The following is a 71,723-nucleotide window of genomic DNA, read 5'->3' as shown; positions in this document are numbered from 1 at the left end:
TCCCCAGGGGCAGACTGACAAGCTTCCGGGCTTTCTGAACAGAAAGATCCTGTGTAACCACAGACTTGCCCAAGCAGAGACGACGCTGGCTGCGTAGCTGACTATAAATCTCGTCCACTTGGGGCTGGGTTTGGCTTGCTCCAGGCAGGCCCCCCACCAGCTAGTTTTGCTAAATTTAGTGCTGTTCCCAAGTCACCCAAACAGCACTGCTCTTCGTGTCCATTTCAGGTTCACCCGGGGACAGGCGGAGAGGAGCGGGACTTGTCAAGAAGAGATCTGCCCTCCTGTGACCTCTCCCTTCCCGGCTGAAGTCAGGGGCCCAGGGGAGCAGAAGATGTGAGAAAGCACAGGCGGGGGTCCCCGGGGCTCTGAGAGCAGGCTCTGCCCCAAGGCGGCACTCGGAGAGAAAGGGGGCACAGGTTCCAGAACACCCTCCCTCTGCCCACTCCACCCACCCAGGCGTCCCTGCTGGGGAATCACAGAGGCCGTGGGGGTGGCCCTGCTCCCTCAGACAAGAGGCCAGAGGAACACCCCGTGGGATGGTGGGTGATGCGGAGACACGCCCTAAGGAGGGAGGGCCCTCTTCCTTGGGGATAAAAATATATCTGATCAAATATTCACAGGCATTAAAATTCAGAAGTTGAGATAGTGGTTTTTGAACCTGGGTGGTCGCAGGTGGAAACTACCCAGGAAGCTTCAAAAACGACTAATGAATTGCAATAAACATGCATGGTGCCCGGTGGGGATGGGGAGGGGGAGCACTTTGTAAAGTGTATGACTATCTAACCAGGACACTGTACACCTGAAATCAAAACAAAATAATACACGGCCCTGGCTGGTTGGCTCAGCGGTAGAGCGTCGGCCTGGCGTGCGGGGGACCCGGGTTCGATTCCCAGCCAGGGCACATAGGAGAGGCGCCCATTTGCTTCTCCACCCTCACCCCTTCCTCTCTGTCTCTCTCTTCCCCTCCCGCAGCCAAGGCTCCATTGGAGCAAAGATGGCCCGGGCGCTGGGGATGGCTCCTTGGCCTCTGCCCCAGGCGCTAGAGTGGCTCTGGTCCCGGCAGAGCGACGCCCCGGAGGGGCAGAGCATCGCCCCCTGGTGGGCAGAGCATCGCCCCCTGGTGGGCAGAGCGTCGCCCCTGGTGGGCGTGCCGGGTGGATCCCGGTCGGGCACATGCGGGAATCTGTCTGACTGTCTCTCCCCGTTTCCAGCTTCAGAAAAATACAAAAAAAAAAAAAAAATAATAATAATAATAATAATCCTGGAAGTAAAATATAATTAAAAATTAAAAAAAAAAACACCCCAAAACAGAAACCAACTGATCCCCAAGTCTCATACCCACAGAAACTGTGATGAGACTGGTATGGGGTGTAATGTAATTAATTGGCTCAGGTTTTGGAAATTTTAAAAGCTACTCCTGTAGTCCAATGTTCAGACAAGTTCGGGAAGCAGTGGGTTAAGCTGGGCTTTGGCCTTCAGGCTGGGCAGTGGGGGGACAGGGCTCCTGACCCAGTGACCTCCCATGGCTCAGTGGCATCAACATAAAATGCACACAATTCTATGCAACACCTGCCCAGGGGGAAGCTCAGGGAGACAATAAAGCACACAGGACAGTGCTATGTAGTAAGTGCTCAATAAAAGTTAGGACCCTATCGCTGTTGTTCTAACAATAAAAAGGAGGTGAAAAGAGGTGGCAGCCGAGAGCTGCTGTCCAAGGACTCACGTCTCTAGGACTGAAACCGGGACTATTCCAAGAAGTGGGAGGGGGAAGAGGCCCCAGAGCCACCTGTACTGAGAGAAGGACCACCCACTCTCCCTTCATCTGTTCACACTGTTTGTCCCACTTCAATGTCCTCCCCTGTCCCCATCCTCCGAAATCCCACTCCTCAGGGCCCTCTCCCTTCTCAGGTCCCAACAACAATACTTCCCTCCTCAAAAAGACAATAAGCAATTTGGGGTAGGTCTTAATTCTCATGCTTCTATTTGTCCCCTATGGCTCCCAAAGGGTGCTGGACACACAGCCCTTGATAAACAAAGATTATCTGTGGAATGAAAATACATGTTGAGCCAGCAGACCTAACTGCACATCAGCAAGGAGCCAGGCTCAGGGTCCAGGAGAAGCGGCAGCAGCACTGAAGACCATGGGATTCTGGATGCTGCACCCCATCATTACAGGACAGACAACCACCCCATTCTACCCCGAGAGACAGACCCCACCCACCCACTCACAGGGTCTGGTAAGTGTTGACAGGAAAAAGAACGCTGGGCAATCAATTCTGCTCCCCAGGACCACGCTATTCCCAGGCCTTGACGAGTGAGGCCACGTGTCTAATGGCTTCTGCCACGAAGCCACTGACCCCCATAATTCCCTCAACCCAACCGCAGCAGCCAGGCAGAGCCGAGGTTGCCCACCTGGATGTCCAGGGCAGCTGGGCACCAACAGGCCGTAAGCCTCTTACAGATTAAGGTCCTAATTTAAACCTCTATTTGAGGTAGGACAAGTGGGTCAGCGCTCGCAGGCCGGTCGGCACAGTTGGTGGAAGCAGAGCAGCGAGGATGGGAGGAAGGCTCCTGTCCTTCGGGGGCTAGCCGAGCCAGAGGAGGACGGCGCCCAGGCAGGTCCCCGAGGGGAGCCAGCTCGTTCCACTCTACCAGGAATCTCTCCCGGATCGTGTGAACACTACCCTCCCGCCCAACGCACCGGAGATACAGAACAGGACGAGAGAATAAGTCGGGATGGCCTTCCCCTCCCTGCCCTCTCCTGGGTGTGGAAATAGCTAATAAAGTCAGGACAGGAGAGAAGAGGCGAGGGTCTAGATATGCTGCTCTCCAGGCGTCACACCTGGTAGCACCGCGGGGAAGGCGGCCTCTGTTCTCAGACCCTGGGGAGGTTCTCCAGGCTCCCACGCCACAGCCCGCCCTTGGTGGCAGGTCACGGGCGCAGGGAACGGGCAGTGGGTGACCACTCGTGCACCTCTCACCACACCTGTCTCCACGGACACGGCCTCTGGAGAAGTGGCTGCAACCTGCTATCTATGCCAAGAGCAAGGAAATCCCTCCAGAAGAGTTTCTCAAACTGTTTGGACCAGGGGTCCCCAAACTACGGCCCGCGGGCCGCATGCGGCCCCCTGAGGCCATTTATCCAGCCCCCACCACACTTCCGGAAGGGGCACCTCTTTCATTGGTGGTCAGTGAGAGGAGCATAGTTCCCATTGAAATACTGGTTAGTTTGTTGATTTAAATTTACTTGTTTTTTATTTTAAATATTTTATTTGTTCCCGTTTTGTTTTTTTACTTTAAAATAAGATATGTGCAGTGTGCATAGGGATTTGTTCATAGTTTTTTTTATAGTCTGGCCCTCCAACAGTCTGAGGGACAGTGAACTGGCCCCCTGTGTAAAAAGTTTGGGGACCCCTGGTTTAGACCCTGACCCACAGTAAGAAATGAAGCTTGCAAAGTCACCTGCTACACACATATGCACGTGAGCACTTGTGTATAGGTAGATGTACATATAACTGACACACACTCTCCTGAAATCATATCCCCCTTTAACACATACTAGGCAATCTAGCATTTTCTATTATTATTATTTTTTTATATTTTATTTACTGATTTTTAGAGAGAGGGGAGAGAGAGAGAATGGGGGAGGAGCAGGAAGCATCAACTCCCATATGTGCCCTGACCAGGCAAGCCCAGGGTTTCAAACCGGCAACCTCAGTGTTCCAGGTCGACGCTTTATCCCACTGCGCCACCACAGGTCAGGCTATTATTATTTTTTTAAAGTCAGTCTCAACCTACTCAATTGATTTCACCTCCCATTAAGGTGACTGGACGTGCGGTCTGAACCCCAGTCTGGGGAAACAGGAGTGGCTCTTTTTCTCGAAAGAACTTTGAAAACTCCCTCACAGACTAACCTCACTAAGCAAAAACCCACTAAGCGCCCAACGTGAGAGCCAAGTGAGGGGAGGAAGAGCCTGTGTCACTGCAGCAAGCAGTGCCTGCCCCCAGGAGTCCCCATGTCCGCCCCCGCTGCGCTCAGGGTGCGGGGGCTCTGCCCTTCACCTCCAGCGGTGCCGTCTGGTGCTGGGCAGCACGCACCCAGCCGCAGCGGGCGCAGGGCGGATATCTCAGTCAACATTGTTCACTGGGACAGAGCACTGCCTCCCGCCCCTCAACCTCATCCCTCCCCTGAATGAACTTACCTGAAATGAAAGGCAGAAATGTCAACACTGTGCAGCCTACAGTGGGTTTTTTAAATCTCCAAACAGCTTATCTGTATATCAGATACACAAACTCCTAAGGGACAAGAAGTTTGGTTTCTTAATTTATTTTTTAACTGAAGGTACACAGAACTCTTTTCTGATGCTTCTTAACCTCTTTTTCTTAGTCTTAGGAATTTTTATGAGAACAGGAGAAAAAAATCCAATATTAAACTACCCTTACCCCAGACATTGTGCTTTCCTAAGCAGCCCGCGAAACCTCACCACCTCCACCTGCAGGCAGCCTCCACCGTGGACCAGGACAGCTAGGGGGCTCTCCAAGCCCTGTACCATGGGGACATGAAATTCCAATGACTCCTTTCCACCATCACAACCCCAGAATGCAACACACTGCTTCTCTCTATCTGTAACTGCTGCTCGGCAGAGTATCTGAGCTGGAAACCATGTCACGGAAAAAAGTTAGCATTCCATATTCTGAATTAGTATTAAAGATTCATTTTTTTTCTTGTCTATTTCTTTCCCAGGGAAATTCTTTTGTCACCCGACAAACAGAGCAAACCCTGGAACTCTCCATTCATGTCAGTGCACAGAGACTCCTCACTTGCCGTTGTTTCCTCATGCTCATCAGGGGCCACTACAGTGCCCTTGAAACCCAGAGAGCCTACACAGGGCACGCTCCTCTGAGTCACTGCCAAAGAGCCAGTGGGGACCAAGTGTCAGATCCCGCTTTCAGAGCTCCATAGCAATGACGGTTCCCCTGGCCTATTCCGGGACCTGTGAGTCCTGTGATGGTAGGTGCTGAATTGTGCTGTTTGCTTTCCCGGATAAAAAGACCATAGTTTCCTTGTGATTTCTAGTAAAAGCTGGCATAAAAAGCGGTGAAGAACCACCAAAATCATCTGAGAAGGTTGGTCAAGGCCCTCTGAGACCACCCCTACTTTTGCAATACACAGCCCCTTTCTGCCATATATATGACACTCCCCTCCCCCACGGACCCCCCCCTCCCCCCCCGAGAATGCTGACCACCTTCTCCCAACAAGGAAATGTCCTCTTTCATCCCTGGGCCACTGCATTGCATTCCTCAGCTGAAGAAGTCCCACTCTCCCAACACCCAACTATTTTCAAATACATATTTACGGAGCACTTGATAGAGACTGTGCTACCCTTCGAGGATTCAGCCGTGAACAAGATGGATGAGATCTTCCTCGTGTTCCATGGGACACCCTCCAATCCCCAAGTGCCCCTCTGGCTGATATAACATTTTCTTACACTCCCTTCGTCTCCCTTTTTTAAGCTTTGTCTCCTAGCATGGGCGTCTGTCTCCCTCACTAACCACAGCTCCCTGAGGACAGAGACCAGGTCGTGTTCCCACGTGTCGGCATATGCCCTCCTCTCCCGCTCCCACTCCACCCAGAAAGACACAGAGCCTTTCACACAGGGGGTCCTATACAAATGTGCGTCAACGAATGGGTGCCGACGGGTTAGCCAGGGGTCTGAGCAGCAAAGCCTGGCTCTCTGGGGAACAGCCTTGCTTACCGAGCGGGACCCAGGGGACATGGGAGATGGTCTCTACGCAGCAGGAAACGCACAGTGCCTCCGTCCCGGCCACAGCCTGTGCTTCTCGTTCCGGCTGCTCACCCTTTACGTTGTGTTCTGGTTATGGCAGCTGGACAGTAACTCTGAGGGTGCATACACATCCAGTTGGCACACCTCCAGGGCTGTCAAGGTGAAAAGCGTATTTGCACAAGCGTTTCAGGATACAGGTGAGCTGATGGAAGACACACCACAATGCTTCAAAGATGTATCACCTCTCTGCAGAGCTGGCTACTCTACCTCCCAGCAACCTCTGCCAACCCATCTCCAGAGCAGTGCTGAGCACAATCATCTACCACCTATACCACAACAAGGCGGTGCCTCACATAGCTGCCCAACCTTTGCCACTTGTTAGATCCAGAAAGAGACATCAAGCTTGCAGTGCTGTTTTCTCTCATGTCACCAATGCTTTCGATACTGCTAAAGAAATGGCTCTAGAAGCCACCACAGAAATCTAGCTACTGGACTTTGTTGACTAGCAGATATAATCCTAAGAAGTATATTTGTACTGAGATCAGAAAATAGATCTATTTCCCAACATTATTCAGTCAATATTGGTGGAAAGGTTGGTTCGGAAGGCAAAAAGAATTGATTAGAGCAACCATCCCTGGAGTAGCATGTACAGGATCCATTAGGATGAAGGAGAATTAGAATGTCGATTTTTTATTTCAAAATAAGGGATTAAACTTTGCTATTACTGACTATACAGATGGACGTGGGTGCACTCCCTCAGTCTGCGGTGGTGGTCTCCATCCCATCACTTAAGGTGCAGGAGGCATCTTGTGTCTGCGTGGGAGATCCAAACACCAAGGATGGGCAGGGGCACCCCCAGGGGTCCACGCACTTTAGTACACTTTACATGTGGCCCGTTCAACCAACGTAAGGATATCACCTTCAATACAATCAGTAGTAGCTGTCGTAACGAGGAGGTGAGACTGGCAACTCACTGACCACAATGTCGCCGATTATTTCATGGTGAAGCACCTGGAAGAGCTGCTCAACTCAAACCAGAAAACAAGGTTCCAAAATTGGCTGAGTTCCTCTGTAATGAGTGCCTGTCAGTAGAAGCTTCCTTAATGAATAGTTTTAAACAAATAGGTAAATATTTCATCTATCCTTTTAGTAAAGATGATGTTTTAAAAATAGGGAAAAAAAAAACCTTTACTTTTGGAAAGACATATAGAAAGGGCCTTTTAGAAACAAGCATTTGGAAGTCATTTCCACCATTATATGACGGCGGTTCCAAATTCAATGCAAGCACATCACATCTCTAAAATCTTGTCTCTCCGCACACACTTACAACATTCAAACTTTAAAAAAAAAGTCTCAATGAAATGAATAAAATGCAATGTTCCAGGGGTCACAAGTCCACTTATACTATAAACTGAATCCATAGTAACCTCTTGACAAAGAGGTCTCTTTCAAAATATCCTGACGTGAACCAGACCTTTAAATCGTTATATTGCAAAAGATGGCACCAAGATATTGTGAAAAACAGAAGTATATTCAATTGCATGGTTCTTACTAAACACGAATAATTCTTAACAATTCATTCCACTTAATTCTTTAACAACACCCACCTATCTCTTGCATGTGCCAGGCACTGTCCATGCTCTGGAAATACAGCAGGGAACAAAAGTGACAAAAATCCCTGCTCCCAGGGAGCTCACATTCCAGTGGGGGGAGAGAGAAGACACAGGAATAACAGAAACACACAGGAATGTTCAATGTGGATGGAGAAAGAACGCTGCAGGGAAGGGAGGCAGGAAATGCTGGCAGCGAAAGGGCGGGGCACTGAGCTGATATCTGAGCACAGACCTGGCAGAAGGCGGTCAGTGATGGGGCTGCCTGGGCGAAAGCGGTCCAAGCGGAGGGCACAGGGTGCGAAGGCCCTCAAACAGGAAATGCTTAGTGTATCTGAGGAGCGGCGAGGAGGCCAGTCTGGCTGGAGCACAGTGGGAAAAGGACAGAATGGCAGGAGATACAGACACAGAGTAAAGTAGGGCCAGACCAGGCAGGCCTGCGTTTCCAACATGGCAGCCACTTGTCACAAGGCCCCTGTGCATATGAAATGTACCCCGTCCAAATGAGATGCACCACGAGTGTGAGTTAGGATGGCAAAACCATGTAATATACATCAGCAATAAAAATCCAGGGTTGGGCAAAGTAGGTTTAAAGCGCTGTGCCGAAGTGTGCTTGAGTATAGAGCAAGTGCGCTACGAGAACGGGTAAGTAACGAAGGCCAGCTATTTGAGCGCTTATGAGATTGCACTCCAACGTACTGTGCCGCTGGAACATTCTTTTGAGTTAATAAAGCCACTGTAATAATCATAACCTGTATGTCTTTCCGTATGAACTGTAAACCGACTTTCACCCACCCCTATATATATGCTTTTCATATTTTTTACTTAGTGGTTTAAATAAATTATTAAAATTAATTTCACTTGTTAAATTATATATATGGCTTTCATGCGTAGCTCACATTATATTTCTATTGGACAGTGTTTAGAGAGTCTAGTGGAACATTTGAAGGACTATGGCTTTCACTGGGAAAAGACGCCACTGCGGGGTTTGAGCATGGCAGGGCACAAGGTGACACGCTGCATGGCTGCTGTGAGGACTATCACTTAATAAGGGGCAGAGGAGAAGCAAGTGAGAAGTGAGGGTGGCTGGGACCAGGGTGAGGGCAGTCAGAGTAGTTCTGACTGTCATATTCTAGATATATTACAGGTGATGTCACCGAGGTTGCTGCTGGATTGGATGGACATAAAAAGAAGAAGAAATCACGATCAAGGGTATTTTGGACAAGCAACTGGAAGGGTGGCAATCCCATAACCGAGATAGGAGATTGCAGAAGGAAGATATTTGTGTGGGAAAATCAGTTCAGTATTGGGAATGTTAGGTGTGAAACGACTATTAATATCCAAGTTGAAATGTTTAATCAGGTAGATGGAGACACAGGTCAGGTCTGTAGTTCAGGGGAGAGGTGGGGCTTGAGAGAAATAACTGAAAGTCATCAACATGTAAAGATTCTTTAACTTTTCATTCTGGAAACTTTCATGTATAAGCAAAATTAGAGACACTATAATAAAGCCCCAGGTACCTATCACCTAGCTTCAGCTATTATCAACTCATTGTCAAAGCTTCCAGTATGACTTGGAAGCAAATTCTAGACAGCATTTTTTTATCTGGTATTTAAAGCCATGAGTGGAGAGAGGATCACAGAGAGAAAGAGAGAAGATGAAGAGGAGGTGCCCTGGGGCCCTCTGATGTTCAGAGGTCAGGGAGATGAGACGCTGAGAAAGACCAGCCAATGAGACAGGTAGAAAACCAGAAATCTGTGTCCTGAACCCACGTGAAGAAAGAACTTCAGAGGAAAGAGTATGACCAGCTGGGTCAAAAACTTCTGAAGCTACAGTGAAGAATAAGAGATGGCCACCAGATTGAGTAGCATGGAGGTCACTATTAGCCTTGTTAAGAGCACTTTTATCCAGAGCAGTGGAGACAAGTTTGACTAGAGGGATTCAAGAGAGAAAGAGAAGAGAGCAAGGAATGAAAGCTCTTTAAGGGACAGAGAACTGGGCAATAGCTTGAGTCAGAGAGAGCTTTTCTAAAACGAGAAAAACAGCAGCACATGAAAACGATCCAGTTGAGGCGGAAATGGTGACGCCAGGAGAGGGAAGTCCGGGAGCAATTCCTGAACACGAAAGAGGGATGAAATTTAGTGTAAAGAACAGGGGTCGGCCTCGGACCAACCTCGATGGGTGCCTGGGAGAGGCAGAGAATACACTGTACCAAGACCTTTCTTCATTTTGTGTTTTATAATGTAGAAAACGTTATTAGTAGAGTCTAAGGGGATATCTCAAAAGTTTTAACCAAGATGGTTAATCAAAATATTTAATGACCACTTAATTAGAAGAAAATAAAGCACACCATCAAACTCTAAACTAGGTAGCCTTCAGTGACCAACATGTATGCCATGGTATACTGTACTTGATATTTCTGGATTGTTATGCTAAGTATATAAGAAGATATCCAGGAAAGGTAAAAGAATACTAGAGTCTTTGTGTCTGAGAATAGATTTTTTTTTATTAACTAAGATTTTGTTAAAAGGCTCAGACACTACAAGCCAGAAACTGCAATACAGCTGAATTTGAAATGCAAATGGAAAAAATACAAGAATCATGAACCATTATCAAAACCAGAGTGTCACAGGGACCAAATACAGGTCTGATTATTTATTTACATAGAGAAATTCAAGTCAGTTCTGAATGGCACCGTCAGACTCTGCTACTGAGGCAGAATGGGCACCCAATACCATACTGCTTGGCAAAGTGCAGCAAATGGAGAAAGTGAGCCTAATTAGGCAGGTAGCCTAATCTGAATAGGTGAAGCCCCAACCCAACCACAGGTGTCCACAGAGACACAGAAACAGCCAAGTTGTTCAAAGAGCAAGTCAGCACGCTTGGCGTTCGCTGAGCCCTTTAACAGCTCAGAGGACCTTCCAGATGTTTTCACACAGCCCCCCTTTACAATCTGCCAGTTAAGCAAGCTCTCCATTTAGCTTAGCTATGAAGACTCAACCCCAGAGTGGTTTGAGTAAATGGACAGACGCAAAGTCGCAAAGTCGTCAGTGACACTGCTCGAATCCCAGTCACACGGCCATGAATCAGAGGCTGGCCACAGAAGCCACCTTGAGCAGCTTAGGGGCACTCCTCACAAACCACATAAAACGACAGCATACAAACATGCATACGAAGTCCCAGAACATGGCAAATCTTTCAGCACGAAGTGATGGTCATGGTCACCCAACATAGGGGAAAGAGACAACAGGCAGAACCACACAGCGCTCATGTGGTCAGACTGTAAGCTCACGACAACAGGGCCCTGCTGCTTTTTCCACAACTGTATGCCCAGTGCCTGGCACAGAGCAGGCTCTCAAGAAATATTTATTAAAGGAAGAAAAAAAGTGACCAGTTACATTAAACCACAAAGACAAGGAATAACGAAGAATGCTCAAAAAAATCACAAAATGGTTCAACAAAACTCAGGAAAACCGGTAGTGGCAGCTGATTGAAGATGGAGGGACGGAGCTAAATAAATCTAAAAAGCAGAAGTGCAAAACATAAATTCTTTCCAGAATGACTATAATCTTTATTAACAGAAACTTTGAGATTAGGCATCAACTAAAGGAAATGTGTGAATCTTAGTTGGAGCCTGATTCAAACAAAACCAATTACTGTATTAACAAGAACAACAACAAAAAATTGAGACAAGCAGGAAAATTTAAATACTGTTGGATGACTGGTGACATTTAGGAAACACGGTGCTTTTGCAAAGGGTTAGGATAGTTAACAGGTATTGTGTCTTAGAGATACACAATGGAGTATTTGCAATGAAATGAGATCTCTGGGGTTTTCTGTAAAATAATCTAAGAAGGGAGTAAGGAAGAAAGTGGGCGGGGGGATAAGTGAAGTGAGAGAGGCCACGTGTTGATGATATGGTGAAACTGAGTGATGAGAACACTGAAATTTCTTATGCTAACTCTCTCTACCTTCCTGTATATGTGAAACTTTCCACAGGAAGGATACCAAGAAGAAAAGTAACATAATCTCAATCTGCAGTTAATCTCCTTGCACCGCCCCACTGCAGGGATAAGTGGTATTCTGGGTCATACCGGGGACACGGTCATTTCCAAGGAGACCTGCAGACTGAGCCGAGAGCCCTATCATTACTTCTTCACTGCCATCATCTTCACCTGGGACTCACCTGCTTTTAGCTCTGCATTCACTCTGGTCCTTGAGGCGCCTCTATGGGTTCTAGGTTTTTCCACCTTAAGTATTTTCCGCAAATCTTCCAACTGCACTACTAATGGGCCTTAAGGCAATTTTACCGTAAAAGATAAAATAACTGGTTGACAGTATGGTTGACATTTGGCAAACACCACTTATTTAACCTACCTCATAATGGACTATAGGTGGTAACAGCTACATATAAAGCAGACTTCAAAACCTCATGAAACGCCAGGTCGCACACTCTACTAGAAAATGATCACAGGTCAGTTTGCAAATCCTTCAGTGAGTGCTCCCATCCATCAAAACCAAAAGTTTACCATGCTATGCAAATACAAAAGAGGTGTGTGCTAACTCGTAAGTCTTCAAGAGTATTAATATTCGATTCTTTAGTTGGAAACCAACTCTTCATGAAGCAAGAAGAAATTTTAGCAAGAAAGAGAAAAAGTGCAACTCTGAATGAGACGAATCAATAAGCAAAAAAGAAAATGTATAATCCTATGAATTCAAAGACAATACATTTTCATTTTTCACAATAAAGCCTTTTAATTTTGGTATTAATTTGTTCATGTCTCATTACATCCTTTTTAATGTCCCTCTTTTATATTTTATCATGAAATTGCCTTAGGGCCTAACAGCTACAGGCAAACGTGCTTGGGGTGAGATGTTTATGAGGAAACGACCAGACAGGGCCTGCTTCCTCTCATACTGGTTTCTACTCTCAGACTCCCATCTCACCTTCCCTGACACTGGCTGCTTCTTCTTTCTTCCCAGCCCTCCGCTGTTTCCAAAGATGTGGGTGCCATCAACCCACCTCTCTGTACGGGTCATTCTCCTCCTTTCTCATCGTCCTAATGCCAATAGGTTCTCTTATTTCCACACGGTGTCAATCCTTCTGCACCCACTTCTCCTCCATGGCACTCGCACCCCCAGCACGCGCAGGTGCATCCCATCCTCCTCCGAATGTGACGCATGCGCTGCTGCGAGCTCCTCTCTTCCTCTACCCACCTCCTCAGATCCCTCCTGCATGTTTCCAGGATGGGTCCTCCTTAACATCTGCATGCCTACCGTGTGCCAAGCACGGTACCCCATGCTGGGTGGCAGCAATGAACAAGACTGACGCAGACGACGTGCGTGCTTGAAGCTCCTGATCCAGTGCAGATCGTATTCAAATTGGATCAACTGTCCTTACGCCATCCTCTGGGGAAAATGTGTGTAGGGGAGATTCATGTGAAGGAAGACTCCTAGCACCAGGCTTTCCATTACCAGCTAAAAGTAGCTCTGGGTGTGCTTAGCTGCTGTCTTCTTTGCTATTCTGGGTCATCTGCTCCCTCCTCCCACTGCCAGCCTCCTCCCTTTCAGCTGCAACGGTAATAAACCTCAGACACCCCCTGACACCCCGCTGTTCCAAGCACACAGTTTACCTCTGCCACCAAACAGTCTCACTTCCCAGCTCAGCCCTGGGCAGAAGTGACCAGATTGTTGTGCTGTTTTGTGAAAGCAAGAAGTTGAAATTAGTCTTGTCCCTACCGGGAATTTTTACCAAGACTCCGGTTTGAGGACCAAGTCAAAAAAGGTGGAAACCAGGGCACAAGAGGACTCCGTCAAGATCGGCTGCAAGGATACCGAGTAGTGATTCTGGGCCCGAGCCAACACAGACGCACACCCCACCAACTCCAAGCCGCAGGGCCTTGTTCCCAGAGTGGACGGACGCCAGGGCTAGGCTGGGCTGCAAGCTCTCGCTGCAGCTGCATCTCCAGGGCCTTGGCACTAAAGCGACAGCGAGGCCGGAAGTGACAAAGCAAAGATATCAAAAGAAACATCTACAGAACTGGGCAGAACCAATGACCATCTCTCCTTACTGGAGACTGGGCTTGGGTGGTCTACTCTGTGTAGGGTCAGGAAATGAGAGGGAGGCTACCTTTTCACACCAAGGCCACACCCCACCCCTGCTGAGGAATTCAGGCCCCCAGGCTCAAAGTGTGTGTGTGTGTGTGTGTGTGTGTGTGTGTGTAAGAAGGTGAGGGAGACACCCTCCAGGTTCCAGAGAGAGCACTAAAAATGAAAGGGGTTTCCCTGATACAGGATCCTGTCTTTAGGTGGACTCCAATAATCTACTATCTCAATTGCCATATTCTCCTCTCACGGGATCACAAAAGCAGGCCCAAGGCAGACTCTTAAAGAACCCAAGGAATGTGAACTGGCCACACTAAGGATCCCCAGTAGAGATCCAAGCACTCTGCTGGTGGCAGAGGGCAGGGTTGGCAAACTTTTTCTTAAAGGGAAAGATAGTAAATATTTGGGGCCTGTGGGTCACACGGTCCCTGTTGTAACTACAGTAAGTCCTCACTTCAAGTCATGGATAGGTTCTTGGAAACTGTGACTTTAACCAAAATGACATATAACAAAACCAATTTCACTATAAGCTAATTGATGTAAATAATAGTTAACTCTTAAGGCATATTCCTGGTCACAAAATCATCACCAAACTTCTAAATAAAGACCCAAAACACTTCTAATACTAAACATTGAAATAAATATGAGCTATACATACATTTAAGAAAGATAAATAAAAACAAGTAAGATGATTACTTTCCAACCCACTTATCCCAGTTCAGAGCTGTGGGTGACAGGAGCTGCCTGCACAAGTCAGGCAAGCACCCTGGACAAGATGCTGGACCACTGATACCCACACCAGCACTCATTCAGAGCGGGATAATTTAGACACTCCAGTTCATCTAAGGGTCACATCTATGGGATGTGAAAAGAAACCAGAGTACTGAGAAAACCTATGCAGACGTGGGGAGAACATGCAAACTATACAGTGACCCGGCCAGGAACCAACTTTTTTCTTCAACATTATGATAAAACGACATTAAAGAAAACATATTAAAGGACCTGCTATACTCAGCTACACTAATGCAACATGAAAGCAGTCATAGACAAATCAACAATGGGCATATCTATGTTTCAATAAAGCTTTATTTACAAAAGCAGGCACCTGGCCCACAGGCTGTAGTTTGCAAACTCCTGCTCTTCTTGCCCTTCTAGCATTTTCAAACCCCACAGGAATAGAGGCCACCCTCCACCAAGAGGGCTCCCACCCCCTCTGGAGCTAGGGGCCTACTCTGGGGACATCAAAGCCAAAGGCTTTAGGGCTGGAAATAACTAGACTCCTTAGACCAGGCACCAAGGTCTGGAAAAGGAAGTGACCTGCCCAAGACCATGTAGTTGGCAAAGGCTTCCTGACTCTGTCCAGTGCTCTTCATCCTCCAGAGCAGTGGTTTTCAACCTTTTTCATCTCATGGCGCACATAAACTAATTACTAAAATTCTATGTAGCACACCAAAAATATATTCTTGCTGATCAGAAAATAATAGGTATAATTTTGATTGATTTACAAAATAATAATAACAGTAATTACCTATCCTTTTTGCTCCAAAGTGACTTTTTGAAAAATCAGGTGCCTCTACTTGTATATAGGGATTTCCGGTACCAAGAATGAACCGATCAGACACAACCTTATTATGCGACATGACCAATATGATGCAACTCTGTTATATGACCTATATGTTTATGGTTCAAGACAGCGCATTCACGCCAGACAGCTACTGTTGTGTTGGCTGTTGTCATTATTTTCATTTGACAATCTAAGGGAAAAGAGGTCAGTGATCCTGACTAAACAATCACAGTATTGTATGTTTTAAAAATCCTGTGGCACACCAGTTGAAAATCACTGCTCTAGACTGATGGCTAAAAAGGAACCAAAACCAACAGCCTTGCTGGTGGAGATGAAGGACCTACGAGGCATCTCTATAGCACGTCCTGGGAAGTTACTCTCAGTAACTTCTAAGTGAATGGTAGAGCAAAGGTCTAGGAGAGAGCTTGGAGAGGTACCTACATATACATATATACAAACACACATACACGCGCTCGTGCACACGCACATCTTTCCAGAATATATCCTCCTGGTATAGTTATTAGAGAAAACTTAAACAGAAACCTGAACTTGAAAAAGGGGTGTGGTTTGGTAGAAGACGTGGGTGTTCACTAGCAGAAACTGGTCCAGCAGTCTGGGCGGGCCCTGGGATAATAAACAAGTACAAGACACACAGCCTCACCCAGCTTGGCCGATGCCCCAGGCCCAGGGATCTCCCTCTACATACCTTCTCAGCAACCGCACACCTTCAAGGCTTCACAACACTTTTCTCCAAATCTCTTTTCAAAATTGATTTCCCTTGAAAACTTTATTTGCCTGACCATAAACATATTTACCCAGATACCCCACCATCGACTTGAAGGTAATATGTCTAAATCTAAAACAAACATGACTCCCTCAAACAAATTTGAACCCTGATTTTTCTATTTTGTCAATCACTAAGGCTCAAAATTTCAGCACCTTCTCTTCCCCACATCCTGTCCCCAAGCCAAAGTGGCTCTTTCTCTGCATTCCCACAAGCTCCACTCTCATCCATCACCTCCAGCTTGGAATACCGCCAGTCCCCTGCCTGGGGCCCAGATTCTAAGCTTGTAACAAGACCAGGCTGATCTTCCCCCATCTCCCCATCCTCCTCCCATCCGCCACAATCTCTTCAAGGTTAAGGCCCAGTCCTTGACCTGTCTTCCCAGCTCCCAGAACCTGACCTAATATGGCAGGCGCCCAAAAACTGCTTAATGAATGAACCCTAGCTTTCATCAGGAGCCATGATCGTACGAGAAACCTCAGGGCCCTCCTATTCCTACTACTGCAAGCCCAGACTGCCAGGCTCTGCAGGCCTCCATTATCCACCCACCCTTCCCACCCGGAGTTCCTACCATCTCAGAAACAAGCTCTACCCAGCTGATCAATGCCTGACCCTCCTCATGTGCCGGTCATTCCTGCTTCCACATCTCTGCCCATGCTCTGCTCACCCTGCTCTGTAATGACGTCCATGCCCTTCCCCCTTCATCCACTCCAACTCCTATGCAACTGCTGAGCTCTAAGGGAGAAAAGAGATGTAGGAAGTGCGGAAATCATTTTAAAAGACTGGGGAAAGAGGACATGACAGGGATCTGCTGAGGTCTCTGATCCATGGAGCCATCACCTTCCCAATGAGTCGCAGGCGATTAGAGAAGGAAGAGGTGGGGGGAGGAGCCAGATTTTTCCACTGAACAGAAAGGCATGATTTTCATCACTGCTTCTGTTGCCCTGGTAACCAGGGACAGCCCAGTGGAGAGTACAGTAAAAGAACACCATGTTTATCTTTGCTTTCCGATCCACTTCCCTGTACACCCTTCCCTGACCATCCCCTAGCTCCCAGGCCTGCACCAAATTTCTTATAATGCCACCAACATCCTTCTGGTACCTCTTCCTTAAAACCTCAAAGGCAGAGCTAATTCCTGCCTCTTTATCTAACACTATGTACCATGTATTCTTCCACTGCAACATTCTGGGGGTCATCTTGCCATACCCATCTGCCATACCAGGGGGCCCCCCAAAACAAAAAGCTGACCTCAAAGCACAAGAGTGGTATCCATTCCACCAGACAGTCCTTGGGCAACAGGAATTAGAGGGTAAGGAGGTAGGGAAGGCTGCCCAGCCAACCCTTGTGTCTCAGTCCCAGGAAGCTGGTACGGAGTAGGGCCCTGTTCTCTATTCCCCCTCTTATGCTCAGGATCAGGAGAAAGAGCCAGGATGAGAATGGGGGGAGGAGGTCTACCCACAAGCTTCCACAGATCCTGCCTCCCCAACGGTCACCGGTCACCGTGTCTCGGTGACCTGCAAGTAGAGACAGAGTGCTTGCCCTGGGAGATTATATAAGCGTTATATAACACAGTAGCACCAATAAGCACGTAATGCCAGGGACAGGCCAGGGGTGGAATGAAACCCAAGGGGCTGGAGGTAACAGCTCTTTCACCACCAGTGCCAAAGCACACCAGGCCCTGGCTGCCCCAGCCCTGTCTATACCTGCTCCTTCCACCCCAGAGGACACAGAGAGAGACTTGCCTGGCTCTGCATTCTTCTTCCCACGTCGGGCAACAGGGAGGAGTGCGGCACCATCGCCACCCTGGCCCACGGCAGCCTCTATCCAGGCATCGGAAGTCGGCCAGGCTGCCCTCCCCATAGAGAAGCAGCAAGGGGGCCACAGGCAGGGGAGGCGGTGTGCACCAGCAGCCCCCTCCACGCTGTCCTGGTACTAGAATGGGTTTGTCTGGGGAAAAGTGCTGCAGCAGCTCCTCCAGGATTGGCTAGGCCAGCCATCCCTCTGTCCTTCTGTTCTGCCATTTGTTGTTCCTCTAAAAAACAAAACAAACCGAAAGGGAAAGAAAAAAAAATTGTGCACATTTGGCAAATGATGAGTCCCAAATTTTCGTCTATGGCTGCAAATAAAGCTAAATGGGTGGTGGTGGTGGTGGTGGCTAAGGACATTACCCAATTTCCCTAAGCCCTCACTTCCCACCATATTTTGACCAACCCACCACCTCTTGACTTGAGCTATAGGCCTGGAGACTCCCCCTTGCCTCCTGATCTCCCTCCTTCCCTCCAGCCCCAATCTACAATCTAGAGTTGCCTCTATTGCTGGAGCTGCAATTTCTGGCATCCCCAAACCCAAACCCCAAGTCTCTACAAAGTGCTCTGAATATGGGGCTTCCAGGCAGGCATGCAGCAGTCAGGCGGCTGGCCTGGGCAGTTCTGGGCCAGGTCTTCGTCAAACTCCTCCACCCTCATCACCACACCCCCTTTATTATTTGGGGGTTGAGGGGAGTAGAGACTGAACAGAGACAGAGCCCCAGTGGTATCACCTGCAGGGCCTGCCCTCTCCTGAGCTAAGCCTTTGGCCTTCCCGCCTCCTCCTTCACTCGCACCTCCGCGCCCCCCAAAGAAGCGGAGAGAAAGAAATACGCATTAATATCACCAGACTTTGCGCACCATCGCTCGCCCCCTCAACCACCTGTCTCTGCGTTCGCCATCCCCCACAGCCTTCCACAACTCCCGGCGCCCTCTCTGCAGCACAGGGGCACCACGCCCACTGCGGAGCGGAGAAACGCAAGGTGGGGAGTGGGTATGAGCTCCCCGGCCATCCCAGGGGGCTGCTCCTCCACCTCCCCCGCCTCGCCGGCCCCTTCCCCAGATTCCCCGGGACCGCTCGGGGCTGCTCCGGGCCCGGATCCGCTGCCACCCACGCGGCGAGGGCAGTTGTGCCCGGAGGCCGCGCCGCAGCGGGGGTGGGGCGCGACCGGAGCGCAGCCGGGCGGGTGCATCGCCCCCAGGGGCCCACCCTTGCCCCGGGCTCTATGGGACCGCCTGCAGGCCTGGCCCGCGGTGCACGCTCCCACCTGGCCTGAGCGTTGCTCTTACCTCCCGCGGCGGCTTCCTTCCTGGGGGACTGCGCCACTCGCTCGGCCGTCCCGCGAGCGCCCCGCGGGAGGTGCGAGATGCGCAGCCGCTGCAGACGCTGGCCCCACCGCCGCCGCTTCCCGGGCGTGTGAGCTCAGCTCGCCCGCGCGCCCGCGCTTCCCACGCTCCGCCGCCGGCGGCCGGCGCCGCGCCACCCAGCGGCCGTGGAGGGCACGGCACGCCGGCGTCCGGGAAAATCTGACGCAGTCCAGCCGACTGATTCGGAAATTCCCAGAATTTGACCATAGATTTGTTGCGGAGTGGGGGGCTGACAGACCGTTCTGACCATCTCCAGCCTCATGCACAACATCTTCCACCTACCCTAGGTCTGAAGGAGGTTCCAAGTCTTTGCATGACTCCCCGACCCCCCCCCCCCCCGCCCTCTTCCTCTGACCTTGTTTCTATAGTTCTGCCTGGGCAATGGAGACTGTGGTGACGGTGGTGACTACTGTTGTGAAATGGGGGTGGTGGATCAGGGATGGGCAAAGGGCAGGAAACTCTGGAGGCTGGCATTCCAAGGCCTCCTTAATACTATATAGAAACACGAGGTGTGCACCGATCACTTCCCGAGCTAGCTTGTTTAAAAATAAAAAAGACGCCCCAGCTCACCTATAAGTTCTAATTTGGGAGATTTGGAGTACTGTTTTTTAACCTTTTCTCAAATATAGACCCTTTTGAGAACTGGAAAAGAGCTGCGGGCCCTCTCTCCAGGAACGTGCACATGCATACATAAATACAGTTTTGCATAGCCGGAATTCTCAGACATCTCAAAGCTCCATGGACACCAACTTAAGAACTTTTTCTCTGCAGGTACCCTAAGGCAGCAGAAACTGAGATGGTGATTACCTGAATCTGCTGCCGTCTTTGCTCCTGCTGTTTCCTCTTTCAGGACTATCTCCTCCTGAATACCCCAGTCCTGCATTTCTGCCTATAGAAACCCGACCTCTCCTTTAAGACCAGTTCTCAGCCTTTCCTCCCTGACTTTCCCATTCAGAAGTTCCATCACTGACCTGTATTCTTGGGGACTATGTTCTTTATGCCATTTATGTCTTTGAATGCTATAGAGGACCTATAGTTATTTTTGTGATTGGTTGAGTTATTGCTTCTTTTAAATTATAAACTCTTTTAAGGTCAGTTTTCCCCTCTGCAGCTACTAAGGTGCCTTACATGGTATACTGTTGACAAATAGCTTTTACATAATCAAGGAAGTTGGGTTGAGAAAACAGGAAGCCCAGGGAGATGAATGCCTTTGTTCCAGGGGAACCCAACACTCCTTCTCTGCCTTGATGCTCCACTACCAACACTTATCCATCACAGACACACCTCGGCACCTGGCAAACATAGTTCTCAAGTTGGCAAATTCTTTTTATACATTCTTCCTCCTCTGGACAAGGCAGGCATAATTTAGAGGTCCCTGGATGAAGTTGGGATAGAAGTTCATGCAGGATACACCAACCAGATAACAGGCGTGTTACTCCCAGTGTCCCCTTATCCAGTAAGGAACACCACCACCAGCCAGTGGCACACGCCAGGAATAAGCTAGATGTCATCCTTGACTCCTCCATCTCATCTTCCTCCCTCCATACGCATTTCCCATCAATCATCCTCCCAGCAGGACTTTACAGATTCAATCCATTTCAAAGGTTGTCCTTCTTTCCAGCCTGATGGCCCCAGCATGAACTCAGACCATCATTATTTCTTGCCTGAATTTCTGCATCTGTCTCCATCCTAACTGGTTTACATGCCTCCTGTCTCACCAGTTCAATACAGTCTGCACATCCCAGCCAGAAGGATCTTCCAAAAATGTCAGTCACTTCCATGCTTAGAACCCTTAGGTAGTGCCACATTTACTATGGATGAGGTCTGTTTGTCAAATAAATTTGTAAATATGATGTATATGTTTGCTCGCTTTGGGTGTGGGAGATAGGCTGTAAGCTGGCAAAGTCATTATAGCCTAAGGCTTAGTTTTAAGAGTAAGACTTTCCCTCCCTTCTAATACTAAGGTCTTTTCAAAACTAAGCTTTTCTCCACACCCTTGACTGTTGCATGATAGGGGCTGGTGCACTTTTATGAGGAATCCCATTATGCCTCAGATAAGTGGCTTTATATCAGAGACCTCCTTATTTGTATACTGGCTTAAAGGCCTTAATTTCTTCACTATAAAATGATGCAGACTGGGGGCACTTTCGCTCAGATCCTGCCGTCAGCATTGCAGAGAAGAGGCGGCTAAGATAGCAGAGTGCTAAAGGAGAAACCAGTTTGTGTAGAGTTTGTGCAGAGAGAAGGAGATGAAGAACAGAGGTGAATAAGTCTGGTGAGGTAGAAACCTTTGATTCTAGGAATACTCAGATGAGTCAGTGGCTTTAGGAGCCCTGAATGGAAAGGGAAGTGTTTTCTCACTGTGTATTTTCTTGCCTGCCGGGTGCAAGCTAGGATTAAAGATAGAGAGCCATGAACGCCACAGATTTTAAAATGTAATTCCATGAGAGCCATACAACAACCCATGTACGTTTCACATTATTCAATAAAAATTTGGTGTTATCTCGGAGGACAGCTGTGATTGGCTCCAGCCACCCCCAACCATGAACATGAGCGGTAGGAAATGAATGGATTGTAATACATGAGAATGTTTTATATTTTTAATGTTATTATTATTTTTATTAAAGATTTGTCTGTGAACCAGATGCAGCCATCAAAAGAGCCACATCTGGCTTGCGAGCTATAGGTTCCCAACCCCTGATTAAAGGTAATGGCCCACCAGTTCTTGGCCCCAATGTTTCATTACCATCTGTCTGAATCAAATGCAAACCTGCACGGGGCAGGCGGCTGTGATGGTGGCCGCAGCTACTGGCTTGACAAGACCCAAACTCCTTCGCCCAGCTCTCTAGGCCTATCAGCTCTGACCCTCAGCCGCAGCACCAGCCTCCTCTCTTGCCACTTTCCTCTTACCTTTTACAGTTCCTTTGTCCTAAACATCATGTTCTTTCCCACTTGAGGTGAGACTCCTTCCTCGACTTTTTATGAGGTTATGTCCTACTCATTCTTCAGGTGTCCCTATTGTCTCCTCTTAGGCCACCCTGCCCTTCCCTGCCATACATTCATTGCACAGTATTATGCCTCCCTTATGTAATGCCTTCTTTCCCTGTCACACTAGGAGCTCTGCAATAGTATCCTCAATCCCTAGCACAATACCAAGTGTCAGGTAGGGACACGACAAATAATTATTGAATGAATGAAGGCTTTGAACATGACACAGACTGTGTTGAGAGACTTTGGGGCAAGTGTTTTCAAGTCTTTCTGAGTCTCTGGTTTCCTCAACTGAAAAATGGATATAATGATAGGATTGCTTCAAAGGTTGTCAGAGATATGTAAAAGCACTTGTAATTTTGAAGTTCTCTCTTTCATGTACATATTTATATGTTATATATTATATATTACAAATAATATATTACCTATATAATAGCAGTATTGTATTACTTTACTTGATCCTCACAATAACATTTTGAGGCAGGCCACTGTCATTTCCTATTTTGCATATGAGGAAACTGAAGGTAGACAATGTAAAGCAATTTGCATAGGGTCACCTAGTTAGTTGCCAGGGAACAAAGGCTTGTCACTATGTCCCAAGCCCCACTCTCTCCACGCATCACCATTGCCCCTCCCTTTATCCCCAAAGTAGGAAGTAATGTTGGGACACATGCATGTGGACATCCTGTGGATCATGTAGCTCGCAAATGTCAGTGCTTACCATTTCTGAAGGGTTTTTTTTGTTTTGTTTTTTTGCTGGGGGGTGATGAGTTGTTAATATAAAACAAAGTATATAACAACAGGTATCAGGGCAGAAAGGAGTGGGGTCAGGAGCAATTGACCTTGTGGCTGACCCTACCCTCCCCATCTCTGCCCCTTCTCCCACCCAGGAGGATTGCCTTGTTTGACAGCCCCCTTTCACCACATAGTTGAACCTTTGTGGGTTCTGAGGTTCCCAAGAGCTGGAGACCTTCTATGGCCTCCCTATTTCCAATGCTGTCTGTCAGCAGATATTTCCTGAGCTCTTGTTAAGTGCTTTGTCACTGCCTGTGGAAGCCTGGCCAAATGACTTAACCCCTGTGAGCCGCCGTTCTGCAAAGTGGGATTGATAATCCCTCATCTCACACGGCTGTGGTGAGGATTAAACAAGATAACCTAACCGTGGTTGATGGGCCATCATGAGTGGGGACACTGCCTCCAACACCCCACCTTGTGTCTGCTAGTTTTCATTCAGGTGCATGGGAATGTTCGTTTGGTGCTCTGGGATGGATGGAGAGGAGCTGGGGGGCTGGAAAAGAAAGGGAAGGACTACGAAGGGCACACTCTTCCCACCACGCCCCTCCCCACCATTCTCCTCTCAGGGATACGAAGAACAGTGGGGCTCAGAGCCTATTTGAACTCTTCCATAATGACTTGTGTGTTTCTGGACCCTTTGAGTTTCTATGACATGTTCAGCCCCAGTGATGAGAATTTTTCCAAGCTCCCGGTGGACAACAGACTTGGGCCCCTGAGAGCCAAGAAGGTGGACTAGAGCAGAGCAGCCACATCTTTTGCTGACCCCAGCGGTGAGGGCTCATACGAGGCTCCTTTTGGGGGTCTCCCAGAAATAGCTCTAGGGCACTCTAAGAATGTTGGTGAAATCATCAAAAAAGATGTTAGCCATATAAAGAATAAAGGTGGGGCCTGGCACATAGTAGGAACTCAGTATGTGTTAGTTCCCTAAAATGCACGCTCTTAGGCATCAGGAAGTAGAGTGCCCGCGCTCCTGGGTCTTCCAGTATCGCTGCCTTTGCACAAAGCGTGTTTGTTTCTCACTGTGTCCAGTGCCCCAGGGAACACCCAGTGGAACTGCCCTTCACAGATCCCCTGTGTGTGGTTATGGTGGTTTTTCTCTTTAAAGATTAAATCATTTTTTCCCCTTTTTCTGCTCAACAAAGACAACAACCCTTTGGTTTTTGATAACTGTTCCTTTCCTACTAGCAGGTGGATTTGCCCCAGGCACTAAGAGCTGTGCTTTTAAAACACACACATGCCCAGCTGTTTGAATCTGCTACTTCTTATTTCTCTTATCTTCTGCCCTGGGGGCTGAATTTTCTCTGCCTTGGCAGCCTGATAACATGTGGAAAGATGAGAACAGTTCTAATTAATAGACTAATTAGTGGTACAAGCCTTTAATAGCTGATTATAGGAAAGTCATTCCCCACCCCACCCCCCAAGTGATCGATTTCTTTATTGCTGTTGTGCCGCATTATGGCACAATAGTCAGCTTCTAATTATTGATTGGTTGGTTCAATGGGAGTTTTCCTCTCCTCCCTCTTCCCCTTCCCCTTGCTAATGGTCAGCCCAGGCATAATGGGAGAACCCAAACCAGCCGACAAGCAGCTCTGCACAAATACATGTTGGGACTCTGGTGCCCCCCAAACTTGAAAGCTCAATAGAAAGGGAATAGAAAGGGAATACATATTGGAAAAAAGAAAGAAAGAAAATCCTACCCATCGTATTGGCTTACCTCCTCCTGCCTCTCCCTTCTTGATTCTTCTCTCTTGGTATGCCATAACTCACACGTGTGTCAGTTACATTCAAACACAGCCTGGTATGAAGCTTAAAAGCATGCACTGAAATTGACTACCTGGGTTCAAACCTTGACTGTCCCACTGGCCAGCTATGTGATCTGAGCAACTAACTTCACTGTGCCTTGGTTTTCTCATTGGGAATGTGGGAATATAATTGTTCCTCCCTAGTATTAAATGAAACAAGCCAGCTAAAGCACTTACCACAATGCCTAGCACGTACGCAGGAACAACTCAATCTTCTATAATGTTAGCTATGATAATCACTACTGTCTGAAATTATTTAACTTACCTAATGCATAGAAGGAACTTGATAAATGTTAGTAGAGTAAATGAATGACTATGTCATAATGTGCAAGTAGATTGTGAGCCCTTGAAGTTCAAATAGGTGAAGAAAAGAGGAAATTGCTCTCTAAATCATAAGAAGCTGCCTTTAGTTGAACGCTTATCCTGGGCTAGGCTGTGAACTAATTGCTTTATTATTTCATTTAATCCCTATATAGCCTGATTTTTTACCAGCTTTTTGGATCATGTTTTCCTTAAATAGCCTCAGTCCCCACATCAAATTTTGAGGGATGTCTGTCTTTCCCCAAGATTTCCAAGGACTCTTGGGGGATGGGCTGACATTTTCATGATCACGTTCCCTTATGAATTTCTGTTCTGGCCAAATTCCAGCTCTTTCACCTGCCTCCCGACAATACCATCCTTCCATCCCTCATTCTCACTCATAGCAAGCTGAGCCCCCTCCCTCTTGTCCTCCCTTCTATCCCTAAAGCCCCTAGAACATAGGGTCATTTTGAGTGGAAGATTTTAGCCAAAGGTCTGAGGCAATAAAGGATAGTTATAGCACCACTTAGAGCAGCGGTTCTCAACCTGTGGGTCGCGACCCTCGCCGAGGTCGTGACCCACAGGTTGAGAACCGCTGACTTAGAGCAAGGGAAAGCTGGAAATCACAAGTAAACCCCTACCCCCCTTTCACCCTGGTGCTGGCGCTCCTGGCTGTCTGCCGCTCAGAGCCCTTCCTGCGGCCATTTTCCCTCCCAGCATTCTTCTCCTCTCTCTCTCTCTACTGTGCCCCACCTCAATCTGAACACATCAGGTTGTTATTACTTTATAACACAGATAAATTTAGCTCTTTGGGACAAACATCTCCACTCTGAGCTCTTTTCAGTCGGGGGTCAGAGAAGGAGCTGAGGAGATAGGCGAGCATGTGGGTACATGGCTGCTTTCTTAGCCACCAAAGTTTCCCGAAGTGTTTTCCTCCACAAAGGAGCCAAGCACCTCTGAGATGAGTCCTGTCCCATCCCGGAATGAGGGAATGTGGCAGTCATATTTTTACACAATTTTTTTTCTTCCTCCTTATACTTATGGTAATGCTATGAAGTAGATATTATTATCCTTATTTTTTTTTCCAGATGAGGAGACTAAAATTGAAAAAGGTTTTTTAAAAAAATAACTCACTCAGAGTCATATAGGTCGTATCAGAGCTGGATTCTCAATACCGTCCTGATTCCAAAACCAGAGACTGACCACGACACCATGTGGTCACTTAATGCAGCTCAAGCAGCTGTGAGGTAGGTTCCACTCCCAGAGAACACCATCCTCAGGAAATCTGTCTGTGGGGGAGGCGGTGTGGGTCAGAGGGAGGTGAACGGATTGACTGAAGGCCAAAGGCATGAAAACAGAGTTAGAGCTAGAAATAGCCATGTATCTAGCTTCATGTATGAGACCCAAGACGAGTTGTTGCTATGCATCTCCACTGAGTGTGATGACTCTGTCTGATTGCCTCCTTCGATGCTGCTGCAGTTGCTGATTTTTGCTTGCTCTAGTCAACCTTGGGTAGGGGTCCCCTCTCTAGAAAGACAAGGGTGGATTTCTTTTGCTTACAGAATGCTGACTTCACTCGTAAAACATAGCCCATCCATGTTAATGAAGAAGGCTCGCCTGGTAGCTGAGGCTCTGCCTAAAAAGAGCTTGAGAAATAGCTGAGGAACGAATGAAAACGGCTCTTCACTCACTGTGTCAGTTTTCCACCCAGAATCTAAAGCAGGAGGGGTGAGTACGGCAGAGCCAGATGAAGGCACATCCATCCCAGCTGGGAAGCCAGCTGAAGTACCAAAATTATAAAAGGCCTCACTGGAAATGGTGAGGCTACCAAAATGGAGGGGGGCAGATTTTATCACAAAGTAGCAGTGTGACTTTTTCTCATTTCTAAAATGGGGGTTATGACGCTTATCACATGATGTTTTCCTCCCAGATGAGTGTGGTGATGGGAAATTTATAGCTTTTATTATTACTTATTCTTTAGCCTACTATAATCTGGTTTCAGCCCTCTGACATGCCACTGACCACTTTCACCACTTTCAAGGTTACCAACCACCCCTCTTTTGAAAATACCTTTCCTCTACTGCTGGGTAGCATTTCACGCTGTAAACCAGGCTTTCCTCCACACCATGTTCTCTCCTCTGGCTTCCTATCTCCTTGACCACCAGGCTAAGTCTACACTGAGGCATCTTTATTAGTTATCTGATGCTGTATAACAAATTGCCCCCAAATTTAACAGTTTGAAACAGTATTGATTATTTTACATAGTTTCTTAAACTCAGGTATTCTGGAGCAGATTAGCCGGGTGGAGCATTTTAGCTGGGCTGTTCTGCTCTGAATCTCTCAGGAGATTGCTGTCCTATTCGTCCATTCGTTCATGAAGGTCTCCGTCCAAGCTCTTCCCAGCTCCCTCGCACGGCTTTTGGCAGAAGGTTTCAGGTTTTAACCACCTGGACCTCTCTACAGAGCTGCTCAGAACATGACAGATGGCTTCCCCTAAAGTGAGTGATCCAAGAAAAATGAGTGTATGTGGCCATGATGAAAGCCACAGTGTCTTTTATAACCTAATCTCAGAGTGACACAGTACCACTTATGTCCTTGTCACACAGACCAATGCTGGTGCACTGTGGGACGGGATTACACAGGGGTGTGAATAGAAGGGGCCATACGGGGGGCCATCCTGGAGGCTATCTACCAAGTCATCCTTCTGGGCTGACTCTTAAAAGTCAGTGTTCCCCAGGGCTGCATCCTCATACCTCCTCTCCTCTCATTTTCTACATACACCCTTGATACCACAGTGCACTCAATACCTTCCGTTACTTTTACTAGATTCTAAAGACACCCAGTCTGCAAGTCAAGCACAGTTCCCTTTTGGAACTCCAGCTGGCGCACTGCCTATTGTATCCCAGAGGCACCTCATGGCCCACATCTTCCATACTGACTCATCAGCCTCCCGTCCTGTTTCTCCTCCTGTGTTTCTATCCCACAGCAACAACACTGTCCGCTCTGTTGTCAAACAAGAGACCCGAAGATCGTTCTTCGCTGTCCTTCTTCTTTCTTTCACATCCAATCAGTGCGTTCAGTTTCTTTGTTTTTTTCATTATTTCCCCCATCTTTTTCTTTTGAAAAATTTCAAACCTACAGAAAGGTTAAAAGAAGGGTAAAATGCTGCCCTCTTGACTAGCTTACTTCATCTAGATTCACGGTTGCTGGTTCTTCTGTGGCACATTTGCTCTCTCTCCCCTCCTCCTCTCTCCACCTACAAGTATCTTTCATAATAGTACTGAGATGCTATTGCCTTTTCACTCTCATTTCCTCAGATGTACAGTGTGTGTATATAAAGTCTCTATGTGAATATGCTGTATTTAAAAGGGATTTATGGAAGTTGTGACACTTCACCCCTGAATATTTCTGCATGCATCTGCTAAGAATAAGGACATCTCCTCTACAACCACAATGCCATTATTATAACCCCAAACCGGAGCCAGTTGATTACATCTGCCCACTGTGTCTCCAGTGTAGCTGCCTTTTCTTCAGGCCACAAGTTTCCCTTTTCTTCCATAGTGCAGTCACCTTCTAACGGGCCACTCCTTCAACCCCTGCGCCACACTTCTGCTAAAGAGAACTTTCTAAAATGCATATCTGACTATGTCACTTCCCTACTTCAGACTTCTCAATGGCCCCACATTACCATTGATTACCTTCAAAATGAAGAACATACTTCACGTGGTCTACAAAGCTTTCCTCATCCAGATGCATCTGGAAGAGCACTGCCCAGTAGAAATATAAAATGAGCTATATATGTAGCTGAAAATTTTAGTAGCCACATTTTTTAAAGTAAAAAAAAAATACAGGTGATATTACTTTTAAAAATAAACTTTATTGAACCTAATACTATTGTAGCAACATAAACCAAATGTGAAAAAATCATTATTGCAGTTTCTTTTCTAAGTCCTCAAAATCTGATCCATAGTTAACATGTATATCATGTTAACTATAATGCATATATATATAGTTAACTTGTATATCATGTTAACTTTAATTCAGATGCTATATTTTCAAGGGCTTAAGTGAAATGTATTTTTACCAAAACATCAAGGTTGTAGTTAACAACAAAAAATTTTTTATACTGTTCCACTTATAAATTTTCAATTAATTAAAATGAAATGAAAAGTTTTGTTTCTCACGCTAGCCACATTTCAGGTGCTTGGTAGTCACAGAGGACTTGTGGGGACTGAAAGAGTACAATTCCGGGGCAGCACGTCTCAGCAAAGCATCCAGGGCCTCTCTGTGGGTCTTCAAAATACTTCCAAGGGTCTGTAAAGTCAAAACTATCTTCATCATACTACTAAAGTGGTATTTGCTTTTTTCGCTGTCCTTCTCTCACGTGACATGCCATGTGACAACAGATTGAACACAGAAACACACAAGAGCATCAGCGTCTTCTACGAAGCCAGATGGTGAAGAGATGTGCTGAAATGTAGAACAATCCCACTCTTCTCGCCGACTGAGTCTGCTCTGGAAAATCCCAGTTAAAAAAAATTGAAATGTGTTATTGATATACTCACAAAATGAGATATTATTTTTAATGAATATTAGCTTTAATGAATCATTTAAATTTTTCTTAGTTTTAATTTCTGAGACAGTAATTATTAACAGATATAACTCTCAAAAGTAAAAGCCCTCCGAAGTCTTCAATAATTTGTAATGGTGTAAGAGGGCTTTAAGAACAGCTGGGCTAGATAGAGCCTACCTAACCCTGCAGCCTCATGACTAGTAATTCTACCCTGCCCCCTCATATTTTTTGCATGAATTTCCAGTTTGTTTCAGACAAGATGAAACAGACACATTTCTCCCTATTTCTCTGGCTAAGTGCTTCTAAAAACCCAGGACATTATATAGAAAACAAATATACGAAGACACTGAAAGGTAAGAGAAGGCAGTTAGGGACCTCAGGACTCAAGGAATGACATGTCACCAGGATGGGCATCAGCAGAGAAGTAGTGGAGATCCTCAACTTCCACTCTGCCCCAGAAACTATGAGGCACTCACCCTGATACCATTGTCAATGGCTGAATGGGGAGTTCGGACTTCTACCCCAACCTGGTGGTAAGTAGGAGGCATCCCAACAATGCCGTATCAAAGATGGACTGCTCAAACAGAGGACTGAATATAACACCCCAAGTGTCCAGGATACGATTTAAAATCACTCGCATGATACCAAGAACCAGGAAAATCTCAACTCGAATGAGAAAAGATAATTAACAGATACCAACACTGAGATGACAGAGATGGTTGAATGAACTGACAAGGATTTTACAACAGCTATCATAAAAAAGCTTCAATGAGCAATTATAACATGCTTGATATAAAAGTTCAAAGAGAAACTCTCAGACACAAGTAGGAGACAGAAAGAAGTACCATATTCTTTGGATGGACCTTAAACAGAACCACTTGCATTTCTGGAATGACCACTGTTACTTTGCATGTGGGCCAAGGTTCTCCTCTTTCTCTGAGACACCCATCCCTACCCTTTTCTTCCTTTTAAATCCTACTTGTTCCCCAGGGGCAGCTGAGATGGGAAGCCTTCCATGGCTTCCCCTCCCATGTAAAGCTCCCTAAACCATAGTACTTACACTCAGTGCTAATTGTTCTGTCAGCTGTCCCTCCCACCACAGTATTAAAGATTTAACAACAACAAAAGACTTGACAGAAGAGACTGTGTCATATCCCAGGTGTCTGGCTTAAAATAAGCACTCAAAAATTATTTGTTGAATAAATGAATAAATCAATGGATCACTGGAAACTCTTCAGTGGCTCTCCCCTTTCCCATTGAATAAAATTGAACTCTGTGGCCTGCCATTCAATGCCTTACACAAACCAACGCACATCTTCTTGATTCTCAGCTTCCTCTCACACATCCTTCTTCTCTGCCACACTGGAAACACATTGTTTTCCTCAGGTTCTTTATAGTCCCTATCTCACAACACATCACACCTGCTCTTTCTATCAGCCTCAAATGTCCTCACACATTTTTATCATCCAAGTCGTAGCCACTTTTACAGCCCCACTCAGATACTTCTCCATCACCCAGCCCCAGACCTTGCCCGCCACTAGGAGTTCCGCCCACCTCTGGATACACAGCATGTTTAGTCTTTTCTCATGTTATTTCTCACTTTCTGCCTCGCATTTGTTTTTGTTGTTGGTTCTGTCTGTTTGTATTAATGCACTTGTAGTATTCTGTATTCAATTAAACTAGTGGTTCTCAAACTTTTTGAAGTCGGGGTGCATTTAAAATCCTACAAATAATTGTAGGCACACTATATATACAAATTTCTGAGACATATGTTATAATAATTAAGTCAAATATTAAAGAAAAAATATAAAGTCCAAGCATGCTTTTATGGTAATTAAGTGAAATAAATACTACAAAATTAAATTTATTCAGACATTAAAAACATTTTTATGTTACATTTTTTGAGTTATGCTTTTCAGAATTTGTAAAAAAGAGGGGTTAAAAATTTTTAAAAAAGACAAAAAAGTTATCTTTTTATATATATAGATACATTCTTAGTAAGATTTAGTAAATTCAGCAGGTCCCAGCACGAATGTGTTAAGTTTTTCATTCTGTGTTTATGAGAAACATGAGCCTGATGTGTCCTAGCGATTTCTTCAATGTTTGGGCATATATTTGAAAGGCAAACTCTCATTTCCTTATCAATACATTAAAGATTTCCTCTCTTTTTACTCTTAATTGTGTTAAGTGCAGAAAACCCCCACCATACATATCATCTTAACTTTACACCAAACAAAGGATAGAAGAAACTTGCCTCCAGTCTTTCTGGGGACCATGGAGGGTAGTATAAACAATCCAGCACCACAGCTTAATAGCCTTTTGCAACCTAATCAGGCAAGTGAGGTGGGGGGTTGGGCAGACTGTCAGCTTACAGCCAATTCCCCACACCTCTGTCCCCCCAAAATCTAAACTCCAAAAACCCTGTTGGCTTTTTGGTTCCCAACAGGCACATATTTCTCTGGAATACCACAGGGCGCACCTGGAAATCTTCTAGGGCGCACCAGTGCGCCCTGGTGCACACTTTGAGAACCATTGAATTAAACCCACAGCTTCCTCCTCTTTGTCTGTGCCATGGACCCTCCTAGCACAGCTCCCTGCTACTCTCTGAGTTTCAGTTTCTTATTCCGAGATAATTGTACCTACCTACTTCATCAGGCTTCTGTGAATATTAAATAAAATACACTATTTAAATTTTGGTAGCGTCTCAATTTTGCTACAATAAGTACTCAATGTTAGCTATTATTGTTGTTAGCATGATGAGTATCTGAAGAAATAAATGGACAGAGCAAACCCCTCTAAGCTCTACCTTGGAACGTCACTGAAATTCTGCTTCATCTCACCACTCCCATTCTTACCGCTCTGCCCCCAGCAGGAACAGTGCTCTTGCCATTATCACTGTGGTCTACCTGCTTACCTTCCTTTCCCTCTCTTGCCTCTCAGCCTCTGTTCTCCACTCAGCGTGATCTTTCACAACAAAGAAGATCATATTACTTCCCTGCTCAAAATCCTCTAATGGTTTCCCGATCTACTAATAAAAGCCAAACTCCTTGCTGAGGCCTGAAAGGCCTAACATGTCTGGCCGTGTCATTCTCGCCCTCACTCCCTTTATACTTCTCGCACTTGCCAGGCTTTGCACCACAGGGCTCTGAACTTGCTGTTTCCTCTGTGTAGCATAATCTCTTCCTTACTTCATTCAAGTAGGCAATGCTCTCCACTTTTACCTCCTTGAGAGTTACCAATATGTGTAAACGTTACTCTCCATCTATTTTATATTTTTCATACCTCTTAATACCACCTGAAAACACGTGGATTTACTTAGAAAACCGTGTTGGCTTGTTGTCTTCTCTTCCACTAGAATTGCAAGCTCCGTAAGGATTTGTTCACTGCTCTGTCCCCAGCCTCTAGAACAGTATCCGACACATAGTGGGTGTTCCCTAAGACCTGCCGAATGACAAGCTGCTGGCTGTGAGTTCCTCAGATGGAGACTATAGGGACAGAAGCAACATCTCGTCGCACACAATTGCTTACCTGCTCTGGGTCTCTGTGAAGAGGAATAGCGGGCTGTTCTACCTAAGGAGGACACAGGACAGGGAAGACCCATTTATCCAGGTTTAGAGGACATTCGTATTTATCCACTTACATGCAAGTCTGGCAGAAGACACTTCCAGGTATGCGTTCCATAACGAACTGTGTTGTTTCTCAGAGGTCATCCTCTGGGGCGGGCTACAGGCACCGCAGAGGTAGCTGGGCCTCCCAGCCTCCCACGGTCTTCAGCTTCCACTTTGTCCCAAGGCCTTGAGTCCTGCAAGGCCAGACGGCCTGGAAGAACAATGCTGGCGAGATGCTCCATAGGTGAAGCCCTAAAAGTGTCTTGACACCGCCCTCAGCAGCTCTGTGACATCCGACCGGAGGAGCCCTGAGGCCCCAGCAGAAGAGTGAGGTGAGATGGTGGAGAGGCAAGCTTTGAATTCAAGACACCTGAATTCCAGGTGATCTGGGGAAGCCATATGCACTCCCTGGACCTTACTTTGTCTTTACCAGTACCACAAGAAAGTTGAGTTGAATTTGAATGTCTTCTGCAGGTATATGAGCTTCACCTATGAGACCAATTGCACTAGAGCTGTTCAAGGGTGAAGCAGCAGCAGAGAAAACCCAACATGGAGGCAACTGAACTGAAACTGAGTGGTAGGAGCCCAGCAAGGCCAGCAGGGGGAGCCATTGCTGCACCAGGATGCTTAGGCCAAAGGGGAAAGTGTCTGGAACGCTAGGAGACCCTTCAGCTTAAGCAGTCTAGCCATCAGAGTACTTACTCACCAACCCACACCATCCCTCAAGTACACACACATGCACCCCTTCCTCCCAAAGCTTGTACACTCTGACAGATTCAGGGTAAAATACTATTTAGGTTGCTGGACCTGAGGCTGGAGGCCTTTAAAAGCTCAGTTGCCTTTTCTCCTCCTCCCACGTCTCCTGGGAGTCTGTACCTGGTACCACCCCTTCTCCCTGCCACCCCCACTTGGCCAGACCCTCATCTGGTCATTCTCACGGCCAGATGTGTGACTAGACAGATGAAAGCCAACCTGATTCCTCCTTTCAGATTACCATCTTTTCTTTCTCCAGCTCCCCACCATCAGCCATCACCTTCTGGGGAAGGCTCTAGATCTCCCCCCTTGTCTTAAGGGGGAGGAACCCCTGGCTAGAGCGGTTGGAGAAAGCAAGGGGGAAGTGGGCATAGGGCGGTGCTGAAGGGAAAGGTCTGGCTTCGGTCAGATAAGAATGGAAAGATCCTTTGTTTGGCCCCAGCTACCTCTGCTGCTGTTGACACACTTGGGAGCGTTTCCTGAAGCTGCTCAGTTGTGTCCGCAGCCCGCCCTCCCCCACTTCCTATGGCTGCGGTGAGGGTGGGGGTGTCTGGGCACGGAGGTGGGGATGCTTAAGTTTTGCAGTTAGACTGATGTCTTCATGCCGAGGGTGGAAACCAACCCCCCCACCCCCTGCTCCTGGACTCCCCAGCCAGATCTTTAAAGCAGAAGCTCCCCACTGTTCTGCTCTCAGCCAGGGGCAGGGAAGATACAATAAAAGGTGCATGAGGCCTGGCTCTCTCCCTTGGTTTTGCATATTTTGCATACAGTTACCATAATGCACCTCTTCTCAGAAAGGTATTCATCAAAGATCTGGCTTCTAAGTCCCCCGCTGCATTCGGTTTGCCTTTCTTTCTATGACGAGAGGTGTCCAGCTTCCCTGTGAGCCTCTCCTGCCCCCCCCCACCCCAGACAGGAGAGAAGTTAGTAGGCATCCCAAGAGGCAGCATCCTGGTGGGAACCTGCGTCCCTGAGATGGCCCCTCTCTTCCCTGGCAGGGCCCTCCCCGCGACATCACTGCACAGTCCGGCCAGATCTGATGGAGAGAGACCGCCCTGGCACTCAGACACACCCAGCTGGGTCAGAGCCACAGAGAAATGGATTTCACTATCACTTTAATTACAGTATTCACACACCACTTTTTATTCAGGAAAAAAAAACCCCCACTCAATCTTCCTATCTCTGGAAACTTCTATTTCCAACCGTCATTGAAATCAGGACCCCTGCTCACCCCTCTGGAAAAAAGGAAAAAAAAAAAGAGGCCCTGGGTCACCCAGAGAGGAGGTGGTGAGGGTCCTTTGGAGATGTCATGGGGCCCTGACCACAGGGGTTACAGTGAAGGGAATCAGGATGGGGGAGGCAGGGACAGAAGGGAGTTTGCTGGGGGACTGAAGACACAGCTCAGCCCAGGAATCGAGGAGGAAGGAGGAAGCCATCGAGATCAGAGGATAAGGCCAGGACCTAGCCCAAGACAAGAGGCTTCCTGAGATGCACACAGGTCAAGAGGTTTGGCTCAAAGATGTGGTCCCGCGTTCCTGTCCACTCTGACCACAGGGAGAGGGGAGCCCAAGCAGAGGCTGTGCGAGGTTCCCGGAAGACCAGAACGGAGCTGTCTGCTCTCCTCCGTTTGCCCCCACGGGGGGGAGGGGGACACATGTGTCCATGCAGCTCCACCCTATCTCCCAAACACAGACATCGTTCCAACACTTGGAGCCCAATCCGGGCTCCGCCAGAAAGCTGTGTAGGCCTCGGCACTCGTGTGTGGGAGGAACCATGGGGCTCGGGGGAAACTTAGCAAGAGGGAAGCTGGTGACTGAATCCACAGTGACTTGCAGGGGGCGTAAGGTACATGGTGTAAGACAACAAGGTGTTCTGCCTATGCCACTAAAAAGGAGCCGGTGTAGTGGGTTGCTTTGGTTTCTCTAAAGTAAAGAAAGAAAATAAAGGAAGAAACAGTTAAAAGGCAAAGACTCCTGGAAGGAAATTGTAGCCCAGAAAAGCCCGCGCTTTCTCCCGGCAGTGCCCGTAACGAGGCAGAGAGGAGGGAGAGGGAAGGGCCACGTGTGAATGCTGCAAAACCATCAGCCTGACGGGAGCCTCTCTGAGCTGCCCTCACACCCCTACTCAGAGGAGACAGAGTCTGTTCAGGGAGCTGATGTGTAACGGGCAGGGTTACCTGCCTCTCCCCAAGGTGGAGAGAACCCTTCTATGGTGCAGAGCAGGGCCCCGGAATGGCACTGGAGGGTGTGTGCAGTGGCAAAAGGAGGGAGGTAAGGGTGGCATCTCCAGCGTGGAGGCAGCAGGTGGCCAGATGCAGGGAGGACCCCCTACTTCATACAATGCCTGGCCTTGCCCCACCCAGCCGAGTCACAATTCGGTATCAGCCACCACGTGTTGTCTCGCTGAATGGCCGTTTCTGGATGCGGCCTGGCCGGTCCCGTTCTCCTGAGCCCCTCGGTTCACACTGGCCTTGCCCTGGGCCTCAGGGGAGGCCCCAGGGCCTGAGCTATAGCCCTGGCCTCCACCGTTCTCCGTGTAATAAGGGTCTTCGCCCTAGACGGTGTATAAATAAAGGAGCATTATCGGGTAAGCAGGGGAGTGAGACACTGGCGGGGGAAGAAAGGGGGTGGTTGCAGCTGCATGTGCAGGCTCCTTTCTTCCTGAAGAGCGGTCAGGGTTCCAGCTCCTAGAGGAGAAAGGACAGGAGAGGCACCACACCATGCCGCCGCAGCTCAGCGGCCAGCTCCCGCCGAACCAGGCAGTCCCCAGGCTGGGGGCGTTCCCAGGCCGGAGGCCGAGAGGCAAACCCCAGTCTTGTCCTTCCTCATCCAGACACTTCAAAAATGGGTTTTCCCTCCCCATGACCCCTTGCAAGCCAAGTGGTGTCTGTGGCCTTTTAATATGTTTGCAAAGAAGTGGATGATGTAGTAGCCTGTTCTGGTTGTACCCAGGTGAACTATCCCAGCAAAATAATCAATCAATGATGTGAACCATATATTACCACAGTGAGGTGGCTGGTCCCAGCGAGTGTCCCTCCCCAATCCGCAATACAATGTTGTTTTGACTTAACCGAGGACACGGTATGTGTGGGCACACATGTCCCTATGGAAGAGCACAGACGTGCCTTTTCTGGTATTTCTCCTCCCACATGACAGCCATGGCCATCTCCAGAAGACTACTGTCTTTCTCATTTCCTTTGACCTGGACCCCAGAACTAACCAGCCTTTCTCCTGTGGGGCTCCAACTGCGGCGGTTCATCAGGAAGTAGCCAGTGGTACCCAAGACAGCCAGCAGGATCCCCGAGGTGACCAGTGCAATCAGGGTCTTGCGGGGATAGTTCTGATGGTCCTTAATGTTTTCTTTAGTTAAGCCCAGGATCCCCAGCTTGAAGAGAAGACACAGAAAAGAGCCTAGTCACTTGTAGAATGTGGATTCCAGAAAGGAGCCCAACCCACACTACACACCTGTATGTGACCCAACAGTGAATAAATACAATACATTGATCTCAGGGGGTTTCTATATAGGATTTGATACTGGCATCTCTTAGTTAAGCTGCACTATAAACTTTGGGTTCGAGCAGAGAAAGGTGAAGACAGTCAGAGAAGGATGGAGAAGAAGGGAGGGCAGGTCTGGGGAAGAGTATCGCTTTCTCCCCTACTCCAGTGAACACCCCTGACCCATAATCTTAAAGAACTTACCTTCTCAAGGTCAGAATGGTGACTTTGCAGAAAAGTGAACTCGCTGGAAAGATCTAGAATTAGAAACAGGGTTGTTGGATCAGCTCATCCTGTTCTATCCGGCTAAGCTGCTTTAGAAGATGCTCTGGTGGCCAGGATGGCTCATGTCAGGAGCTCCTCTGTCAAAGTCAGCCCAGCCGTGCTCCCCAGCACCTGCATTCTACACTAAGGCTGCCAGCCAGCATCCTCTAGCCTCCTCCCCACTCCGTCCCTAGCCCCCAAGACAGATGTGCTCCGTACCTGTTTTGTTGATCAAGAGTAGCAAGCAGCGAGGATTCAGCTCAGATGGGGCGAGGAGCAGGGAGCACACCTGGGCCTGATCCTGACCACACAGGACTCGGATCAGTTCCTCTCCACTGTCCTTCTTAAAGTCCTCCTGGGAAGACAGAGAAAAATGACGAGCAAGAGTGAAAATACTAGTATGCCCTCAACTGCATCGAGAGCCTCGACAATAATTCTGGTTAAGTCCTCCACAAGAAGGATCATTTTTTCCCCCTAAAATTCCAACTGAAAACAACAACAACCGTGAACTATATGTGTACAAGAACACAGTAACAAAAACCACTCGAAGATTTCTCATCACCTAAACACCTATCTATTAGTGTCTCGGGTTTAGATGCCAGAGGGAAAAAAAAATGTACAAAGTATCATCTTAGCTTAAGGATTGCTCAGGTCCACATAGACTATTCAAGGTAAATTCAAAAGAAATTGCCAATAACAAAAAAATATTAATAGTGCAATACTGAGGAGAAAATCTTTTGTTTCAAGGTTACAAAAACCCCAAATGTTGGAAGAAAAGCCAAGAGAGGTGAAGGTGGAGACCAGATCTATGACCACAGATAGACTCAGCGGGATCCTCAGGCCCTTCCCTCTTACTCTTCCAAGGGTCTCACAAAGATCATGGCTCAAACCGATGATCTTTCTGTCTAGTCGTCCATCCCCCTTTCCCATGAAAAGTGTGGAGTCCATGCTTTTGAGGTTCATAGATCTTCCTCCAGTTTAGTGACTGGTCCATACTCAGAAACGGAGTCCTACTCAGGAAGTCAGACTCAGATGAACTCTGATCATTCTTCAACCCCGAGTTCCAGGAAAGGGCCCGGGCTGTGCCTTTCCAACACCCTGTTCTCGAGCCTCCCAGGATGTTTCCCAGCAGCCTCCCGCCACAAGGGCCTCCCAGCACGGAAAGGAACAGAAACCAAGACCTTCTCCTCCGTCCGGATGGCAGATGGCAGAGGAGGAAATGCCTGAACAGCTCCAACAACTTTCCTGTTTGGTGAACACTGCTGGGGCATGTGAGGGCCATCAGAACCAAGCCTACGTGGAGGAGAGAGCTTCCTGTTTGTAGGCAGGACTGCTTCTGTGGCTAGGGGCCCTCCTAGCTTGGAAAGCAGCCTGGGTATTTTCCAAACGCTCTGGCCCAGCGCAGGAAAACCCAGGCTCCTTCACTCTTCCACAAGGCAAGGTCAAGACTGGCCTCAGGCCCCAGCTTTCTTCCATCAGCTGAAGTTTTTGGGCGTTGAGTGAAATGCATTGGGCTTGAATGAGGCAGGATAACAGCGCTAGCTGACCCCCGCGTCACAGAGAGCTGAGTCCAGTGGTAGCCTTGGATCCTCCCAGAGCCAAGGCCTCAGAGAAATGAATTCTCAGGCCATTGCTGCTTTACTCCCCAGGAAAAACATTAATTCTTCAGGGCCTCGGATGGAGGTTGTGTGCTTCTGCTTTTGGGAAAACCTGGCTCTTTAAAACCTCATTTGCTGCAGAGGTAGTATGGACATCACATTGGCTATAACCAGCAGTCTCCGTCCTCTCTTGGGCCCATTCCTCTTCCGAGAAGCGCACGTGGCTTGTCCTGGGCACTACACCCTCCTAGCACCACGCCTTCTGAATGCCATGGAGGGGAGTGCTGCCTGAATGACCGGCCCCCTGATATACCTCCGGCTGAAACACATCTCCTTCCTGAGAGGGGCAGACGGACAGGACTCCTGCATAATCTAAACAATCAAATGAGGTAGCCCGTTTTCAGCCTGCTGGGTCCTGGGAAGCTGCATCTCAAGCCGGTTCAACTGCTCTGGCATTCATCTGGCCCTGAATATAAGACACTATGTGAAAACCTCTGTGTGTGTCATGTGGTGTGTGTGTGGGGGGGGGGGGGGAGAGCAGCATGAATTCTACATGCCCAAGTGATTGGTTTGTGTGCACGGTGGTGAAAATAAACAAAGTTTACTATATTGCAGGCACTGTTTTACACATATTGATTCATTCAGGTCTCGCACAACCCTATGAAATGGATATTATCATTCTCCCCATTTCATAGGGAAAGAAAACTGAGGCACAAAGAGACCAAGAGGTCACAGAGCTAGTTCACCAAAGAAAGGTACAATTAAGATGCTATGGCTGTTCAGAGGAGGATGAGGACGCACCTGGTTTGGGCTTTTCAGAACCATCTCATTACAGGCATTAAAGAATGAGTAGAAAGTGTCCAGGACAAGCTGGCGGGAAAAGGCCTTTCACTGGGGGCGTCCCCATGAGGAAGCTCGGCGGTGTGACAGCCGGCGACTGTCATAACCCTAGTTCCAGGCGAATGAGCACTGCTGTCTCCCGTGGATTCTCCATCCTTCAGGACTCCACTCAAATCCCACCTCCTCCATGAAGCTGGTCCCACCCTCACCAGAATGGGCATCAACCTTTGCTTTGCTATTTACTAGATTCTTTGCACGTCATGCAGCTTGTCTGAGTGTCAAGTTCCTTCGCTGAAGACTGAGCTGTTGAGGTGAGTAAGGACGTATCGTAGGAAGAGTGTCCAAAAGGTGTTTGAAATGCCATGGGCACTGAAAAAAACGGCAGCTATCACTATTACTATGAATAATAGCAATACCTTATACACTATATCATCTAAAACCCACATTTTGATGTTTCATCATATTCTGCCTTGCTGTTATTGTCATTTCTCTGTGACTAGACTGTAAGACGCCTTAGTGTGGGGAGCAGGTGTCTATTACATAATTTGGAACTCAGACTGAACTAAGCATAGCATCAAATAAACAAAACAACTCAGTGAATTGTTGTTCATCCTAGCATCCCAACTGGTTTGGCCTTCACACTGAGTCCCTCCGCCCCTTGCTTTGTTTCTTGGACTAAATTCAAGGGTATAACAGCGGCCAGCCTCCCACTCTGGAATCCAACAGCATCAGTGAATTGTGTTTGGGACTAGAGAGGAGCAGGTGGATCCTGAACAAAGCACAATGCTTCTCCGGATGCTTGAAATATAAACATCCTCCCCCAAGAGAGGCTGTGGGCAGACATCATGGGAGAGTGGGCAGGAAGAAGCCACAGCCTCACCATTTTGCTCATAAGAATCAGATTTGCGAGCCCCTAACTACATCAGCTTGCATACGTTACTTTACAAAAATAATAACCACAATGATGAAGCCATCCCACCTTACTCGAGGAGCACCCTCAAGTTTTCTTTCACATCTTAAGCAAAGACTCTTAAGATGTGAAAGAAGCATGTTAAGCATTAAAGTGGGGAAAGAAAGAAAGGCAGGTATTTTTCTAAATGACCTTTAAGACAGTGGTTTTCAACCTTTTTACATTTGGGGACTGGGGAAAGAGGAGAATTATATTGGAAATCTCTAAGGCAGAAATCATCCTGAGCCTAAGTGAATTGGGTCTATAATTTTTATATACTATCAGGGTGATTAACTCTTTTGCAGACTGGCACAAAATTTCTGGTGGACCAGTTTGTGGACTGGTGGTTGAAAAACACCGATATTTCCCAGTGCTGATCCAACCTCTCTTTCTCTTCCACCATCTCTCTTTCTTTGTAAATAATTTTATCTACTCTGGTGTGAGTTTGACAACTCAGGCAAAACCTCTATGTTCAAAGAGGTTCTGGACTAATTAAAGGACCAGCTGCAAGTCACACAAGTGGGTAGCTGATCAAGGGTGAAAAGTTAGACTGTCTCCAAATTTTAGGTTCTTTCCAAGATGCACATTGTCCTCCATCTGTGAGTTACTGTTCTGCATGGAAACTGACCTCTGGTGTTCGGGCACCGGGCAAGGAAGGCGTGGGCTGAGGGATACAATGTGGAGGCTGGAGGGAGTCTGCCTCACGTGAAGTCCATGCGACAGAATAAGGGTGATGTGAGCTAGCTGAATAAATAAAACCTCGGCAGAGAAACAGACATGGCTCTAAAAAAAAGTATTTCTAAAAAACAAATTGGTAACTAAAGGACCTAAATAGAGATTTCTCCAATAAGATATACAAATAGCCAATAAACACACGAAGAGATGTTCAACATCATTGATCATTAAGAAATGCTAACCAAAACCACAATGAGATATCACTTCATGCCCATTGGGATGGCTACTGTCAAAGAAAATAAAAACAACAACAACAACAAAAAAAAACCCCAGAAAATAACAAGTGTTGGCAAAGATGGAGAGAAATTGTACTGTTGATGAGAACGTAAAACAGCATGAAACTTGAGGTCACTATGCTAAATGATATAAGCCAGTCATAAAAAGATAAATAGTGTATGATTCCACTCATATGACATAGCTAGAGTAATCAAATTCATAATGACAAAAAGTAGATAGTGGTCACCAGGGGCTAGGAAAGGTGCGTGGTTGCGGAATTGTTTAATGGGTGTATAGTTTTAGTTCTAGAAGATGAAAAAGGTTCTGAAGATTGGCTTCCTAATGATGTGAATCTACTTAACACTGCTGAGCTGTATACTTTAAAATGGTACATTTTATGTTATGTGTATTTTACTGCCTTTTTTGAAGGGGTGGATTCCCCTGGACAAATGGGTATGGCATAAAAGAATAAAGTAACCCCACATTTAAAAAACAGTTGAGAAACCACAAAAAATTAATTAACCTGACGTTTCAGCAGAGAAAATGAATGTCAGATTTGGGGTGACACGTTCTGCTAATGAGGGTTCTGAAACTCTGAGATGCAGTACCCGGTGTCTGAGAAGACTGTGGAGATTGCCCTTTCTTTACCTAGGTGATACAGGTGATGATACAGGCGATGAGAAGAAGGATGAGGAGCAAAAGAAGAGTGGTTGGGATACAAACGTGTACAGAATGCATGTACAGAGGACAAGTCTAAGGAATCCACACAGAGGGAGCTAACATGCTGGGCATTCAGTGTGTACCAGTGCAGAATGAGTGTCTCGATATCTGAGAACAATACCTGTGTATTTCTGTAATATAGATGCCAGCGCATATCAACATAACATAAGTATTCAAGGGCGTGATGTTAGGGGAATCCAAACACTTATGCTTCTCATTAGGCTGTAAGTAGGGCCTAAGTTTCCCACGGTTAGAACCAGCCCCTTAAAGGCCTTCTGACACCAACAGTACAAATGTAACCTAAAAAAAATTAACCTGTGCCACTCAGTCTTTGGAACAGACTATGTGAGCAATCACATAGGATTGAAGAAAAGGAATCTGGGACACAATCGGGAACTATGGCTAAAAACTCTGGAAAAAGGATGGCTGTGGAGGAAAAATTACCTTAGGGAATCATAGGAGGCACTGCTGCTTGGGGTCTTGGGAGAGGGACCTCAGCAAGGAAAGGGGATCAACAGTAGTGGAATGACCAGGGAAACAATAGCACTACACAGAGGCTACCGGAGTTGATGCATTGCAGGCAGAGCCGAAGCCTTCTCTAGGATGTTGAAGGAGCTGCTCTATTTCCACACTGATACTCACAGATCCTCCCCAGATCTCACAGGACAGTGCAGGTCTTCTCAGATGTGCCGCAAAATAGATTAAACAGTAAAGACCACAGGGTGAAAGAGGCCATCATAGCAGAAGAAGAGTTATTTATGGAGTAGCAGTAATTTCCTGGCACTTGTCTTGTATGATGACCCTACTTAAACGTGAACTTTGAAGAGCAATGGACAGACACCTAGGAGGCTTTGCAAATGAGATATAAATTGTTGGTACAGAGAATGAGCGTCTCGCACAGACCCTTGTGATACACAGGAAAATAAGTGCTCAACCAAGACAATAGGGAAAAAAGAGAGAAGATGGTTCTTTTCCTTAGCTATAATTAGCAAAGGGTTTCACATAAAAAAAATGAATAGAGTTGAAAGTCAATATCAGAAACACACAGGGTGTTACTTGTGCATTTTATAATCATGTCTAAATTAACTATTTTGCAAATTGCACTTCATTATTCAATTGTGGGAACTTATGTTTTCATAATTTCTTTTCTTCTTCTTCTTCTTCTTCTTCTTCTTCTTCTTCTTCTTCTTCTTATTTTTATATTTTTCTGAAGTGAGAAGTGGGGAGGCAGAGAGACAGACTCCCACATGTGCCCAACCGGGATCCACCTGCAAGCCCACTAGGGGGTGGTGCTCTGCCCATCTGGGGCTGTTGCTCTGTTGCAACCAGAGCCATTCTAGTGCCTGAGGTGGAAGCCATGAAGCCATCCTCAGCGCCCGGGCCAACTTTGCTCCAGTGGAGCCTTGGCTGCGGGAGGGGAAGAGAGAGAGAGAGAGAGAATGGAGAGGGGGGAGGGTGGAGAAGCAGATGGGTGCTTCTCCTGTGTGCCCTGGCTGGGAATCGAACCTGGGACTTCCACATGCCAGGCTGATGCTCTACCACTAAGCCAACTGGCCAGGGCCAATTTCTTTTCTTTTAAAAAGTCCTAAGTTAAATAATTCTCTTAGGTATAATTTTAAAATATCTGTGAGTCAGAGCCACCCAACTGATAATCACAGGTAGATATCAATACTCAGAATGGACATAATAAGTAACTTGATGCCCTCAGTCCTTTCCTAGCCCTTTTCCAGTCCTATGTCACACATCACATATATGGTTCTTTTAAATAAATTCTCAACTTGTAAGAAATTTTTTTCTCCTATAAGTAAATACCACCCTTCCTGTCATCCCATCTTTTTATCCAGAGCCTTGTTACTATCAGAAACTGGATTTACTAAAACATAGCAAGGGGGTCTGCTATCATCATTAAAAATTAATACTATGCTGCATGATCTCACCAATGCAATAAGACATGAAACTGAAATGAGGCATAACTACTAAAAAGGAGGAGAAAACAATATATTGTGGAACGTAACATGATAACTAATCTTAAAAACAGAAATGAATCCATTGAAAAAGCTCCTGGAATTTATAAGCAAGTTGAACAATATGGCTAAACTCAAGATAAACATTCAAAACTCAGTTAACTTTCTAATACACCAGCAATAATCAATTGGAACACATAATGAGAAGTCTATATTATAAATAACTTTAAGTAACCTATAAAAAATTTAAACTAAAAAAAGAAAAAAAACAGATGCTGAATGATACAAGAGAAGGCCAATAAACTTAAAAAAAAAATAAAGAAATTTAGAGTTTCAATTAAAATTTTGAATTTTTTTGGATCTTCACAAGGTGTTCCTAAATTTTTTCTAAAAGAATAGATAAAAAAACACTTTTTATTATTTATTTATTTTTATTTTTAAATGAATATTTATATTTATTTGACCTTAAGTTATTATCTGCCAGCTAATAACGAAGAGGGTGAGTCATAAGCACATGTGTTTTTATCAAGTCTTTATATCTCATTTTGTTTTGTACCTTTAGTACTTCTAATTTTTTAAAGTGTAAAGAGTAAAGACCTGCCAAGATAGATACTAAAAGTACTGCAATGTAAAGGTATAATAATTTTTTAAAATTTAAAACGGGGAAAAAAACAAACAAACTGAACAAAGAAAATATATGTATTTATATATCTATCAAGAATATGGCCCACGGTATATAAAAACTTAATATAAGCTAAAAGAAGCATTCCAATCAACAAAGAAAGAAGTAATATTAGGAAAAATGGCTACATAGAAAATACAGCATTGCTGTGTATATAAAGTTATATATAAATACTGTAAATATAAGAAAAGGACTAATATTTTAGGTGACTATTTTGTATTTCATGAAGGACCTTCTTAATATAAAAGTAAACTTAAATCTGACTATACATAATAAATGTATTATAAGAGATAAAAAGTAACAACTCAATTTAAATAAAACTGTCTTTGCCTCCTTTGTCCACCAGATGGGGCCTTTTACTCCCTAAATACAAAGCTCCACATTGGAAATAGCCTGAGCTTGCTAAACTCCCTCCATTGGACCAAGTCCTTCTAGTCCAAATGGCTTAAGGAGAAAGGATTGTGGGAGGAGGGAGGGGGGAGAAAAGAAGGGGTTAGGTTGAGAGGGGAGTTTGACTTACACAGCTGGAGGTCTCATTTAGCTCCAGGCAGATAGCCTGGGTCAATTTCACTTCTCTGACTGTGGAACATTTGATTTCTCCCTGTATTAAACCAAAAACAAAGTAAATAAGCCAGAATCCTTGTCTCTCATTTCTTCTCCACCTCTTTCCCAGTTTGATTTCTGTGAAGTATTCTCTTAGATTTTAGAGGAAAAAAATTTTTTAAATTTGTTAGAGGACAAAAAGAGCTTTATAATAATCATACACTCTTCCTCCATCTTACTCTATCCTCAACAGATAATTAAAACCTTTGTTACTAGCCTGGGCTTGCAAGCAAGTAGCTATTTGCAAACTTGGTAAACACTGGCTTGGATGGTGCAGAGATGAAAGTGGGCACCATTCTTATCCCATTTGGGCTGTTTTTCCTCCAGTGAATTATGTACTTACAGTAATGCCATACCATATAGGCAAACAGATAATGGGGTGCCTGGGTAGATCCTGGTGGCGCTCACTTTCTTCCTGGGCGCTCACCCAGATTCCTTTCCTGGCTTCTATGAAAACAGAAACCAGGCAGGCCCCCAAATGCCTGCTCCAAGGTTCCATGTCCTCATATTTTCTACCCTTCATGTTGAAAGCTGTTGACAGCCACTGGCCCCAAGGCTGAGAAGGACAGGTTGAGCTTACCATCACTGGTCTACTCAGTTCCTCACTCACTGCCTCTCCATGCTTGGCATAACTACCAAACCCTCTTACACAGAGGGAATGGTATTTGTCCTAAACATTTGGGAAGAACAGCCCCAGTCAATGGAAGATGGTTTTTAAATATGGCCAAAGAGGAATGGTACCCTGGTCAAAGCCCAGACCAAGAGGTACTAGGAAGAACCACCCAGGATTGGATGGATCTCAGAAAAGTCCCTTTACTCTCTACTCCCTAGAAATGCAATTCCCATGGCACAGATCACCTTTGCCACCCGACTCCACCCTTTACTTCCTCTTTCTACCCCTTTCACCAATATTTAAGCTACATATTTTCAGAGCTAATTTTTAATGACCCAAACCTCGTTGGTTGGAATGAAAAGACGTTAGGGGGAACAGAGAGCTTGTATGCATATGAAGCTGCCATTGTTGGCCCAGTTCACACACCTTGTTGGTACTTGGGATAAGAGAAAATGATGTATAGGGTTTAGTGGTAAATGTCACAAGACTGGTGCTATTGTATGGGAGCTCTGAAATGTTTCCAGGTGACATGCTGGGCTTCAAGGTCATCTCTGAAGTCGAAAAGTTGGTTAGGGTGGAAGACACTATGGTGGCTAAGGAGGTCTGTGTTTGGATAGAAGAGTTCATGGTTCCAGGAACTGGGGTGATCCCAGAGGTAGATGTGAAGTTGACTGCAGACTCTGAAAAAGACCAAAACACAAGTGTGCATTTGGGCACATTTGCATAAATACACACACATGCACACATATCTCAGTTCACTGTCTTGAGAAAACACCTTATAGATAATGATATAGGCATGGACTTCAACTCAGAAAAGGGAATTTAGGGCTCTAAAAGTTACTGCAAGTCCAAACCCTCACCAGACACATTTCAAGCCAGCTGTTGGAAGCATAGTTGTAATCTAGAATGTATGAGAGGTGCCCTCAGAATTCTGAAATTTGGTCCTGGCTGGTTGGCTCAGAGGTAGAGTGTCAGCCTGGTGTGTGGATGTCCCAGGTTCTATTCCCAGCCAGGGCACACAGGAGAAGTGTCCACCTGCTTCTCAACCCTTCCCTCTTTCCTTTCTCTCTGTCTCTCTCTTCCCCTCCCACAGCCAAGGCTCCTTTGGAGCAAAGTTGTCCTGGGTGCTGAGGATGGCTCCATGGCCTCCACCTCAGACTCTAGAATGGCTCCGACCTCAACTGAGCAATGCCCAATAAGGGAAGAGCATCGCCCCCTGGTGGTCATGCCAGGTGGATCCTGGTAGAGTGCATGTGGGAGTCTGTCTGACTGCCTCCCTGATTCTAACTTCGGAAAAATACAAAAAAAAAATTCTGAAATTTAACTGGATGCTAGTGCCTCCTACAGAAGTCAAAGATCCCCAATTTGAACCTGTACACACCTTCTTTTACTTAGAAGAGACCCAAGATCTCCAGGGAATTCTCATCAGATCCTTATTTTATCACTAAACTGAACTCTGCATGACAACAAGGTACAAGAAGCATTGCTGATCAAGATGGGCGGCCAAGGCATTAGCTGTCACTGTAGGAAGAGTTACCTAGAACTTACTTCAGGGTACCCTAAACATGATGCCCAAGCCATTATTACAAGGGGCTTGTTGGCCCTGCCCAGTTGGCTCAGTAGTAGAGCGTTGGCGGGTGTGTGGAAATCCCAGGTTCGATTTCTTGTTAGGACACACAGCAGAAGTGACCATTTGCTTCTCCACCCCTCCCCTTCCCTTTCCCCCTCTCCTTCCTCTCCTACAGCCATAGCTTGATTGGTTCAAGTGCATCAGCCCCAGGAGCTAAAGATGACTCCATGGAGCCTCTACCTCAGGTGCTAAAAATGGCTCAGTTGCCAAACATAGCCGAAGATGGGCAGAGCATCAGCCCCAGATGGGGGTTGCTGGGTGGGTACTGGCTTGGGCATAAGTGGGAGTCTGTCTCTCTATGTCCCCTCCTCTCACTTGGAAAGAAGGAAATAAATAAACAAAAATAAGGGGCTTGTATGTTTCCATCTATGGGAGTAAGCAGGGGCAGGAAGGGTGGTCTTCAAATGTCCTGATGTGTTTGTTACCCAAGCATCAGCAGCATCCTTCTGGAGCCCAAGACAATACTTTGTACCTGGGATGGCTGCTGTGGTCCCACTGCTGCCCTGAGAGGCAGAGTAGAGCGTGGTAGTTTCCAGAGTACTTGGTATTACGAATTCCTTGTTGCGTCCAGTTGTAGAAACAGCTGAATATATTTCTGGAGTAGATGACCCCATGGTAACAGTAGTCAAGTTATCCATATCTGTGAATCCAGAGGCTGTAGGGAAACAAGGAGGAAAAGTGAGAACCTAAATTGTCCTGGAGCCTCATGACATCGCCTGATTCAATTTCTTGACCTCAAGGAGAATTTGTCTAGAACACCCTGTGCTCACTTCGGCAGTACACATCGGAACAAAACAGAGAAGATAGCATGGCCCCTGTGCAAGGATGACACACACATGACGTGTTAGAACATCTCCTGCCATCCCTGGATAGGAAACTAATTACCTATTACTAGATTGTTCCTAAGGAAATAGGGAAGGAAAAGCTCATATCTAGTATATTGTATCTATAGGAGGACTATCTACAGGAAGGAAAAGTTGCAAGCAACTGAATGAATTACAATAGGATAAATGGCATATGCACCTAAGACACCATAATCATTACAAATAAAAAATTATGGAAAAACTATAGCAACATGAGTATACGAGGCTATGTTCAGAACAGGTTAAGTAAAATATTACAACATCAAATTATACCAGAATAAATATTACAAAGATCTAAACTCTGGAGAGGATGTATCTCTATTCCCTTTTTAATATATTTTCTCTTTTTGTCACTCTCCACCCACCCTATTAATTCTTGGAATAATCATTAGGTTCACATCATTTGCTAGCAACCCCCTAAAAATTTCTCCCTCCTAGACTTTCCCATTCCCAAACTCCCCTCATTCTTTCCCCCATGCCCTTTAAACCTGTCCTGCTTTCCCTTTTGGTGGAAGAACTGCGGGAAGCAACCCCAAGGTTTCTTTCAGGGAGCTCTGCCTAGAAATCAGTTGATGAACGGGAGAGCACCAGGCCTGGCTCCTCACCAGATGTTGTGGAAGATAGGGAGGTTCGTTTTGGCTCACCAGTAACTCTGCAATTTAGTGTGTGTGTGTGTGTGTGTGTGTGTGTGTGTGTGTGTGTGTGTGTGCGCGCGCACGCGCATGGATCTCGGTTTACAAACCTCTAAAGTGAGAGATTTTCCTTACATAGATTCTTGGGAGAATCAATGAGATAAATGTTAAATTTCTATAGTCTAATGTTCCTGGATCTAGTTCTCTGAAGCTTTTCACGAGGGCCCTTGTCCTTCCGTGTTTTGGGGGTACCCAACAGCGCCACACTTAGCTCTGGAGGAGAAGTTTCCTGCCTAGACCCTGAACTTTAGAGCCCACACTCTGTTCCTCCTCCTGCCCTGTCTTTCCCCAAACCATGAGGAGTCCATGAAGCCAACAGAGATGTATCCTCTCTTCTATATTGTACATTGGGGACCAGAAGTCCTAGAACTTCTCACCCACTGGAGAACCTGCGTGGGCCTTTTTAGCCCATCCTTCCAAGGGTGAACTGCAACACCAGAGTGTCCACCTCCAAGGCTCAAGGGCAGCCAAGCGGTGACTCTTCGCAGGGAGAAGGGTTAGAGCGTAAGCGGGTGGACGGGGTATCCTCACATGCACGCACGACCCGCTATGGGATGGGAGAGTCATGGTTAAGAGATGGGTGGTGGGCCAAGGGCAATCTCTTCCTGCTTAGCCACATTGTAGAACTGAATTCCAGGACTGTGAGAGCCTCAAATTCCAACCTGGCCTTCCAGCTGGCCTTCCAGGTGGCCACGACGGTATGTTTTACAATGTATGAGAATAGGAGATATTTTATTTATCAATTAGTTGACCTGATTTATAGCTTTGAAGTATTTAGACATATAGTATTGTACTATCTCGGCTTGGACCCTATAAATGTTTGGGCCGGACTTGGTATCCAGAGCTCATACCCAACAGCACCGTCCTCAAGGAAAGGCTCCTGAGACGCAGGTGTGCCTTTTTCAGAGCTTTCCAGGTAAAAAGCAACATAGAACGACACCCAGTCTTTCCCTCAGCAGCTAAAGGGAGGCCAGTCTTCAGTTGCAAGGCAATTAGCTTGAAGCCAGGAATGTTTTCCCTAAAGGTGGTGACAGATCTCCTTGTCCCATATCTGCCTCCCTCCCCAACCTGATGCAAGAAGATTGTTATTAAGGGTAAGAACATCAATCATCTTAATCTTAGGTGGCAGCTGAGCAGGAGGACAAAGTAATAGTTACCTGCAGTTCAGAGATGAGAGCCTGAGTCACCAGGGGTGAGGCAGAGAGGGAAGGGCATAGTGCATTCGGGGCGAGGAGCGGTCGGGCCACGGGGGGTTAGCTGGTTGAGTAGAGGGTCGGCGGACTAAACTGCTAAGGACCAGCATGCATCTCCCACACTCTGGAGAGAAAAGGAGAGGCTCCTGTCTGAATTAGGTAGGGGGTGAGTTTAACAAAAATAAAAGAGATGAGAAAGCAGATTCAGTCTTCTTCTGTCCTGAAGTAAGGCCCTCTCAGCAGTCTGACCCTAATGTTTGGGTTCACTTTAGGGGGCAGATGGAAGGAACTGAATTGAAGGCTCATCCTCTTAAGGTAGCAAGCCAGGGCACCGCTGGAACTCCCCACTGACATCACTCTTCCTGCCCACCCTTTCCTCTTCTCTCTCCCAGTACGTCAATTCCTGGGAATCCCATCTGGCCCAGCCTGGCTCAGCCCTTTTCTCTTCCCAAAGGAAGCTGGGCCTGGCTGAGGTGATGTCATGCTTTTGAGCCCCCTCCCCCAGGGCCTCCTTCACCCAGACAAACAGTTTTGAACTTTTCCAGATGTGTAGAGAGACCTGCTGCTAGTTATGAGGACAGAGGTGCCCATGCCAGATGAGTGAAGCAACCCTGGGCCCAGGCCAGCTACCAACCCACTAGGGTCGGGCTCCCGGCTGCAGCAGCCTCCTCCCACCCGCCACCCAGCCCAGCACTGACGAGTTCCTAGCGGATCCATCTGCAAATGACACCCTCAGTTCCATATCCCTGAACCTAAGGTGAGCGGGGGAAGCTTCTGAGACTAGAGAAACTAGACAGAGAGGGAGGGCAGAAAGGCAAGGCTGAGCGTGGGGTATGTATAAATATAAGCTGGTGTAGGGCTCAGGGACACCTTGGCAGGGTCCTGGGAGGCCACCCTGGCCCAGATACTACAATATAGGGACTATCAGTGAGGGAGCCTCTTGGTTTCATCGTCTCTAGAGCCCCTTGATAGAGTTCATTCCCATGACGAGACTGGGGTCTTGAAGAACGGCATTCATAATTATCAAGATGGGCCACAGACCTCTTTTCAGTCCTACTTTCCACACACATCCATAGCATTAAACCCATCAGACCTGCAGACCTGACCTTCTGGTCCTCTACTCCGCAGGGGGAGGAATGGCAGCCTCCCAGTCTGATTCTAAAGAGTGATCGATAAAACCTGCACTCCATTCCACTGTAGACTGGAGGCCCAGCCCCCCCCCCCCAACGGACCACATGAGAATACAATTTAAAACAGAAGGAAATGCTGAGGTCTCCAGTTCAAAACCCTGAGCTTGCCTGGTCAAGGCACATATGGGAGTTAATGCTTCCTGTTCCTCCCCTCTTCTCTCCCCACCCCCTTCTCTCTCCTCTGTAAGATAAATAGATCTGTTTAAAAATTTAAAAAATTCTTTGAAAAACAGAAGGGAAAGCTATATAGTCTCTTGTTGACTTCTCATTCTGTCTTTATTAACTGTGTCTCCTTAAGTGCCCCATTTGACCCTGGGTACCCTATTTGGTCTCCACTCTTGAACTTGGAGCAAGGAGAGAAGACAAGGTCTCAGGAAGTTAGCAAAATGAAGATTCTTTGAAGACAAAATAAATGTCACAAAACTTATGTAGTAAAAGTCACCCGTTTAACTTATAGGTGCTTATTCAGCGGCAGGTATTCTTGTTTTACACACAATGCTATCAAGCTAGGTTATCTGATATACTGGCTGACGCTAAAAGCTAGAAAGAGACTTAGAAACAAACAATAAGGAGAAGCAGCAGCTAAAAAGGAAGAAACAGAAATAAATGAAAAACAGACAGGAGTATCAACACTCACACCAGTCTGGAATCATTTATGGCAGAAGTAAATAAATACATACACCTCAATAAGCATTACGATGTCAGTGAGTTGCATCATGACCAAATTTGTTTCACGATACATCTGAATCATGACAGTTAAAGTCTTCTTTTTTGGTACACTTAAGGAGGCAGAGGTAGATTAAATATACTTTTATAAGATTTCTACCTACAACCAGTGAATTGAAGGTACTGCTTCTCTTCAACGGGGAGAGAGGGCAGGGTTGCCAACCCTCAGCGATCCAGAAAGGTCTGCTACCTAAAGAACTCCAGTTCTGTACTTTAGGAGATGAGGTTTTCCTGTACTTGGGCTTGCTGTTCATAGACCTGTAGTTTTATGTTTTTGCTGGTGTTGTTTTCTGATCTCCTAGCCAGTCAGTCCCACTCTGCCCAACCTTTTAAATTCTTGCACCCTCCCCAAGAGGAATTTCTTGGGAGGAGTTCCTGGGTGTCTTAGCCCACAAGACACAGTCCTAGGAAAAAGGAACACAGTGGCCTCGTCTGGGAGCCCACGCCCGTGTTGAGAAGAAGGTGGCAGAGCCTAGAAACAAAGAGCCCGGGCCCTGCTGTCAGACCGTGAAGGAAGGCAGGCTTCTCTACCGTGCTCTACAGCGTGGCCTCGGGGAGCCGTCTGCGCTCTTTAAAGCTCATCTGTAAAATGGGGATAAAAACAGTCCCACTTCCTAGCTGTTTTGAGGAATAAAGGAGAAAAGGGGTGTAAAGCAGTTTGTCTGGTAAACGCTCAAGCACCAGTGGTTATCTTTTGTGTGGGCCCTAGGGCCTTAACACGTGTGTCTCCATCACTTATCTGGCACAAATCATGCATGCTGCTTCCTGAGTATAGGTCTTGTACAAGAACTCGCTATGTTCTTGGATGCATTATAAATGTCTTGAGTGCCAAACCATCTCTTCTCCTTGTCTGTTTCACTTAGGGCACTTAGCACAGTCCTGTGATTTCACAACAAACACTTAGACTGAATGGCCACTGTGTCAAGTGTGTTTACACCAATCACCTCCAGGTAGAGGGATCTCATTCAATGCTATATTTTAACACACATTTATTAAATTAGGGAGTGTCCATGGGAAGATAACCAGAATTCGGAGAGTTCTAGAAGCCAAGCCATATGCTGAGGGCCTCAGGTTACAGTATTTCATCTAGATCAAATAGGGTTGGCAACTATAGATGGTGGACCAAATCCCACCCGTGGACTGTTTATTGTACAGTGGGGTAACTGCAAATGGAACTTTTATGTGTTTAAAGTGTTGTAAAATAAAATAAAGTAGAATATGCAGCAGAGACCACCATGCCTGAGAGTCTAAAATATTTACTGTCTGGCCCTTTGCTATAAAAGCTTGCAGATCTCTGATCTAGAAGAGATGAATTTGGGAAGGGAGAATAAATCACTTTCTTCAAGGTACATTTCTCTTATTTATTCGTTCTTATTTTTCCTACGTTCCAGTGAGTGATGTGCAAAGGTCCACACTCAGCGCTGTGGGAAGCACAAAATAAGACAAGTTTCTTTCCTAGTATTAGTTGTGAATGTCATTAGAATTTAAATGTATTCCTGCCCTCAAGGAGTTTATAATCTAGTGGGGTGACTAGAAAATTCCTTAAGGGTTGTCATGAAGAAAGATCAGAATAATTCTGTGAACTAATAGAAAGAATAGAATTGGAATTAATGACTAAAAGTTACAGAAAAGCTAATTTCACTACAATACAAAGAAAAGCTTTAAATAACATGGTTAGTTTTTTAAAAATGAAGTGAGTTACAGGAAGGCTAATTTCACTATAATTCAAAGAAAAGCTTAAAATAATGGGGTTAATTTTTTTAAAATGGAACAAGCCACCCATCTTTCGTGGGAGCATTCAGGAAGCATCCTTGTTATGGGTCTCGGGGAGTCTGGGCCTTGTTGGATGAGAACAAAGAACTGGGCTGATGCCTTCCGACGCGTCAGAGGCTAAGCTGAAGTGTAAGTGTAAACCAAGTGTCTGTGGCCTGAGTACTCACAGTGTACTGAGACTTCCCTTTACTATTCAGATGGCATCTTGTACCAAAACCCCAATAACCTGAGCTTTCTTTGGGGGGGGGGCCTACATTTCTCCTAGTCACCTCTTTCTCCACTTTCCTGGATGCCACTGACTCCCGGATGGAAGTTCCCTGCCTCTCCCTCCTCAGGCCACAGTTGGTCTGCACCACTTCACTGTGGGCTAACCAAGCACCCATCCTTTTATTCTCCCAAGAGCACTGCTAACACAGGGCTAGTGCGTGCTTACTGAAGGTTTGAGAGACTGGAACCAGATCACAGCCCAGCCCAGAAGAGAAGATGTCACAACTTTGAAATTCTAGACACTACTGTACTAAACATCCATGCTGTACCATAAGGAATTTCTCCTAGCCACGTCTCTTCCACCTTGCACTCACCACTGTTCCTCTACTGTGCCAGGCACCTCCCCTGCTCATCTCTATGTTCTTGGGCTCTGGACTCTCTCAGCCTTTTGTCTCTTGGGCTCATCAAATGCAAAGTTACACTTTCTTTGATCACGCTCAGCAATTCAACCTCTTGTTAACTTGCACATCCAAAGTCTGTCCAGGGGTGTAGGCCTTCTTACCCAAAGACTATTTGAGAAATTTTCTTAAACAGAACTGGCTATCTAGAGATGCTGCCTCCCTAGAAGGTATGAGTTATGGGTCCTTTGGTAGTTTTTTTTCCTCCTTGAAATCAACAAAGAGCAGGCTTTGGAGGTCCTAAGATCCAACCCCACTCATTTGTATCTCATCCTTCCAAGATGCATGCATCTTCTCTTTAGCAAAATCGTAGGCCCTTGGGAGTAAAGTCATAGATAATGTGTTTTTTATCTCTTTGCGAAGGAGGGAAGGAAATGTTCTCATTAGAGAAGTCAAAGCCAGAAAACTATGGAAATTCTACCCTGGCAACTCTTGAGCATTTTCTTCTGCAGGGTGGTGTTCTGTTCCTTTTCCATACCTCACATTTTCGGTTCTCCACACTCGGGCCATTTAGTTAGATCAAGCAAAGTCAATGAGACAGGGAGGCCCAGCACCCTGAGGGTGGGTGGAGCTGGGTAAGCATCCAGCTCTGAAAGTCAGCCCAGGCTTGCCTGCCCGGGGTCTAAAGGAAATCAGGCAGTGAGACCAGAAAACGTAGAACTCGTTCCTCCCTCTTATTTGTTTTTGTAAGACTGCGCAGGGGTTTATCTGCTGCAGTTTGGCACTCTTTGCCCTGAGCTTTTGAAGACAAAGACTCAGAGAATGAAGGAGATGAGGACAAGTGAATGAGGCTCCCAGGAGGTGGAGCCAGAGGGATGAGAAAAAGAGGCCCTGGTGGCATGTTTTCTCAGTCAAACAGCAAGGCTGCTGAAGACTTGCATTTGCAAAGGTTGGCCATCAGGGTTGGCCCTACAAGCCAGAATACTGGGGGCCACTGGATTAGTCAGCGGTCCCCAAGGCTGCTCCTCAGTCGCCATGTGGCAGAGATTCAAAGGGTGGAGTCCTCTCTCCTCTGGAAAATAGCTGATAAAATTCTTTTCCCTTTTCTTCTTTCCCCCTACACACGTAGCCCCAGACAGGATATGGGTGTGGGGTCTGCAGGCACGAAGGACCCAAAGGAAGGAGAGGAATGTGAAGGGGTGGGACTGGCGGGTGTCGTTGGGGAGATCAGAAGGACAGGCTACGGAGGGCTCGGAGGAAACCCTGAGTCTGACAGACGAGATTCCCTAGTGATCTGAAAGGCTCCTCGTCCCAGGTGCGGTGTGGCAATGGTACCGGGTGGCCTCTCATCACCACCCTGACTCCGTTGACCACCCAGAGCCTCCCCATTTCCCACAAAGAAAGTCTACTTTTGACTGGCTGCTATGCCCACCCCTATGACAACTTCTCCCAGGGACAGAAAAAATACCGTCCCAGAACAAAGCTCTGTGTTGGGGTAAGTGATGAGAAACCACAGAGCCCCTTTCTGCCCTAAATTTCACAGTATTAAAAGCACAGAGTTTCTGCAATGTCCCTTTGTTAGCATTTCAAGGCTACAGTCACTCGTTTCATTTATTCCACATTATATCCCAGGACAGAAAACGACTCCTAGTATTAAAAAATACACACCCTAGAAAGTTCTCAACAAAGGCATAGAGTTAACAAACTGGCCCACGCAGCCTGGCAAGATTGAGACTTCGGATCCATGTCCCACCCCTCACCCCCAAGCTGAGATACTGGAACTCTCAATGTATCAACCTAAGGTTTTGAAAAGGTTAAATCGCTCTCCCACCACAACTGCTGCAGGCGAGACTGAGACTGGCCAGCTGAGGAAATAAGCAGAGGGTGGGCCTCGCTCGGCCCAGGACCAGGTCACCAGCACAAGCTGTGTAGTCAAAGCACAGAGGAGCATCTGATCCGAATCAGAGCCTCTGATCAACCCACCCCTGCTAGGAAGGCACAGACTAGCCCCCAGAGTAGTCAAGTCCCACTTTCTAGGGATCTGGCACCGCAGTGACAGCTTTTTCCCTACCCCAACGGGCAAGTCTGAGGCTGCCACACAGGTCAACCCAGAGCCTAACCTAGAGCTTCCTCCAGCCCTGAATGAGTCGCTCTCCAACCGGGTGGATCCAAAGAGGGAACAGCGGAGGAGTGGAAGAGCAAAGAGGCCTAGCTGGCTGGTGGAGATCGCTGTGCGGGGGCCAAGCTGGGTGGCCTTTAGTAAGAGTAGGAAAGCGGGAGCCCTAGAGGGCTAAAAGCAGAAGCTTGAGCAAAAGGGAGGACAACTTACAATATTTAAAACCTTCTAAGTGCAATGAAATGATATGGAGACTGTTATCCCCAAATGAAAGTAATAACGAATAAATGTTATTTGAGTGCTTTTTTTTTTTTTTTTTTTTAATGAAAGTGAGAGCAAGAATGTAAGCATTGTAGATGAGAAGGAGGGTTTTCTGACCTGTCCACTAGTTTTAGAACTTGGAGGGAAGCTGGGAAAGAAAACCTGAAAACCTAACAATCTTGAGTTGGTGCCAGGGAGAGGAAGGCAGTGTGGAGAACAAACTCCATTCACCACCACCTTCTCTCCAGTGGAATGGGTGTGGGTGTCGGAAGAACGTGTTGTAACTTAGCTTTGCTATCCTAAATGCGAGGATTTTTGCACGGATTGTTTTCTGCTCCAAACTCCCCTGGTCACCTATCTCAGCCTGTCTCCTGGGCCTCCTGCGGCCTCGCCCCACCGGCTTTGCTCCTTTTCCTTAAATGTACAATCCTGGTTCCCCCTGTCCCGGGGTCGGTGGGCACCTGGCTCCCTTCGCCACAACGCGCCCAGGCCCCGGATTTCTGAATCAACCACCAGCCGCAAAACTCTGCTGCTTCTCTCTTCCCCCCTCTCCTGGTTGTGGCTCGAACTTTGCGCTCCGCGCCTTTGGTAAAACGAAGAACCTGGCACCTTCAAAGCGGTTTGTATTAGCGACAACTCCTGCAAGGAGTGTTGTCGGACTCCGAGACGCCTAGGGCTCGCCTCGGCTCACACCTGGGCTAGTTCACACTGGCGGCGTGGTCGCCTTCTCTCCCCGTCCCACCCCCGCCGATTCACAGGTGAGGGACCCGAGCCGGTTCATACGGCCCTCGTCCCACCAAAGCCCGGAGCAGCCCTGGGCGTGGGAGCGTGGGTTGAAGCAGAGGTCCCTTCTCTCCTTGTAGCTGGCTGAGCGCGCTCGGCCTCCGGGGGAGCGGCGACCCTCTCCGCCCAGCCCCGCGGGCCGCGCGCGCGGCGGGTACTCACGCAGCAGACTCAGCAGGCAGAGCGCGGTCCAGCCCCGCGGCATCCCGCGCTCCGCGCGCGCGCTCCTGCGGCCCAGCATCCTTCCCGCGCGGCTCCGGAGAGATGCACAGAGCCCGAGACACTGCTCGCTCGGGGGCCGCTGCTCCCGCCCCTCCGCCCGGGAGCGGGGTGGGCGATTCTTGCTTTTCCCCTCCCCTCCTTCTCTAGAACTGGCAAGGCCAGCCCCTCTCCTTGGCTGCCACTAACGTGAGCTTCCCTGCTTAGTCCCAAAGGCGGAGGACGTTAGAAAGGAGGCTGGGGTTACTGCCTTCGAGGCCAAAAAAGGTGGAGGTTTTTGCGGGCCCCAGATGCCTTGTTCAACTTTACGTAGAGGCCCCATCTTACTTCAAGTTCGACTTCTCCTTAACTTTTAACCCCTTTGTGTCAGTCTTGCCGGTGGCCAGGACAGGGGTAAGTTTCCTTTGTTTTTTTTTTTTTTGTTTTTTTTTTTTGACTTTTCATTCTCTTTTGCTTTTCTTTATTTTAAAGTTTAATGCCAAGAACAATCTTATGGAAGGAATCTACCGTGAGAACCTGAGTTTACAAGTGTGAGCATTTTGCTAATCAGGTAAAACTTGCCACGTGTCCAGTCCGATGCATTTAATGATAGTCATCTGGAGACTGCTGCATGTTAATGAGGCATAATGAGTGGGAAGGACACATAAATGACTGTAATTATGCATTTTACCCATCCAAACCGTCCTTGTCGATTTTTCTTTTTTTTTTTCCCCCTACAAAATGTGTCTATTTGTGTTCTTTTGAAGGATTTTTTCAGGGACAGAAAAATATTCTCTCACATGGTTGCATCCTAACTGACAAAGGACTCCCTCAGCACCTGGGTGCCACTCTGCAGACATGCCCTGCCCAGCCCTCCGTCCCAGACTCTAGGGCTTCATCCTGCTCTCCCAGCAGAAACAGGACTTCCCTGACTCCTTCCTCCACTACCTGGTTGTTCCAGGAGTGCCCTGTTCCTCATTAGTCTTCAGGATGTCGGTAAACCGAACTGCAGATACTGAGCTGGGCAGGCAGCCTAGTCACAGATTGGACTGGAGAGGTGGAGACTGGAGGAGAGAGGAGCCAGGAGGAGCAGATGACGGCAGCAGGGAGGGGACTAGATAAGGCGCAGTCTGGGAGAACACACTCCGGGATCCTGAGTGGGGTCACAGGGTTACAAACACCCAGGCCAGTCTCTTTCATGAAGTCTGCGCCACATAGCCCAACGGGGGAGAAAGGAAGCCAACCAGCGCCCTGCGATCCTTTCTGATGTACTTCTCTGCAGACTCCCTTGCGTTAGGAAAGTAGGTTTATCTTGGTGGTCCTTGTCTGACCTACTATAAATTGAGTTTGCACAGGAGAAGGGTGTCCAGGTCTAAAAACAAACCCCCAAACTCCCTATTCTGATCCTTTTCCTCAACTTTCCTTTAAATAGGAAACAAAGACTTCAATTACACAATAAAACCAAAGGCTTAAAGATGCAAATTTGATAGAACATTGGTATGGTATAATTCTGTTTCAAAGTGCAAGTGGTGATTCCAATCAGACCGCATTGTGATCTCAAGGGCCTGCAGCCTGGGGCAAAAAGAGCTGCAAAATATAGTGCTCACAAAAATTAGAGGGTATTTCAAAATGAATATGAAGTGATAAAATATCCCCTAATTTTTGTGAGCAGTATACATTTTAAATCCCAAGGCCTTTGTCCTTGGGACTCCCAATTTAGCTCCCAGCTTCCCGAAACACACACACACACACACACACACACACACACACACACACACACGCACGCACTTGAGCTCCAGGGGGGTGCTGGATCTGCTTCACACTGCAAAGCAGTTTGGTCCACTTGCCTATTCCTTCCTTCTCCATAAAATTTCTTCTGGTTACTTCAAATGTCATTTGTCTTCCCTAGCTGGGCCACGGGAAGCAGGAAAGAAGTTGTCTCTAGCTCCCAAATTTCTTAACTAGCTTTGAGGACAGAGGACAGAGACTGGATAATCTATTGAGCAGAACTTCTCAAACCATGGTATGTGCAGAACCAAGGGGACGGTCTGGTCCAGGAATCTGCACTTTTAATACGCATTCTCCGTGATTCTTATGCACCCTAAAGTTTCCGAAGCCCTGGCATAGAAAGAAGCTATACGAGGTACTAAGCGGAGGCCGGACTTCAGGGAGGGAAAATAGAAGTGGGAGAAGGGAGTCTGACAAATCCCCTCTTCTAAGAGCTAGGACTGATTTCCTCTGGCCTGCAAGGCTATGGATGACCCTGGGTGATAACTGGCTACTCTGCCTATTTTCTGGGGCCCCTCAGACTCATCACTCGAAGCACACACAACTTATCACCAGCTGAGGCAGGATAGTAAGAAACCAGGAGAATTCCTTGGCAAGTGGAATGGGGAAACTGAGAAAGATAGCTGATTCAAACAGGCTTCATCCAGCACTGTGACAGCCGCCTCTTTCTCCCCTCCATGACCACTCTCTTAAGCAGTAAGCCCTCAGGACAATGAGGTTTTGATCAGCATCTAATCATCTTAGGAACAAAGTCTTGGGCCTGTCGACCACAAAGACAGAGTTTTGGTTAAACTAGAGGAACTTCTAGGCTTCCGTTGTGTTTTAGCTCCAGGCATAAAAAAAACTGAACCAGATGAAGTGAAGCAATGGCTGACATTAGGACCAGACGCAATGACCAGTGACACCCTACACTAGGGCTGACCCATCAGGACAGACCACTTCCCTGAAAGGACACTCCTGGAAAGCTGATGAATATTCTCCTGAGATCTTCTCCTGAGATCTCCCCTAAAATGTTTGCCTTTGGAAAGCAGATAAAAACCCTTAAGACAAAGAACCCAGTGTGTGCTCTCTCTCCAGAGCACACCCACGCCTTCCTTCTTCAGATGTGTATTTTTGCTTTCTTTCTCCTAAACTCTAACGGCCCTTCTACTGCCTCTGTAACTTGTTTCCTGAATCCACACAGCACATCTGGCTCACTTCTTCTGTCTCTCTGACTTTCTTTCTAAGAGGCCAAGGCAGCTTTCTGAGCAGCCTGTTCAAATCTTCTCCTTGAGTGTACATTCATTTTGCATGCTAAATAAAAATTCCTTTTGAGCTAGAGTTCTTGGCTCTGAATTCTTTCTTTGCCAAACTCAAGAACTGAAAGCTGACATTGCCAGTAACACAGCCACCCATGAACTCAGGTTTTGGCCACTGGACATAAGTCCACCCTGGGAGCCCAGCCTTATGTTTCCTCATAGGCCGTATAGAGTTGAATTAGCAACTCTCTTCAAAGCTCTAGCCTTTCTTGGCTGATCCTCAAAGTCTCTGCTTTCCTACTTCATTACATAAGCTGTTGCCAGAATAAGATGTTAACTACACTGCACATAGTAGATGGTGCAACAGAAATATATAGAGTGTGAGGCTCTTTCAGGCTCTTTATAGATCTCCAGGTCATGATTACCCTTACTATTGAACATCCTCCCACCCCAGCCCCCAAGCACACACATGTCATATGGATCAATTTAAAATAGATTCTAATCCCATGTTAAATATAACTTTGACGTAAAAAACATTAAGGGAAATGATTTTAAATTTTTTTGAGTTTTAAAATATATTCTTCATTTTGTTCTTGTAATTCAAACTTTATTACATTTATATAAAACTGTTAAAGAGTTGAATTGCAGTTTACAAGTTGGCTAAGTTTGCCATTTGAAAGCATTTAATAAAACTTTTGTTCATTTTGATTTTTCAAGTTCATATTTTGGAACGAAGACTTTTTTTTCCCCCACATTGCAAACTTGCTTTGGGTCTTTGAAAGCTCTGAGGGTTTGGCTCCCAGTTTGGCAGGGAGGGGTATCTGGCAGCAGAGATGTTCAGATGCTAGAGGGAGGCAAGGAGGACTTGAAGTCAGAAGTTAGTCCCTTCTTTCCTCTCCCTGCCTTCCAAACTCTCGCCAGTGCCTCCTCTTGCTGGAACCTAATCAGAAACCAGCTGACAAGGGAGTCTGAGAAATGTGGCATGGAGATTCCCAGCCCCTGTATCCTGTGGGAAATTAGCTCCATGAAGTTGTAGCCTCCAAGTACACTATAGGCGAGCTGTAACGGCCACAGACTAAGAATGCTCAACCCAAAACATGCTGATTAAAGCACAAAGGTTATTGAGCCTATTTAAAACATACATCCAGAGCCAAGAGGAAGGAGTTGGGGTAGGTTAGCACATTTGGCAAGGGTGCAAGCAGGGTGAAAAGACCACACTATCTGAATCTTGTGTTGTGCTCTTATAGTGCAGTCATAAGGACGGAATTGAGGTTAAATAAGGGATCTATAGATGGAAGCTGTTTGAAACCAATGTATACTTATTCATTGGTGGGATTCAAATAATTTAACAACCAATTCTCTGCCCTGATGACTGTTTTAAGTATAAAAAAGATATACCAAAAGAAAGTTTATTATTTTATGCATTTAATACTTAAATAAGAACAATAAAAGAGGTACAGAAAAAAAACTAGATTATGTTATAAGAAAGAGTTTTAAAATATTAATGAAAAAATATTAAATAATACCCGACAGAAAACAATAAAATTGTTATTTAAGGTATTTCCATATTGCTTCTTGATTGATGTCCTCACTTGCAATTTTCTTAGCTTTTTTCCAAGCACCATCGGCTGTGTGATTTATTCTTAACCATCTTTTCACTGTAGGAGTAGGATCCTATTTTTTTTAGAGGTAGGATCACCTTAGAGAGAACCCTGATTACAAGTGTCATGTTAACAACTGGTTCACCAAACTCAACAAAAAATTAGGTATCGGTTCTGCTGAAGCAGTGTGACTGGCTGAATCCCACCATTGTACTCACTCTATTGGAAGACACAAGGATGAGTAAGACTGGCCACAGGTCTGTTCACACAGCTCACCAGTGTTCTGGGCAGCTATCCTTTTTGTCAGCATTTCTGGGACAGAGTATACCGAGGCCAGAATGGTGTCACTAACAGGTAGAAGACTTAGGGATGACCTGGCTATCAGCACTGAAGTGGCATGTACTATATAACCTATGGCTTGATTTTTCCATCCTTTTCTACCTGTAATGAACACTCTTGTTCACTCTATTCTTTTTATAATCTATTCCACTTATTCTTACATGTCTTACCCATTACAAACTTACTACCTATTTTTAGCACATCTGAATCCTGCCTATGTCTCACAAGTGAGTTGCTAACTTATTATCTATAGTTAGTACATATGATAAATTTTGCCCATCTTGTTTGCTTTCCTTGTCCTCTGTAGCAGGATTGAATATTCTCACATAATAAAGCAAACACACATTATATCCAGCATTTCAGAGAAGAGTATAGAAGCATGGGGTTAGGACTGGGAGACACTAGTTATTTATAACTGGACCTGATCCAGTTTCATATATTTTTCATAAAGATATAACCACTTCAACAGTTCTCTTTACTCAGTAGTCTGTCTTTTCTCTAGTAATCTAAAATGCCATTTTTGTCATGTGCCAATATTTCGTACCTGTGTATGGCTGTTTCTGGGCTCTTTATCCATTGGTCACCGTGTATACCCCAGTGCCTTTATCATTGCCTTGTTTACTGATGTTTCAAATCAGTCCTAATATGGGTTGGGAAAGTGAAAACTCTCATTTTCTTCAGGAAAGTGGGTTGGTTATTCTTGACCCTTTACTCTTCCCTTTCTTGTATGTTACAATCTGCTTATCAGGTTCTTCCCCAAAATATTTTTGGGTTTTGATTAAAATTTCTCTGTAAATTTATTTGGAGAGAACTGAATCTTTCATTCAATCAGTGTGACATAGGTCTCCTCTGTTTGAGTTTTCTTTAAAGTTTATGATTTTACCTATGGTGGTTTTAATTCATTATTTGTTAGATTCATTTCCAGCTAACTGATGTCTTCTTCTAATGTTATTGTAAATAGCACCTTATTTTTAATTATTTTTGTTGCTAGTGTATGAAAATACAGTTCATTGTTTTATTTAATCTTACTAAGCTACCATGTTAAATTCTATTATTTCTAAGTATTTGTAGATTCTTTGGGGGGTTTCTATGAAAATGATTATAAGCAATTGCAAATAGTGTTAGTTGTAGCTTTTCTCTCCAATCCTTTTCCCTTTGAATTATTTTTGTTTTAAGTTTATATACTGGCAAGAACATTCACTTCAAGGATGAAAGATGTGGTGATCCTGTATGTCTTTGCCTCATTCCAAATCTTAAAAGTAAAAATTCTAATGTTTCCCTACTTAGGACTACATTTACTTAATTTTATATGTGCTTTTTATCATTCTAAAGGAAGTCCTTTCTACTTCTAATTTATCAAAAGATTCCTTTCTTTAATAATTTTTAAAGGTCCTATCTTTATTTATTGAAATAATATATGGTTTTTCTCTTTTAATATGGTAGTATAGTGCATTGCATTTATTTTTTTGTTGACATTAAACCAACTTTGCATTCAACTTAACATTGTCATGACTTATTATCATTTTTATACACTGTAGAATTTATTTCTCTAATACAATCTTCTACCTATGAGTATTGCTTCTATATTCATAAATGAAATGGGTCTGTATTTTTTCTTTCATCACTGTGTCATTGTCTGATTTTGGTAGTCCTTATAAAATGACTATGATATGAAGCCCTTATAAAATGAGTTGGAGAGTATTTTTTCTTTCTGTTCTTAGGAAAGGTTTTTATAAGATTGGGATGATCACTTTCTCTAAGTTTTGTTGGAGCTTGCCTATGAAGTCATTTAGGCTGGGTATTTAGTGTGGGACTGTTTTGAAATACTGTTTTTATTTTTGTAATTGTTCTAAGACCTCTCAGGTTTTTGGGTTGTTTTTTTTTTTTCATTTCCTGTTGGGTAAATTTTGTTATTTTCCTAGGAAATTATGTGCTTATCAAAGTTTTCAAATTGTTGTGGATAAAATTTCTTTCATCTCATTAATCTGTACTTTATCTAGTCTGTTTCCCCCCTTTTTTTTTTTATCTATCTCATGATTTATTTGTGAATAATTTTTCTTAATTTGTTACAAATATTTAAATTACAAAAGTTTTCAAAGTATAGATGTGTGTGTGTATTTAAATATACCTATATGTAACTTCAAGTGGGTTAGAGATTATTCTTAGGCTGGGATATCCCCCTCTTGACCTTTGGTGGGTTGGGCTGTTTCTTAGAAGGGAGTGAGCTTGGGCTGATCATCAGTGCGGACACTCACGATAATCTGCTGGCGTCTTCCACAGGCCCCTTGGGAGATCATTAAAGACAAAAATGTAATGATGTTCAGAAAAGCAGCAGAGAAGGAATGCCTCATTTCCCCCTCCCCTCAAACATTGGCCCAGGTTTATCATCCCAGTTTTGTCCCTTAAGAGACAAGCTTCTGATGAGAGAGAAAGCTGTGACATTTCAGCTAGAATTACACACAGTCCACAGCTTTTCTATGCCTGGCTATAGCTATTAGGAACTGGTGCTATGATATATGAGTGGGGGGAAAGTATACCACAGTATGATGCTGTTTTGTTGTGGGAAGGGAGAAAAGGCTGTCATATGATGATGTGATAATAAGCATCACATACACACACAATGATTAGATTTGAGTGGTGGAGTTGTGGGTACATTTCCCTTCCTTCTTCACTTCTGTATATAGCGCGTCCATTTTTCTTCACAGTAACTGTGTGTTATTTTTACAAATAAAAATAATTAATAATACTATTTTCACTTGACCAGGTGGTGGCAGTGTCGACATGGGATGCTGAGGACCCAGGTTCAAAACCCCGAGGTTGCTGGCTTGAGCACAGGCTCATTTGGCTTGAGTGTGGGTTCACCAGCTTGAGCATGGGTCACCAGCTGGAGTGTGGGATCATAGGCATGACCCCATGGTCGCTGGCTTGAGCCCAAAGGTCACTGGCTTGAAGCCCAAGGTTGCTGGCTTGAGCCCAAAGTCGCTGGCTTGAGCAAGGGGTCACTGGCTCAGCTGGAACGTCCCCCAGCCCCATTAAGGCACATATGAGAAGCAATCCGTGAACAGCTAAGGAGTTACAGTTACAAACTTATGCTTCTCATTTCTCTCCCTTCTTATCTGTCTGTCCCTGTCTACTGTTCCTGTCTACCTGTCTGTCCATCTGTCTCTCGCTTGCTAAAAAAAGAAAAAAAAAGGAAAAATAAAGGTATTTTCATTTTGAAAAGGAAAAAGATGTGGGGTCTATTAGTTATTGTAGTCCTTTTTTTTAGATTTTTCAGGACCTGGGCTGTCTGTGGGAGCAGCAGTGTGATAGCTGAGAACATCTGGGCTGAAGAGTGAAAAAGTCAGCAATGAGGGTGACTTGGGAGAAGATCCATTAAGCCTCCGGAAGCAGCTCTGAGAATGGATCAGAAATCCATTGTTTGTGAATGCAAGACTGTCTGTACCTTCTGGTATTGTCCCTGCTTGTTTCCCTTGTGCCTTTTCTAGGCTTTCAATAAATCTTCCTGACTGTGCCTGCCTACCTCACCATTGCTCATGAGTGCTACCCTACAGCGTTTGTATTTCCATTAAAGCCAGAGTATCAAAGGGGGTCCAGGCTGCACGAGGGCTGGAGGAATAATGGATTCAATAAAATTCCAAGATGAAGGATTAATTCGGAGCAACAAAAGTAGATCTACTTGACAAACTGTCTTTCCTCACTTGGAAACTCTCTGGTGCTACCTGAAGGTACGTGTAGGGAAGCGATTTCCCTCACTTAGACGGTCCAGGAATTCACCTCAAGGGGCTGGGTCATCTTGTACCTGACAATGCATCTAACTCATGAGCCAACAGGTTGTAAAATCCAAGGCCCTATCAGTCTTTGCCTCTGGAAACCCAAATACAGAGCTTTAATGACATATATTTTATGGACGTCAAAGCAAAGAGGGTGGTTATTTTTAACTTGGGGCAGGAAAAAGTGGCTGGAAAGGAAACATCTGTCCCAAACTATTGACTCCTGTGCTTTAAATAGAGGTCTTCTCTGTCTTGAAACCATCAAAAATAAAATAAGGTGGTTGGCCAGGCCTGGTTCTGGAAGAAAAAGGCAAAGTGTTCCTCACTTTTTGTTTCTCCCACTTCTTATCTTCAAAGTTGGACCATGACCCGGGAGTGACCGCCTAGGAGGCACAGGGTGGGGGATGGCTCAAGCACAGCCCAATTCCATTGAAAGTTTGAACCCCTCCTAGTTCAGCATCTTAATCCAAGATGGCACCACCCTTTAGGGTTTAAATTCTGCAGACTCCCCAGCTCAGGGTCACCAGAAACCTCATGCAGGGACAAAAGGACCTCTGAGTCCCAGACACTTCCTTGACAGTTCTGGCTGCTGGTCTCTGAGTAGTTGTTCTTTCTGCAGGGACAGGAAGAAAGTACCCTCTCCTCTAGACATGCCAGCCTCCTGTGTGTCTGGCTGGAGAAAGAGGGGCCAGTGTGAGCCTGCAATATTCCAGAGACATCTTTTTACCTTAGCAGGAGCATTTCCCATTGTTTCTGAGTGCACAGAGCTAGGCTAAATCTACCCTGTCAGAAGCTCAGGACGGATGCCCTGAAGGAGGAGGCAAGGTTGCAGCAGACAGCACGCAGGCTGTGCACTGCACGGTTTCAGCAGCAGATTCACAGACACTGGCTTGTAAATGGCTCCCCCTCGAGTGGCTGGAGCTGGAGAAGAAAAGGCAGAAGAGCAAGACAAGTGTGTAGATGGTTAAGGGGAACCCATCTTTGTCTTCGCCTTGGAAAACTGACCAGATTAGTTCTGTGTTCTTTCTTTCTCTCTCTCTCTCCCCCACCCTGTTTTCAGCCAAAGTCTGGGCCAGGAGAGAAACGATTTTTGTTTTCCAGATTGAGTAGAGAGTTGCCAGGAGAAATGACAAGAAAAGAGAAGAAGCAAAGAGCCCACACGGACCCACTCCTTCCCTTCCCGCTCTTGGTGCACTCCCAGCGAAGCAGTGGAGAACAGCAGGACACGGAGGGTGTGAAACAGGGCTGCCAAATTGCATGAGTCTCTAAAAAGATCCATATGTCTGGGCTGCACCAAACTTCTGAGCTCAGGGAGGCGGCCGATAACATCATCTGCTGGATGGTAGTACAGCTCTCTTCCTTTGGGGAAGATTACATGTCCGCTCGAGTAGATTCTGTCAGACTCAGGGTGACCCAGGTTGGGAACTTGGGGTGCAAGTGTTTGGGGTGTGGAGGAAGGGAGAGAGCAGGGAGTGGAGTAAATAAGGAAGATGAAGTTTCTAAGCTAGAGTCTGTGAAACATTTAGTAGGGAAGGACTTTGGAAGCTTCAGAACATTGAGTTTTCTTTGAAAGTTCTTCCCATGCCAGGAGAGTTTTGGGGGAGCCATTCACTGTGCGGACAGATGCCAGGCCGTTGGCCTACTTTGTGGGAAGTCTAGACTCCTTATACCCACAACTCGCACTCCAGAGCCAATGAAGTATCTCTGCACCTTCCAAACTGTAGCTTCCTCTGGGGTGGAGGTAGCAGATGGTATACAGCTGTGGGACACATCTGGTCTTGCAGGAACCAGAAGAAGGCGCAAAGGCCAGTTGAAATCCCAATGGCCACCCTGGAGGCATGTCTCCAAAGATTTGGGGTGGTGCCCCTGACACTCTACCCAGATTGCATATTGGACAGGCTTCATGTTTTCCCTTAGTTTTCCATGCCTCCTCTCTCTTCCAGCTTCAACTGGATTAGACGAAGATGATTTTGTGAGAGTGGCCAGGCAGCTGCTTCCCAGATGTGTGTTTTCTCCAGAGTTGGACATATTCAAACTGAGGAACTTCAGGAAAATTGGCTGGGTTCAGTGAGGACAGGGCCTGGGAGAGTCCTGTGAGCATATACTGACCGAGGGGAGTGAGCACAGTGGCGGCTGAAGACCCCAAAGTAAAGCCAGAGGGTTAGAACTGGAGAGGGAATGGGAGGGTCTGGGAGTGTTCTCAGTTTTTCTCTCCAAAAATCTGAGTCCAAACATATGACTTTATAACATTTGCCAGAAGACTAACTTATTTAGTGTGTGGGCATGTGGGTATGTTGTGTATAAGCATGCATGTGTATGTATGTGTATGTGTGCAAGTGCAAGTGAGTATACATGTAGGTATATATGTGTGTGTGCATGTGTGTCTGCCTACATTCATGCGTGTGCATCGTGTTTTGTGTGCATGTATGTGTATACATGTGTGTGTTTGCTTGAAAAGTGGAACATAGTCTTCTCTAGGGAGGTCTTGAGCCTGTCACTTCTCTGCACTCCATTGCTCCTGCATTTTACCTGAAAGATTAGTTACTTCTAATATGACCTCCCTGTGACCATTCTTAAGTTTCTCCTTCGCATTCTTCAGATAGCAGGCAAAAATGAAGTGCTCAGAATTAAAACTGGGCCATTCCAATTCCTGCTGACAACTCTTCAGTGACTTCCTTTTGCTCCAAAATAAAATCTAAACCCCTCCCCATGCCCAATAAGACGTGAAGGGGCTGGACCCCACCTTGCCTCTCAACTCCTCTTCTAGGCTCACTCACCTCCTTGCCCAGTCTTTCACCATGCTGGCTGTTTCGATTCCTCAGACTGCCTAGGTCTTTGTCAACCTTGAGTCTTTACCCTTTGCTGTCCCTTGTCACAGCTCCTCCTCTTCCCTGTTCACTTTTTGTAAACTGGCTACTCATCCTGCGGTCTTTCCTGGTCACCCCATGAAAATAAGTCCCTTTCCAGTCCCCTCTATTCTGTCTCATAGCGCCCCTGTTAAAAGCTTACTTATCGTGCAAATCACGTTTTATAGTCATATGTTTACTTTTTGTTACTTTTCACTCCCATGTGACTGTGAACAACATGACAGCAGGAATCACGTGTATTCTGTGCCCTGTGCAAATAGGCATTCTGAATATTTATTGAATGAATAAAGAATATCCTTATTTGCTTTAAATATTCTCCACTTTATTGGTTTATTTTCTTACACATCAGTAAAAGAAAATGTTTTTTTTTGTTGGTTTTTTGTTTGTTTGTTTGTTTTTTACAGGGACAGAGAGAGAGTCAGAGAGAGGGATAGATAGGGACAGACAGGAATGGAGAGAGATGAAAAGCATCAATCATCAGTTTTTCGTTGCAACACCTTAGTTGTTCATTGATTGCTTTCTCACATGTGCCTTGACCGTGGGCCTTCAGCAGACCGAGTAACACCTTGCTTGAGCCAGAGACCTTGGGTCCAAACTGGTGAGCTTTGCTCAAACCAGATGAGCCCGCGCTCAAGCTTGCGCACCTCGGGGTCTCGAACCTGGGTCCTCCGCATCCCAGTCCGACGCTCTATCCACGTCACCACCTGGTCAGGAAGACAATATTTTAATGTTACAGACTAACATAAGATTATCATATACTATTATAGTCATTTAATAAAAACAAGGTTATTTTTACTACCTCAAGGTAAGAAGAGCATAAACTCAAAAGATAGTCCTTTCTACAAAAGCAAAGTTGGTGATCTTATCCTAATTTCTTTTATTTTACCGAAAACTTGTGGAAACGTTTTCACAGGCAGCCCACGACCTCCGTCTGGCATTTGGAAACCTGAGCCCAATCTTACTGCTCCTACGACCTTTATTCCCAGGCAGCAGTGGCTGAGTTCTGAGTCAGACCCTAGATCTCCCGGTTGGATCTTCACAGATCACCTCTCCTCTCTGGGGCTCAGTCCGGGCGTCTGTGGAATGATAGCATTCTATGACAGAGCTGAGGTGGTTGCTAAGGCGCCTCCCAGCTCCACCTGTATGCACAAACTGACCTCCAAGAGGGAGGTTGAGCCATGTTGGCTGCTGAGGGGACCAAAAAGGTGGTCTGTGTCTGAGCCCTAAGCTGCTGTTGGGTGAGGGGCACATGGTGGTCATTTCCTTGTGTGAGGGGCAGACAAGGGAGAGAGGGGAAGCAGCCAGAGTGGGTGGCTAATTCCTGCCTCTGACCCTTGGGGCAGCGCCTGTGTCTCCTGCCAGGCTCCCACACCTTGGCTAAGAATAGCTCAGCTCCTTCCTGCTGGCCCGCACTCCTCCGGAGCCCAGAGGAAAGCGAGCTGGACTATCTAACCCCAGGCTGGGCTGTCCCTTCCGGCGATTCTCTCCTCCGCTCCGGGGATCAAAGGGCTGCTAAGGATTGCTGTTCCAGTTTCTGATGCTACCACCTAATAATAGTGCTGCGC

General features: G+C 46.2%; 1 protein-coding gene and 1 pseudogene across 2 annotated transcripts; one reads left to right on the top strand and one right to left on the bottom strand.

Annotated features, from left to right (window-relative positions):
- Nucleotides 1-28,799: 28,799 nt before the first annotated feature.
- Nucleotides 28,800-58,649, bottom strand: CD34 (CD34 molecule). Of its 2 annotated transcripts, XM_066361838.1 has the most exons (9): nucleotides 58,517-58,649; nucleotides 48,625-48,807; nucleotides 46,949-47,202; nucleotides 45,827-45,907; nucleotides 37,822-37,957; nucleotides 37,543-37,595; nucleotides 37,064-37,228; nucleotides 33,124-36,397; nucleotides 28,800-29,425 (listed from the first exon to the last, which is right to left on the bottom strand). In XM_066361838.1, the coding sequence occupies exons 1-8, from the start codon at nucleotides 58,593-58,595 to the stop codon at nucleotides 36,212-36,214; spliced, it is 1,137 nt and encodes a 378-aa protein (XP_066217935.1). In that variant the 5' UTR covers nucleotides 58,596-58,649; the 3' UTR covers nucleotides 28,800-29,425; nucleotides 33,124-36,211. The 2 variants fall into 2 exon arrangements, with proteins under 2 accessions (XP_066217935.1, XP_066217936.1); XM_066361839.1 differs by lacking the exon at nucleotides 28,800-29,425 and having other exon boundaries at nucleotides 36,255-36,530.
- Nucleotides 48,915-49,008, top strand: LOC136395970 (U6 spliceosomal RNA; annotated as a pseudogene).
- Nucleotides 58,650-71,723: the final 13,074 nt, after the last annotated feature.

Source organism: Saccopteryx leptura, chromosome 2, assembly GCF_036850995.1.
Source record: "Saccopteryx leptura isolate mSacLep1 chromosome 2, mSacLep1_pri_phased_curated, whole genome shotgun sequence".
Lineage (NCBI taxonomy): Eukaryota > Metazoa > Chordata > Mammalia > Chiroptera > Emballonuridae > Saccopteryx > Saccopteryx leptura.
This window is presented reverse-complemented; position numbering and strand designations above follow the sequence as displayed.

Bases quoted from the DNA above. Each gene is read 5' to 3' on its own strand.
- CD34 (XM_066361838.1), bottom strand. From the start codon at position 58,595: ATGCTGGGCCGCAGGAGCGCGCGCGCGGAGCGCGGGATGCCGCGGGGC. The intron at 47,203-48,624 runs GTACAAAGTATT...GGTCTTTTTCAG, and splicing joins GACCACAGCAGCCATCCCAG to AGTCTGCAGTCAACTTCACA. The intron at 37,596-37,821 runs GTACGGAGCACA...TTCTAATTCTAG, and splicing joins ACTCTTGATCAACAAAACAG to ATCTTTCCAGCGAGTTCACT.